We start from the raw sequence: 57,205 nt of genomic DNA, 5'->3' as shown, positions 1-57,205 counted from the left end.
AGAATGAGGGTGAAAATTGATATAAAAATAAAAATAATGTTTTGATTAAAGGGTGAAATTAAAAAATAATAACTTTTACAAAAGAGTTGAGAAAGAAATTAAAAATCAAAACAATGAGGACCAAATTGAAAAATATGATATCATCAATTTGGATTGAATGATGAAATTAAAAAAACAATAAAACTTAAACAAAAGGGCTAAGAAAAAAAATAAAAAGAATAAGGATAAAATTAGAAAATATAATATTTGATAAATTGAGATTGAAAGTTGACAGTGAAAACAAATAAAACTTATACAAAAAGACCAAAAACAAAGCATAAAAATCAAAAAAATAATGATTGAAGTTGAAATACCACCAACAAAGAGGTCCAAATTATAATGTTTGGGGGAGGAGAGAGAAAAAAAAAAGAAAAAGAAAAAGGAAGTCCCATCAATGAACCACCAACACCAACACTCGCCACTCCTATAGAAGAGGACATGATGTTGCTTCCAACATCACAATAGAAATACATTTTTGGATAATGGGAGGCGCCGCACCTGTAGTTCAAAGTGCTTAGGCACCTCACACTTGGTGCATGCTACACACGTCCAATAACTTTTTATTTTTATTTTTATTTTCTTTCTTTGTTAAAAGTTCTAGTTTCCCCTCGACTTACCACATAATAACCAAGAAAACCTTTATGAAAAAACAAAAAGCTCCTTATGGCCAATTTTAATTTTTTGAATTCCAATGATATTTGATTGTTTCACTGGGCTTTTTATTTTTACATATATTTTATTGAGTATTTTCAATTAGTTCTTCCATAATAGAGGAGTAAATCACAATCAATAAAAAGTTAAATGCATTAATTCAGCATGTATTTAAGCAAAAAAAATCCAAATTTGAATTCTTACCATAGTAACCCATAAAGGTGTTTTTAGGATTTGTACAAAAAAATTATTAATTATATTCAATAATGGTTTAGCATACTTCACACAAGTGTTTATTGAATAGTAATCCAGGTTTTTAGAAAGATTATTTACTTGGGTTTTCGGGAACAATTAACATTATAAAATTAAATTAGAAGTTCTTATGAATGTTCACTTAAACAACAATAAAAGGGTACCTACTAGTCAAATTAGATATTTTATGTTGGTTGTCATCGACTAAAGAAAAACAAATTAGTTTAAGGGTTTTATAGCTTTTTTCAGGATTGAAGTTGAAAAACAAGAAAATTGGGTTTTTTTAGTTAATGTAAACAAATAGTAAACAATTGAATAATCACACTTTAACATCATACAAAACACATTATCATTAATTTCTAACCTCTAATTGAAAAAAAAGTGCTTTAAACATATTTGTTATACACTAGTTTGCCGGAAGAAGTTGTCTTAGCTTCGACAACCCACAAGATCTCACCACGTGACCCAAAAATTATTGTGAATAATCATTACTTCCTTACATTTTTGTTCTTTGATTTGAGAGAAAAGGTTTTTAGTTTACTTTTTATAATTAAAAAGAGAGAAAGTGAGAAAGAAAGAGTCTAAGTTATCTATGTTTTTAAGTTATAATATATAGGAGAGCATTTTAGTCTTTTTATTTTTTGAATGAAGATTTGTGTTAGCTAAGGTTGAAAAATGTGATATTTAAAACTCGATAGACAACTGAAATTTAATCCAAACCATAGGATGATAAGGATAATTTTCTCTAGTGCAAACTTTTATACTAATTTGTTAGGGATTGATTTAAGAGCAAATCTAGACTTGATAAATTAGGGAAGCCAAAATGAATAATTTTGAGTTTTATGGTTAACTCATAAAAATTGCCTTAAAAATTTAGTAAGTGTAGAAGGGATTTTGAATTTTGTTTAAAATATTAGGTAAGCCATGGCGACACTTGGTTATCCTCAAAATTCATCTTTTAATTTGCTTTTTATATATATATATATATATATATATATATATATATATATATATATATATATATATATATATATATATATAACGTCAAAAAATCATCTCAACCTAAAAGTTTAATATGTTAGGCAAAACCTCAAAATATTATTTATATTATTTTCTAACATATTTTTTTTTATATGGAAGTCCTTAAGGTTTAAAACTTATACAGATCCACACTACCTTGTATTATTAATTAAATTTTAATTAAAAGAGAGAATGAAGGTGATGAGATTTGAGTTTGTTACTATTTAGTCATCAAAGTTTTGATACCATGTTAAATAACCATTTTAACTTAAAAAAATTTGAGTTATTAGATGAGATCTCTAAGAAATAATTTATACTATTATATGAAAATAGTAAAAAAAAAAAAAAGACAGAACAAATTTTTCACAACTTGATGATGATTTCTGTAAAATCAAAATAACTACATGCAGTCAATTCCACTATTTCCATTTGTATATTTCAATGTTTATGTGTGAGACAGGTCAGAATGCTAAGGCCAAAGTTCTATAACCAAATGCCCAAAAATTGTTGCAGCTAACGATGGAATTGATTAGCTGAAACTGTGTATTTGAGAAATATCATCGAATTGAGCCTGCTAAGTGCTAATTCAAGAGCTACCCTTTCTCTTTGACTTCCTCGATCTCCATATTATTGCAGATGGATCTGGGCAGATTTTGTAGGGAACTTTTGGTGGAGCAATATCAGGAACCCTGCATGTCAGAGATGGATAGTTAATAAGAATAATACAGTAAGATCCCATTGTATTATTCTATCTCTCTCTTTTCCAGTATTTATTTGCCAGTACCCTTCTGCTTGGCATTGTGTTTCTCAGGGTATCATGGCCTTTATGACGCGACGGCGTTTAAACGGATGGATTGGAGGAGTCGTGCATTTGAAAACTATAGAAATGGTCAAGATTCAACTCACTCTAATGGTCTCCCAAACTCGATCTGCGAGAAGTCCATGCTGCTGATTGAAATGTCTGGTGCTGGCGATGCGCTGGTCCTGGCGCTGGTAGACCTCCACAGGGGCAATGATGGAGGTTTGATGGCCAGTACCCTGCAGCTGAAGCTGTTTGCAATACTGTTGTGGGCCATTGCCAACCTAGCAATTAGGGCAGAAAACATTGCCATGAGTCCTGTGTGCCTTCAAGATTGTGTGTATATATATATATATATATATATATATATATATATATAGGATATTTACTGTAAAGGAGCTTGTAATGGACCTGTCGGTTCATTTATTGCAGAGAACACACATCATCATCAATTCGCAGAATTTGCTTGCATTCATTTTCAAAACTAATAGAATTTTTGAACCAGTTCTTGGGTCAAAAGATCAGAAATGTGTTTTTGGGATTCAAGTCATCCTAGTTGCCATCAGTTGATGAGAACCTTAATTTCGAACCCAGATTAATCATTTCATGCACAAACTTTCATTAGGCCTTCGCAAATCCCAGAAATCTAGGATCGGGATTAGAAATGTTATGATGATTCAATCATTTTGAGCTCCATGATTATGAGGTTTTCAAATGTTGACTAGGAACCTTCTCGTGAAAAGTTTATTAGGAGCAATCCAAACAGCGACTCCAGAGTCAGCAGCCACAGGCAAACCGACATCTGCCCCCACGGTGGATCCCAGAAACTTTTTGGCTTTTTTCACCACCATGGACATGTCACATGCCCCAGCAGCCGTGCTTTATTTCCTCTGGCTCATGCATCCTCATCTTTGGCCACCGTCAACCTCAAAGCTCACACACTTGACGATTGCTAAAATACTAAAACAAGTCCTCAAGTTTCGATTTTGAATCCTTAAAAAGGACTGAATTGAAACCAACAAGGAAACCACCTTGTGCTAGCTAGGTACCCTTGGATTTGCAAGAAATTACCTAGAGACCCATCGTTCATCAACCAGTTGACCAATTTTCTGTATCTTCTCAATAAGCTCAGCGTTGAATTTTACTCATGAGCATCTCTATGATCGTTACAGAAATCATTTCTTTGATCAAAAGGACCATGAACATAAGTTTTCAAAACAAAAACAAAAAAGGGAATTTAAAACTGAGCTTACTTGTATAGAAAACTCCGATCATGGAGTCCAACAACAAGTGCAGAGGCACCAATCTCTCTCACCATAGCAGCAATCTTTCCACCCTCTTGATCGCCTTCAGTTACAATAATCTCAACGTTTGTCTGTACAATATGAATCTAAAATTATCACCGTATCAACGTTCACTAATATTATTCACACACACACACACACACACACACAATTGAAGTACTGAAAAGCATTTAATTAAACAAAATATATACAAGACAAGATTCAATTACATTAAAGAAGTTGTTGCATATATCTTTGAATGATAGAGCCAATTGGTAACCTTTCAAGCGAAGTAGCCTTATCTTCTTCTTGCTTCTTGATGAGTTCATAGCAGGAGAGAAAACATGAAGGAGAGTTATCAAATCGCCAAAACGAAGCAAGTTGTGGAGAGCCCATTGAAGGGCTGTTCTTGCTGCGTCGACGTCTTCTACTACCACCACTATTTTCCTCACATCCATTCCCTGCCTCCCCTTCCCTCTCGCTCTCTCTCTGTGTCTAGCTATCTACCTTTCTAGACTATAGGCTTTTTTATGGCAGTCATACTTGTCTCTTTCTCTCTTAATTAACATTTCTTCAGAAGAGTTGGGGTTGTTTCTGTCAAGTTGTAAGCTACGGGCGTTACTTGCCTCATGAGCTGTCTTTGTTATTGTTAATTTCTCTCTTTCTGCCTAAATTTGTGTTTGATTTTCCAGCGATTTAAGGTAATTTTAACATTATTTTTAATTTGAAAATACATTAAAATATTTTTTAATATTAATAAATTAAATAATAAGAAACATTAAAAATATATAAATTTAATATTTTTTTATTTTTAAAATACAATTTCAAATGAAAAAACAAATATGTTTAGAAATAGAAAATTGGATTGGGCAGGTATGAAATGCATGGATCACTCGCTAACTTTGCTTGATTAATCTCACAAGTACAAGGGAAATGGAGTAGGTAACCACACTTGGAATTTTTTAATTAAGGCAAATATAATATGCATGATAAGTTTCGTCACAACAAGAATGTTCATGAATGAAGAATGGGTATGCTTTGCGAGTATTTTTAATTTGAAAAAATATTAAAATAATATTTTTTATTTTTAAAAAAATTATTTTTAATATTAGCATATCAAAATGATATAAAAACATTAAAAAATATTAATTTAAAGCAAAGTAAAAGAAATAAAATAAATTTTTTAAAAATACTTTTAAAATATAAAAATAAATATAACCTCCTGGAGGCGTTATTGAAGTGTATGGCTAAAATATGGTAATGACAAGGTTTGCCATGTTGTGTTAGTTTATTTCAATTTTTTTTTTTTATTTACATAGGTGTCCCGGCCAGCTTGTGTGCACCACGACCAATTCTACGACTCACTGAACATCCTGCAAACCCAGTGAACATGTAAGACACCGCGGAGGTGACAGGTGTGCACGGTGAGGTTTGAACCCAGGATACAGAGGAAGGGAACAAATCCCTTCAACCGCTGGATGAAAACCTCAAGTGCTAGTTTATTTCAATTATTAATTATTAATATTAGTGCGCTTAAGTTACAGCCATAGAAAAACACCCTTTTGAAAAGGATTGAAATGGCTAGCAAATCTATTGCATTCAAACTCAAGGACCGTTGCCGTTGGGTTTTAGGTCAGAAAGACTACGACATATTTTCAAGCTTTTTTTGCCAACATATTCAACACAGTATATTCCACGTAATTCACAGTCAATTCAACGCAAATCTCGTAACATGTAATTCAATATCATTTCAACCTAACTCATAATTACACAAACTCAATTCGCAATTAAAGAAAGTAAATTAATTTATTCTATAATAATAATATTTAAGTACAGTAATTAACTACATGTAATAAATTATCAGGACTGCATTACTGAACCATGAACACGTCGTCAATGCATCAACTGGGGGACTACAAAATGGACTTGCATCCACTTCAACCAGATATAATTTCTTTTATATTGTTTATGTGGAGGCATGCGTCTCAATCGACGGGGAGGCTTACTGTCTAGACAATGAAGTAAAGGAGGCCGATGCCATTTTTCATGCATAATGCGTGTTCATGGTTTCTATGGTCTACACCTATTCACAATATCATAATTTTTAGACTCGATTCGGTCTAACACCCGGATTTTGAGTTTTGACCGGGTTATTGAATTAATTTTTAAATAAAAAAATAAAATAAGGTTGTTTTAATAAAAAAAAAAAAAAAAAAGTTAACGGCTTGCAACCAGTTATTAACCAAGTTGTCGGGTCACACTATGTTTTTTTTTTCTTATTTTTTCTTCAACCGAGCTTGATTCCAGCTCCGGATTCTGGATCGACCCGTCAAGTCAGACCGGATTCTAAAACTATGCACAAGATAATTTATTAGATGTAATTATTGGAATGTTATGAAAATTGATTGTATTGATATAATAAATTAATTGAGCTTTTTTAGATTATGAATTGACTTAAAATAATATTAAATTACAGGTTATGTGATGTATGTTGAATATGACCTGTTGAGGTTGTTGGTTATTTAGGTAAAGAATTGAAATTTTAGAAAAATGCTCAAATTATTGTGATTTTGGGGTTGCGCGGGTTGTACCTACGTGTCTAGGTGGGTCATGCATGTGCAACCTGCACAACCCATCAAACCATGCTATTAATTGTGCTATTTTAGGTATTTTCCCTCTATTGTGATGTTTGTTTTTAGAAAACAAAAACTCCATATTTTATTCTTTCAAGGAGAAAACACATCATTGTTCTCCATATATAAATAAAAAATAAATAAAATAAAACTAAAAATGAGAAAAAGAAAGAAATCACATCATTTGCTTGCTACATTACGGTGCTTGTTAAAAAAAATTAATGTAATATGCACCTCAAGTTGATTCATGGCATTTTTTTAATTGATGAGAAAATTAACTTTGGGGTCGAATTTGCAAAAAAGTAAAAGCTTATGGACCATAGGAGGAAGATAAAAAAAAGTCAACTTCCATTGAAAATATATGAAAATTTAAATTTAAATTTAAATGTCTTTTAAATTAAATAGTATAATTAAATTAAATTTATATATAATAGTAATAACAAAGTATAAGCTGACATAACCTAGTGATTGTGTATCGATTATTTTTTAATAAAGCAAGTTTGAGTTTTAAAAATTTTATGGTATTTAAAAAGTAATTCAGTGACATCTTATTAGTTACTTCATGATCCCACATTGAAGAAAAAAAACTAACTCAAAGAGTGATGTGATCCTGGCTACGACATAAAAATATCCATTAAGAGTGTTTATTAGGTCTATTCTAAGGCCTAAAACGAAGTGAATCCAATAGAAGTTTAATGAGATAAATCTAGAGGCTTTGGTTAAAAAAGTTCAAATCTGATAGTTTGGATATTTTCTACTTTTTAGGTCATAAATAAACCTCAAAAGAAGTTTGGATGCTTTTCCAATTGAGTTAGAAATTGGACACCTTTACTTTTCTAACAATATATAGTAGATTCACTCATGTATATAGACGAGAGAGAGAATGACGTGTTTAGAATTAGACCTAGAATCTACCAACAAAGTACGAAAACATAAAAGATATTGTTTTCTTAAGAGTTATAGATTCAATTCACTGCAATGAGTTCTTAATTTTATTGGGAATAATGAGTCCTTAATGCTATTGGAAACTTATATGGCAACTTTTGGATTACTTGTTTTACAAGGATTTCATTTCAATCAAGAATAATTAAATAGTCAAAACTAATTCTTATTTTATAAGGCATCAGATTTTTGTTCACCAAGGAATCTTCAATAATTATTTATCTTAGGTATTTTTCACTATTATATATAGCAAATGGTGAAAAATAATTTTAGATTATTGTTTTATTATTTGTTTTTATTATTTTTAAACCTTATTTTAATTAGTTTAGCCTTTATTTAAATTGGGTGCATGTCTGACCCGTTAGCATTAGAGTTATTATTTTCAAGAGTATAAACACTCTTTGTAAGGACAAAATATTAAAACTTGATAATACTACTACTACCAAATTTATTTAGTTTATGTGATAGAGATTCTCTTTTTTTTTTTCTTTATCGAACTAAATTGACTTACGAATATTAACTAGCTTCGTGGTGTCTTCCTTATATTGTTGTTGCCATGAGACATGTTTTCATTCTATCGCACTCTTATTATACATGTTTTGGCTTTATGGGATTTGTTATCAATCTTGTTGTAGGTTATGCGACCTCGTGATCATGAAATTCTCATTCAAGAGAAAAGAGAAAATAAAACTAATAACCCACTAAAAGTGATAAGAATATCTCCACCTAAAATTTCGCTCTCCTAGTTATATTCATTTTTAAAAGTGAGTTTAAGGAGTCATTAATAAAATGTCACTAGTTATTCTTGGTGCAATATAAAATTTCTCATTTTAGTTTTTGTAATTTAGTTTATTTGATTATTATATAATGAGGAGAGATATTATTACAAAAAAAAACTAATTCTCTTTAATATTTTATTGCATAAAAAGACTTAGAATATTATTCATTGTAATAGTGTAATTATAAATTTATTCTTGACAAAAAAAAAAAAAAATTGAACTAGGCATCGAGGATAGTTTTTTTTCAACATGACACAATTGTTTAGCATATTGCATGGAGTTAGATTAATTTTTTGTCACAATAAAATTACTACCTTAACCTTAGAAAAAAAAAATCTAATGCCTTTCGGGGTACTTTAGTCCTTTTATTTTTTTTCAAATAGTATAATTACTTTGATGCCCGTATAAAAAATTATAACTTTCTCATAAGGGTTTCTTGGTCATTTCACTTTGATTTTATTATAAAATTAAAGGTTGCTCAAGAGTATTATTGTAATTGACATTTATTAAATATTATTTAAAAAATAACTTGGACAGCCCTGAATTGTTTAGGTGGCGTGTGGATCGTCTAGTCACTAAACATAGTTTTTTGGGGTAGCATTTGACTCTCAGTGTCCTTTACACAATAGTAAGATGCATGTACTAGAAGTATCTTTAGTTTTATGTCGATGACTATTTCATTTTTTTTTTTTTCATTTTTCATTTTTCTCTTCTTTATAAGTTTTTTCTTGGAGTTTTTCTATGTTATTTTTTGTGGTTTGTTTTTTATTAGGTTAACCATAAATTCATTATCAGGATCACTAATTTCAAAGGTTATTGTAATTTTATTTTTTTAAAAAATAATTTATTTCAATTTCATCATTCAAATCTTTTTGGCTGCTCTTTTTTTTTGTCCTATGAAAGTATCTCAATCTTATATCATAGTCGCATGGATTTTTGAGTTCATCCAATTTAATAAGGTTTTTTTTTTTTTAATTGTTTTTTTTTTTTTTACAATTTCGCCCTATAATATTGTGTTATTTGATAATTCGTCAAGTCTAGTTCTTTATACTTTTTTTTCATTTTTTTTTCTTGTTGGTTTATTTATTATTGTTATATTTTTTATATTATTTAAATTAACAAACTCGAGACTTAGATTTTTTTTTTTTATTTTAATATTTTTTATGTCAAAAATTTTTTTGCCCGCCACGCAGGTAATAAATCTAGTATTTACTGTGTAGTTCAAGACTTAAAAAAACTCTCGTTATGAATTTAATAAATTATAATTATAAATTGTTTTTTACATTGTAAAATTAGATTTATGAATAACATAGCTTTAGAGAATTTGAATCTATACTTGGATAATGGAGGCATTCAACAATTGTGTCTTCTAATCAAAGAGTTGAAGTATTTCAATATAATTGATGTTGAGTATTTTCTAAATTACCGAATATAAAATGTCTAAATTACCGAATATAAAATGAGTGAACTTTAAAATTGTTGAGTGATGAGCAAATTATATAGATAATTTTTATGGAAAATGATAAAGAAAATAAAATAAAAATTACTGCTTTCTTTTACCATGCAAAATAAACATAGAAGTTGATTAACATAGTAACCATGAATCGGTCCAATATATATATATATATATATATATATATATATATGAAATGAGTGATTCATCAAGCACATCTACAATCTTACGTGACAAATCAGTGAGGGAGAGTGATGTAGTTGTTGTAAATCTCTGACGTGGACGCACCCTAGTAGTCAATCTCTAAGGTCTTATTGTCGTTCATGGTTTCCAAGTGTCCCATTCTCCACCCTAGTGGTCAGCTGACAAGGCAGATGACCCACGCGTCCGGTCAATATCGTTCTGTTTAAGAAATGGAAGTGGCTGATGTGTCGTTTGAAATATTCACATTCCCTGCAGTGGTTGTGTCGTTGGCTATTTTTGCTTGTCGTTTTCTATAACCCTCTTTTGTTTTTTTGGGTTTTAGAAGGATTCATTCGGTACTTTTCCTTTTTGGGTAAGAGACAAATACAGTCGCATATCAACGGTATAGATGGATCAAGTATATGATCGGTGGGACATTGATGATGTGCGCAGTGCAGATTATTAGAGACATGTCCAGCGAATTATGCACAGAAACTTTATCCTCCTTCCAATAACAGATTTTAAGAGGGGAATTATGCGTCACGCAGTGATCTTTTTTTATTATTATTATTATTATTATTATTATTATTATAGATATTCAGGTCAGTTTTACACGTATCTTCATTAATCTATGGAATTCTAAAATTAATTATATAAATTTTTAATAATTTTAAGATTTATAAGATTCAAAACTAATAATTTCTAAAAATTAAATTTAAAATTTAATAAATTAAATTATACTCTTCGAGATCAATTATTTGAGTAATTTTGATATTTATTGGGAATGTAGGTAGCAGATACCTAGACTTAATTGAAGGGGATGATGCTAGTTTCCCATGCTTCATTGTTGTGTGTTGGAATTTTAAACGTAAAACAAAAAATATTAAAACCATAATTTTTTTTTTTTTCACTGTAATTAAACTTGTCTTATGAAAACTTATAATGATTTATTTTTTTATAGGTTAATGTTGTGTCTTGTTATTCTACTTTTATATAGATTTTCTTTTTATGAATTCTATAAATAAAAAACAATCTTTATCAAAATTTATATTCTTCTATCTATCTTTTTTAGTCAAGAGACCATGTGTCAATCATTTACTTATTTAACCAATATAAATGAATTAATAGCATGTTTGTCCTTGTAAACAATCTTATGTGGATTTTATTTATCAAATTCTCTTAAATTCGAGGTTATGCATATTTGTTATTTACATTTACTTTTAAAAAACATTTTTCATTTAAAAATATATTAATATAATTTATTTATTTTTGATACTAATACATTAAAATAATTGAAAGTACTAAAAAAATCAATATAATATTTTTCTATTTGAATATATATTTTTATATTTGAAAAAAGTTATAGAAAGATAAAAAGTAGATAATTTTTTAAAAAAAAAAACTTTAAAAATCATATATAAAAATAAAAAAAACAAATAAATATAATTAATAAAACTCCCACCATTTTTATCTTGTCTCTTTAATTGAAAAAATTATAAAACAACAAGAAATTATGAAATTGAGTGAAAAAAAAAAAACTCATTTAAATAATAAAAAAAAATCCTTGTTACTACCACATTCTTCATCATCACACATCCATCTCCATAAACAAAATGTTTGAAAAAAGAGAGGAAAGAACATAAGAAATTGAATTACATCTCAAACAACATTTCAGCCGCCAACATAAACCATAAATTTCCATCCCTATCTTACATTGAAATCTGGTCTTTTACATAAGAATGGAAGGATTTCTTTTTTTATTCTGTTGGCCTTACTGTGGAATTTCAATCACGTAATTAATTCATGCAACATCCCTTAATTAATTTCCACTCTCAATAAAAAAATTCGGCAACGTTTCCCTAAAAAAAGACCTAGTGAAATCTTATTCCTAGCCTAGAGAAATACTGGAAAAGATGAACTTGAAATACAATATACACTTTTAAAAAAAAAAAAAATCTTTAAAATATATGCTTACATGTCAAGTTAAGAGAAAATCATACAACACAACTCTGAGAGGTTTAGTTTAACTGGTCAGATTTTAGATTTGCTTTTTAGAAATAACTAGTTCGAGTCTTATAAATCTCAAGATTACTAAAGATTTACATGATTTTTAACTTTAAAATATGTGAGATTAGTTCAAAAAATATATATAAGTTGTCCTAATATTTATATTAAAAAAAAAAAAAGAGCATTCAACACACGACAATTTTACATAATGTTCATCCAAATCAATGGTACTTCTTTCCTTGTCTTAATCCCGGCAAAAACACATGTTTTCCCTTCGAACCTCAAGGTCCTCCCTTTCATTTTTATTTTGTCTTTATCTGTTTTTAATCCATCATTCTTGGAACCCATACGAGATTCTTATCATCTTTTTGTTATTGAAACTAGCCTCTGTTATTACGAAAAGATTATATTTCATGATATTAATAATCCCATTTATGTGACCAACTATATATTCTAATATCGATGATCCTTATTCATGGGCTGACTATATCATACCTTGGTGATAGTTTCCACTCATATGCTCGACTATATTATCTGACGATTCTTTTTATCTATTTTTTTTCTTTTCTTTGCAAACAATTAAAGTAAATTGATCTATTCACTAAAATAAATAGATTTAAAAATTAATAATTAAAAACCTAAAAACTAGAGCTGAACTAGTCAAGTTCTAGATTTGTTATTTAAAAATCACTAATTTGAGTGTTATAAATTCAAGACCATTAAAAATTTATATGATTATTAATTTCAGAATATCGAGGAGATTAATTAATATACATGTAATCTAGTTTGGATATATATATATATATATAAGATTTAATGATTGAGTGTTGAAGCACCTAATTGCTACTATGGAGAATCCTGTTCCTCCTATTTATGTTCTCGTTTCTGAAAACACATTTATGTTTTGAAAGCATGCATTATCATTCATTCATCCCTTCGAAGACAGGTTACACTAAAATCATAGTGTTCTTCATTTATGTGTGCGCATCAAGCCACAATCAATCCCATTATGGCTACCTTTTTCTTGAATCCTTCTTACATTCCTACCCATTTCTTGATCCTTATTTCCTATAATTAACCAGAATTATAATTTTAGATTCCAAATCAATTTCCTACACGTTTCTTTTTATTTATTTTTTTATCTTCTTTGCAAGCAATTAAAATAATTGATCAATAAATTGAAGTAAATAGATTTAAAAATTAATTATTAAAAATTTAAAAGTATAGTTTAACTAGTTAGGATATATTTTTTCTTCTTAACACCCTTTAGCTGAACTTGAATGAAATAAATTTCATAGAATTCTTTTTCAATCTTCATAGTAAATTCATCCCCATACGAGTTTCTTTTATCATAGAGAACTAAGTCATGCATTAAAACACATTGACCCATCAACACAATTCCAAACCCAAATTCTTCTCATTTGGCCGAATAGCTTAATGCCCCATTCATGTACTCTCTCTCTCTCCCTCCCTTAGTTTCTTGTTTTTTTTCAAGTCAAATCAACATTTTAGACCTTTGTTGTGACTCAAAACACATTAGTTTCTCATTTTCATCCAAACTCTTTCCATTTTCACCCTTGGCCTAAACACTAAAACAACCAATTTATGTTTTCCTTCAATTTTTCTTATGATTTATACTTAGCCTAATCATAAAACATGCTTAAATAACATATTCCATAACAAACATAAAAAAAATAAAGACCAAAGTTAATATAAAAATCAAATTAAATTAAATTTTAAGGGATAAAATTAAAAAAAAAATCAAAACAAAATATATAGCAATAAAAAGTTTGAGAATCAAATTTAATATAATCATTCAATAATATGATATTTTTAAATTTTTCACAACTTCTGAAAAGTGTTTTCCGCTTAAAATAAAAGAAAAACACTTTCTTGAAAACCAAGTTAAATTTTTATTTAACTGGAAAATATTTTTTTTGTTAATCAGTTTTTTTTAATGGCAAACAAACATAAAAAAAAATTAAAACATAATTTTCAAAAAACTACTTTTCATATCACGATCTTAGTAACAAAACCTATTTTACCATCGCATTACATCAAAACCCCAACATCATCACTTACCCATTTCAATCAAAAACTCAAATCAAATTAAAACTTCAAAGTAGCAAGAAAATGAAGTTCTTTATTACCTCATGTACACACCAAACCAATACAATTTTTTCAAGATTTTCCAAGCCCTTCGTCTTTTTTAATAAGAAAATGGGTGGGAAAACTAGGATATATCTTTTTTATTTTTTTTTAATAAGGAAATAATGATATTATTAATTTTATGTTTTTATTAAAATTTAATTCATTTTTCACTTCTAAAATAATTAATTCTAAATGAGGTGAAAAATTTTCTTTACTTCAAATTAATAGTTTTTTTTTTTGTGTTTTTATATCATTTTAATGCGCTGGTTTTAAAAATAAAAAAATATATATTATTTTAATATATTTTTAAGTAAAACTTTTTTTGCAAAACAACCACAATCATATTCTTAAATAGCCTTTGAAAAAACCTTCAAATGTTAATTGAAATTTTCACTTGTGCATTTAATAAAATTAATTAATAATAATGTGTGAGCTAAATGCTAAAATGAGACATTAATAAACAAAGACTAAAATGAGAGTATAAAAAATAGATCTAGATAAATAATCATTATATTAAATCATGTTATCCTATTCAATTTTTTTTATTTAATTATTTATTTTTTAAAAAATAAAAATAAAAACTCAATCGTAACCAAATAATATGATGCCATCATAGTTTTTTTATTATTATTAACTTGATTTGACCTTACAATATAGCATGATCTAGTTTTAAATTAAATTATATTGAAACTAGTCTAAAATAACCATTTCCACTTAGCATATTCATACACGACTGATTATGCCGTTGAAAACCTCATGTGATGGGTGGAAAAATATCAAGCCGGCATCGTTTTAATTTCTCAATATATATATATATATAGTTTTTGAGACGACCGTGTTTTTAATCCACCCTGGTTATCTAGCTGTCGTTTCATGTGTCTAGGGATGTCAAACGCCACTTCGCCAACTGGCATTACCTGCGCTTTCGTGTCTCTCAATGTGTTTCCGAGCATCGAAGCTTATATTACACCCCTTCGTATTCACCGTTGGATGCCTCAATTATTCAGTCAACTGAGCATCTTAGAGGTGTGCGAAGAGAAGCGAAGCGGGAAGGACATGGTTTAGAATCTTAGTGGTTGATGAATGGAATCATTCGCTGTGACGTTATCTTTCTTTAGTAAAAACCTAGTTACATGCCCCGCGTGATGTCGCGGGTTAATTATTTTTTGTATTTTAAAAATAATCAAAATCTAAAAGTGTTAGATTTTTTTGTAAAATTATACCCAAGAGTCTCAGTTTTGGTTACATCGCCTGATTCAAGAGTAATGTTTATAATATTAATAATAACATTAAACTTGGGTTAACCCTTAGCATAAAAGTGTCTGAACTACAATACCAGATCTAATAGCATTAGACGTGGGTCTGGCTGCAAGGTCGTGTCATAAAAGTGTGATAATTAAATAGATTAGTTAAAAAAAAACCAAAAAAGAAAAAAACTAATGAGAAAAAAGAAAAAAAATATATGAATTAACTGTGTTAACCCTTCAAACCAGGTTAACCCATCATACCTTGAATTCGCATCATGAAAGTTTGATAATTAAAAAAAAAACAAATTAATGGGTTAACCCAGAATTAACTAGGCTAACTCGTCAAACCAGGTTAACATGTCAAACCCGGAATCCGTGTAATGAAAGTTTGATAACTAAATAGAAAAAAATTAAACATTAACAATTTAAATTAAATGAAAAAAATTAATTAAAAAAAAACAAAAGGCATCAGTCTTTTCACTGTGAACTGCACTGTGCAGTCCACAGTTAAAGGCATAAAAAAAACTAAAGACATCAACTGAAAACTACTTAGAAAAAAATTTAATATTAATAAACTAAATTAATTAAATAAAATTAATTAAAAAAAAGAAAAGAAAAAAAAAACCTTTAAGAAGAAAAAAAACTAAATATAAAGAAATTTAACATTAACAAACTAAACTAAACGAAAAAAAATAATTAAAAAAGAAAAAAAAAAAGCAAAAAAAATTTCAGGTTAACTTGTCAAACCAAGTTAACCCGGGATCCGTGTCATGAATGTCTGGAAACTAAATAAAAAAAAAAGTGAACATTAACAAACTAAACTAAACAAAAATTACTTAATTAAAAAGAAAAAAAAAAATCCGGGTTAACTCGTCAAACAATGTTAACCCGTTAAACCCAGGATCTGTGTCATGAAAGTCTCATAACTAAATAAAAAAAATTTAACATTAACAAACTAAATTAAACAAAAATATTTTGAAAATAATAAAAAAAAATTGACGGGTCAACCCAGAATTAACTGGGTTCACCTGTGAAACCAGGTTAACCCGTGAAACTCGGGATATGTGTCATGAAAGTTTAATAACTAAATAGAAAGAAATTTAACATTAACAAACTAAACTAAACGAAAAAAAATTAATTAAAAAGAATAAAAAGCAAAAAAAAAAAAAATTCTATTTTAACTTGTCAAACCAAGTTAACCCGTTAAATCCGGTAAATGTGTCATAAAAATCTGACAACTAAATAAAAAAATTAAACATTAATAAACTAAATTAAACAAAAAAATTTTGTTAAAAAAAAAAAAAACAAAGGAAGAAGCAAAAAAAAATCCCGAAAAACATTAAAAAAACAGCTAAAAAAACTAAGACAACTTAAAAAAAAAAAAAAAAACACCTAAAAAATCAGTGTTTTACTGTGAAAATAAAAAAAATTAATTAAAAAAAAAAACAGAAAAAAAAATTTAAGTTAACCCGTTAAACTTGGAATGCGTGTTATAAAAGTTTGAGATAGAAAAAAAATTTAACATTAACAAAAATTTTTTTTTAAAAAAAATATCCATTAAAAAAAAATAAAAAATGAAGAAAAAGAAAAGCAAAAGGTAAAAAAAAAAATCTAAATTAATTGGGTTAACCCATAATTAATTAAACAAAAAAATTAATTAAAAAAAAAACCATAAAAAAAAAAATTTGAGTTAACCCGTTAAATCCGGAATACGTGTTATAAAAGTTTGAGATACAAAAAAATTTAACATTAACAAAAAAAATTAAAAAAATATCCATAAAAAAAAAACGAAGAAAAAAATGAAGAAAAAAAAAACCTAAAAAAAAAAAGCAAAAAGCAAAAAAAAAAAAACGAAAAAAAAGGTCAGCACGGTTAAAAAAAAAAAGAAGAAAAAAAAACTTTTAAAAAAAAAACAGGAATACAGCTATGATCAATATTTTACTGTGGAATGCACAGTGCAGTCCACAGTAAAACACTAATCTGTTTTAGTTATATTTCAATTAATATACTTTAGTAAATAATATCCCAAATACATTTTTAATTTATTTATTTATGAATTTCAATTAAAAAACTTCAATACCTAGTTAAACTAAAAATAATAATAATAAAAAAAAAACAGAAAAGAGGACTCTTATAAAAAAAAATCTTCATTTTATAGAATTAGAATTAAAACCCAACGAGGTTTTTTTTTTTTTTTTTTTTTTTAATTTCGAGTTTAGTAAGGTTCTTTTAATTTTCTTCCTATGATTTATTCTCAAAAGGTTCTTGTAAATAATTTTAGTATCAAAAGACTTCAACAATTTCTTATGTGAATGAGTCTAAAAGCACTCTTACAAATCTCTTATTATTTTGTAGTCTTAAGAGACTCTTACATTATTATATTTTTATGATTGTATTTTAGAGGACTCTCATAAAAAAAAAAAATTATGTTTTATTTTTAGAAGATTCTTACAAAGTTGAGCCAAACCCTGCCAAAATGAAACTTTTATATTGAATCTCAAAGAACTCCCGTAAAATCATTTTAAATTTAAAAACATTGAGTTCATCACTATATAAAATGATTATTTTGAAAAGCATTTCCGACTTAACTAATTATTAATGGGAAAAAGAAAAAAAAAAGAAAAAGAAAAAAAGAGAGAGATTTCCATCTACTTATTATTGACAAATACATCATTTCAATCTCAATTTGTTGCTTCTACCCACAAAATAAAAAAGAGTGAAGGCCCTTATTGCAAGGAAATCATACATTATTTGAGCAGTATGATAGCGGTTACTTTTTAAATAGCTTTTCATGCCAAAATACATGCCAATGATTTTTTTTTATTTTTTAAAAATTATTTTTAACATCAGCACATCAAAACGATCCAAAAAATACAAACCGAACTTAATTTTAGTAAAAAAAAAAAAATCAACATTTAAGCAAACGCAGGTTCAAACTCACTGCCAAACGGTCTCTTAATATGCTGCTAGAATAGAGTTGTATAGCATCATGCTTCTAGAATCTCCTCTCCAGGGGCTTCATTGGATTCGTAGATGCAGAACTTTTCCCAGGAAAGCTACCCGGTGGCTTCATCATGGAAGACGAACTGAAAATGGCAGCAGTAGTTGTTAGTGCTGGGAGTACAAGGTTGCCATATTGAAATGTGCACCGCAGTTAACATTACCTGCTATTCCTTTGCAGAGCATTTTTCTTCATGGCTGCAATATTTTGCACCTCGCGACTGCTCAAAAGTCATCAAGGATGAAGACAAATGAAATCATTTCCTGACAGACTCATCTCAAAATAGCAAAATCTTGAGCACAGTTATCCAAGGCGTAGGCAAGAAATTCAATTTTTCGTGCAGAAGACTTCAAAATTAAATATCAAGATCCAGCAATAAATGGATGCAACAAGACATTTTAAACTTAACCTGATCCAAGAGATATTTGCTGTCTTTTTTGTTTTCACAAGTATGAAGCACTGTTCAAATATGTTATTCTTTTGATCTAGAATTGGTGTTTGTGTAGTACTCTCGTGAAACCTTAATGCCCAAACCACAAATTTTTAGGGCATGTAAAATGCAGATCTATGGTTGTGGGTGAGGGAACTATTGTAAAAATCAGAAAGAAGAGAAGCTAATGAATTCTTTCAAATGAGCATAATTGCACAAAATAATATTACCTCTTCAGAAAATCCATTTTTGCCTTCTTCATCAAATTGCTCTTCCCGTTGGAAAGATTGTAGCCAGGTCCATTTCCTAACAAAATATTATATTGAATAAAACAACATGAAAAGTTGTGAAAACAAAAAAATCTAAAGAACCAATTACAGGGGAATATGTATGGCTACCTCCGCAAAAGCTTCTTTTATTGCTTGAAGGTGGAACCTTCGAGCAAAGACGAACTTGTCGACTTTGTTTTCCTACAGAAATGAACCACTCAGTAAGAATTTCATTTGTACAAAAAGTAAAGCATACAATACAAAACATACTGCCTTGGAGTTGCAAAAATACAAACTCAGAGAATAGTGCTCAGATTACTTGTTAGACTTGTTAATTTAACAAATCAAACACCCACAGCCACCCCCCTCTCCCACCTTTAAGAAAAAAAAAAAAAAGAACTTGGCCATAAAAAGAAAAGAACTCCATTAGATCAGGTCCTACAACAATGCTAGATTTGATGTGACAAAATGAAGGAGAAAAAAAAAATCTTCCATAATGGATGGGTTATTTTAAAAAAACTCAGCAGCATAAAACCTTCAAATAGTTTCCATTGATTACAGTGAAAGAACCCCTGTCCAAAAGGGCCTCCTTCAAAATGGCTTTTGTTGGAAATGGTTTATTTTTTAAGAATGAGAGTGGCCATTTATTATTTCAAAAGAAAGAAAGAAAAGATAGTGTATAAGAAATGACTCCACATTTGTCAAAAAAAAAAAAAAAAAACCCAGCACTAGCTTTTAGGCAAAAAGAAAAGGTAGACTCCGGAATTTGTACCAAAAGGGGAGTTATGCATCCTCTTCATTTTTTGTGAAAAATCTTTCATTCCATTACCTCAAAATTAATTCTTACCGTAAAAAATCAACCAAATCTAAAGATGTTAATGTGGACAAGCTAGCACAAATGTGGAGTATCATTTCAGTGCCAAGAAACCAAGTGTGTTATAGTGCAAGTATGTTGTAGTGCAAGTATGAAAATCAACCTAAAGGTTGCATGCTTGTGCTTGTGAAAATCAAACTAGATGTGTCTGCATCAGTTAGTTACTTTAAGAAGAGAACTGGGGATATTGGGAGCTTTCAGATTTGAACATAAGGAAGGTGGTCCTGAGTGTCCTACACATCCAGTGAAGTGAAAGGAATCAAAATAACATAATTTTGTGTGTTTTGGCACTATGAAAAAGATTTGATACAATTCTAAACTTTTTTGCAATGCCAAGTTTTATTTTTGAAATGGGTAAGATAAAATTTTACCACAAGAGTACATAAAATTATTAAGGATTTTATTTTACACTAGGCATTCTAGCAAAAGCTTTGTGCGAAAGATGAAAAGAAATGACAGGACAATAGGAACAAGCTCAAATCACAATATGCCCAATCAAGTAAATGGGTACCTTGTTCACTCAGGAAGTAACTTTTACAAAACCTAGCTCCAAACCCTAAAAATTTCACTCTAGATAAGAAAATTTTAAGACTTTCTAACTCAATGAAAAACTTCATTACATATTAGAATTATCCACTTTTAAGCTTCCACCACAAACTCAATCATTCAAGAAACTACATGTGATTTTTCCAGTAATAGTCTTTAGCACATTAAGCTTCTAAAAGGTCACCAATATTAAAGGCTGCAAATATATGAGAGGAGAGGGAGAAAAAAAGTTTCGACAAATATTTTTCTCGACGTCAGTAACAAAAAATTGTGACGGCATCTCCTAAAACCACCATCTAAATTATTCCTCTTTCCAAACACATACATTTGCTTAAAACTGTGCACAGAGATATGAGAGATCTCAATAAAAGAACAAAGATGTTCTCAGGGAACAAAAAGAAGTGTGTTTTGTTATATATTAAGCTTGATTTGAATACAAACATATAAACTAATAGCATGTTTGACCAAACCTTATCATCCCAGCGTTCAACATCTTGATACAATAGAGTAAATTCAACATCAAGAAAGGGAAAAAAAACAAAGTTGAAAGCAAAATAAGCATATGCTGCTCAGAACTAAAGACCAACAATTGGTTTTTAGTCTGGGTAAAGTACAGCCTCATACGAGTGATTAAGATGCATTTCTAAGTTTCAGCGTTACTTGCATGAGACTGCTCTCAGAACTCACACCCACAGTTTAGTAAAAGTGGCCTTTAAGTGATCCTAAATGCAAAATGCATACAGCAAAATACACCATAGCACAAAACAGCATGAAGTACAAACAACTCACTACTACACCATATGACATACAACTAATAAACACAAATCCCTTGTAGAAAAAAAAAATCAACAAGTTAAGCTTTTTTATGTACTTTGAAAATAAATAAAAAACATACTGTCATCTTCTTTTTTGTATAGTTGCCTGATTCGAGCAGCTAATTTGTTCTCTGCCTCCGCAATGTCCTTCAGCTTTGCCTAGAAAGAAGTCATTCCACATACTTTTATAGGGAAAAGAAGTTTCTTATGAGGAATTTTAATTTTCCAGATGGAAAGTACCTCGTATAATTGTAACCATCGAAATGCAACCTTCTTCTGCCTCATCCTCTGAATCACGACATCAGTACTCCTCTCACCGAACTGTTTCTCATAAAATGTTTTCCACAGCTTATCAGTTACTGAACTAAGATCGCGTCCCTGAATGAATGAAACAAAACAATAAAAAAAAGAAGAAGAAGGGAAAACCTGGATTAAAATTAAAGAAGTAAGGAGAAATAAAGATGGTAGTAAATTCTTACAACAGTACTCTTCTCGATGTGCATCAGCTGATCCAATGTACAATGAGGTAAGATGCGGTCAAGAAGATGTAAATCAGTTTCTCCAACATCTCCTAGGTACTTGACATTCTCTACTGCTAAACTAACACAAAGATCCACCAATGAAGGCACTTTCCTCTTAGTCCTTAGCATACCTTTTTTTTTCTCAGATAAACACTAACTGTTGCAAAACAACACAGTTTATTTATTATTCAATCATAATCAACACCCCCACCCCCGCCCCAATAAAAAAAGAAGCCAATTCACCTTATAATCTATGATTTTTTTTTTTTTTTTTAATTTAAGAACAATCAAAACAATTTATCTGAAACTCACTACAAGATTCTAACAAACACAGCAATCCAACGAATCTAATCTGATCTTATTACCTAAAAAAAATTAAGAAAATTGGGAGATCAAAAGGCAAACAACAGATCAAAAACAAATATGCTTGCTTGTTTACCAATTAATTAATCGCAGAGAGCCTCTGCCCGGTGTGTGCACGGGTAGGGCAAGGTCGGGTCGAATAATTTGTTGAAGATTGACCAATAATTTTCCTTTTAGGAATGGACGAACTGGAAACCAAACAAAATTTCAGTAGCTACCAAGACAATCCATCCGTTTCTGCCAACACAAGGAGGACGGCTCAGATACGAAAGGCCAAAAAACAACAAAAAAGAGAACGGCACCGTTTGCATGATATGATTTATAATTACCATGATGCATGTGGGCCCGGTTAGCCGATGAAAAACTCCGACCCGCCTGATGACTGCAGATATTGGTTTAAACTAGTTTAAAAGCCTACATTATACTTTGATTCGGATCCAAATTTTTTAAAACATAATATATATATATATATATATATATATAGTTTCGAGTTTCAAATTAAATTATATAAAAATTGTTCAGACATGAGTCAACTATTTTAAATAGTCTAAAAACAACTCGGATAAAAGAAAAAAAATATAATTTAGCTTTTTAAAAAATTTCAAGGTGATTTAATTATTTTTTTAATATTGAGATGATAACCCACTAAATTCACCCGAGGTGCTTGATTTTTCTCGTTTAACCTGTAATTTAGATCATGGAATTTATTTGATAACTTTGTTTTTCTAATATTATTTTTTACTTAATTGCACAATAATAATAAAAATATATTTTTACAAAATCAAGTACATATCAAATGTTTGTTTGAAATTTTGTTAATCTTTTAGAAAGAAAAATAAAATAAAATATGAAAAATAATTCAAAATTAATTAAATGTTGAAGGATTAAATTGAAAAAAAAAACAATATAAAAACTTAATACAAAACTAATATTGAGAGATTAAATTAAAAAAATCACAAAAAAAACAAAAAAAAATAATGAAATTAGAGGGGAAATTAAAAGGATAAAAGAAGATTGGAAAAACAAAACTATGGAGGTTTCAAACAATGAAGCATGATAAACTTTTATAGTTGTCTTACAAGAGAGCATAATAATTACGTCAATTTTAAAATAAAATATTTTGTTTATTATTATTATTATTATTATTATTATTATTATTATTATTATATCATAAAAAAATAGGTGGGATCTTTTAATGCTGGATTTTATTTTTTGTTTTATACAAAAATAAAATGAAGAAATGGGACCGGTAGGATAAACAAATTAGATATTTTGTACTAGGTGCTCCCAATTGATGGCGGGTTTGCTTTGCTTAAATTCATTTTACTTTTAGTTTGTAACTAGATTTATGCTAAGCTTTGGGCTATATCAAAATTTTTTAAATAAAAAAAAGTTAGGTGCTACTTACATGTTTTCTAATAAATAAAAAAATTTAAATAATATAGGGGTTAACATGATATAACCCAATAAATTTGATGAGTTCCAAAGTTAATTTTGGATGATAAAAATAATAATAAAAAAAAATATACGTAAAATCAAGCACTAACAAAATAAACAAGATGTTTATTTGATACTGCGATAATTTCATAGAAAAAAAAAATAAAATAAATTATGAAAATCAATTAAAAATAAAACAAATATAGAAGGAGAAAATTGAAAAAAAAATTCAAAAAAAAATACATTCGCGAAGGATTGCCAACCCAAAGCCCGCGTGCATAGCTTTTGTTATTGTTTTTTTTTTTTTTTTTTTTTTTAAGTTCATCCACCCTTGCTTTTTTGAAGAAAAAAAAAATAAGTCGTCACTTGTTGTGCCAAGATTTTAACAACAAGATGATTGGTGAAAACTGAGGAAAGGGGTGTTTTACACCCAAAACTCCATTTTTCTATTATTGTTTTGACCAAAAAAATACCTAAAACAACATCTTAGACATCAAAGTAAATTATGCTTTCAAATAAACCAAAATACATCCAAAAAATAAATATCAATTTAAAATCTAAAAACTTTTTGCAAGATAAATCCATTATTTCATACAACTTGAAGCCAAAAAAAAATACTCAATGGAACTCCTCTCATCAAATGAAATTTGTTGACATTAAGATCAGTCCCAATCAATAATTATTTTTTCTACCAATAGAATCCGATAATTATCTTACTTTTATCTTGAAATAGGGATAAAAAAAAATGAGATAAAATAAGTTGGACATAATTTTTTAAAAAAAAAAAAACTAAAGGAGACAAGAAAATAGGTAATTTACAAAGTAAAAAGATTAAAGTCAACTTTTTATATTAATTTTAATACGACCACCTAGTTTTTTCATGGTTTTTTAGTTTGGTCTCGTATTTTTTAATTTTGTTATTTCTTAAAAAATTAAAAAGCAATTAGCTCGTTGTATGCACCCTTGATGTTCAAAGGTTTCGAACCCTAATTCCTCTAAATTTAGGATGTCAAATCCTGCATCCTCCATAATTCTTTTAACAACTAAGATATATAAAATTAAGTTTAATGTACGAAATTTATTAATGTAAGATATATATATATATATATATAAAAGGTTAAATTTATTGTTGATCAAGTCTTACAAAACATTGATTTCGTACATTAAACTTAATTTTATTATCATTTAAGTCTAAGATAAAATTTGATAAGGTAATCCCTTCTTTTCCAAACATCATCATGATAATAAATTAATAATACACATCAATTTCATACAATTTATAAGCATTTATACTAAATAAAACAATTATCTTTTTACTCCTAACTTGGCCAGCCCCTTAGACCCTCAAAAAATCAAGTTTTCTTCATCAAAATTCCCAGTTTAAAAATAAAAAATATTATTTGAATGTATTTTCGAGTAAAAAAACACTTTAAAAAGCAACTGCAATCACACTCCAAAATATATGTGCCCGTCCCAACTTATTTCATCCCAATAGAATTAATTAACATCAATTTTACACTTTCCTTAATTTTCATCCAAAAACTCCAAATCAAAATTTGGAAGTTTTTATCAAAATTCATTTAATTTCATTAGAACTTGGATAATGGGATGTAGAACACTTTACCGGTTAATTTTGTTTACTCTAAATGCTTCCCTGATGAATTTCTACCATAATTTTCTTCTTCATCCTTCTATTTTCTTAGTTTTTCTCTTTAAACCCCACTTTTCTCACTTGATTTTTCTCATTAATTTCTTGTATTTAGATGTTTACACTCTTTTAATCTCTCTCATCACACCCTAAAGTTTGATTTCATGGGGAAATTTTGAAAGAAAAACAAGAAGAGGAGAAGAAGGAAGCTCTCCTTTTAGCTTCCATGGTTATCAGCCTGTTATAAGGAGAAAGAGATGGAATTTTCAGCTTATTTACAATTTTCCCACTCCTTTTTGCCTCTCTAATATTTTTAGGTATTTTTCTTTGTTCCCGATATAATTTGATATTGAAATTGATCTAATTCATTAATGACTAACCTTAAAAAAAAAAAAAAAACTTCTCATTTTTCCATACATATTATTTATTTAATTTTTTCTTTCATCCAAATTTTTACTCCAATTAAAAATTCACACTTAATTATTTTATTTTCGACTATTAAGATCCACACCTATTTTAAGACAATCAACTACTTGTTTAAAATTACTTAAAATATACTCTACTTTAATTTTTTTTTAAAATGTTAACTTTGGGTTTACATTATTGGGCTCATGTGCTCCTTGTTGTTATCCATATTTGGAATTCAACATAAACAAAACAAAAAAAGAGAAAAAAATACAAAAATAAAAAAATATATTAATGAAAAGAATATACAAAAACGTTTAAGAAATTTTCGAAAATTGGTTAATAAAGATTAAATATATAAGAAAAAAAAATTTGATAGTTTATTTTCAAGATGAAGGCTCCATTAAAAAAAAAAATTCAATTTGAAAAGTAAAATTCAAAATTAAATATTTAAGGACTTAATTAAATTTCTTCAAAGTTTATTTGAATTTATTAAGGGTGTAGTTGCAAGAAAAATTAATTTTTAAAAGTTAATATAGACTTTAATTGAAAGAAATTAGAATCTAGAGGTTAAATTATAATTTTTAAAAATTAATTTAATTAAATAAATATTAAAATTTAATGTCCACATAAAAAGAATGAAAAAATCTAAAATTCAAAACCACGCATCTCACGAAAAAAGGTAATTAATTACAGAAGAAAAAAATAAATAAATCAACTTCTTCCTCCTAATACTAAAAGAAGAAAAACCAGATCACAAGCCACGCATCTCACGACTAAAGTTAATTAATTACAGGAAAAATAAAATCAACTTCTTCCTCCTTACGGAACGCATTAATAAATACTCCTTTCAAATCTGTGACACCGCAACAAATCCGTGAAAAAGGAAATCCTTCGCACACAATTCTCTCTCATCGAACCCCAGAGTCCAGACCCAAACCCAAACCGTACCCGATGGGAGTCACCACCACAGAACCGGACACTGAATCCTCTCTCCTCCTCCCCACCACCACCACCACCACCACCACAAACAGCACCATCTCCCAACAAAAAATCCCGAAAGACACGTTCCACTTAGCCTACATAATCTACTTCACTCTAGGCCTTGGCTTCCTCCTTCCATGGAACGCATTCATCACAGCCGTTGATTACTTCTCTTACATCTACCCAGATGTCTCAGTTGATCGCATCTTCTCCGTTGCTTACATGCTCGTGGGCCTGGCGTGTCTTGTAGTAATCATCCTTTTTTATGCACATAAATCTGATGCGTATTTGAGAATTAATCTGGGTTTGGGTCTTTTTATTGTGGCTCTTTTGGTTGTTCCTGTTATGGATGCTGTTTATATTAAGGGTCGGGTCGGGTTGTATGATGGGTTTTATGTTACTGTTGGGGCTTTGGCACTTTCGGGTATGGCGGATGCTTTAGTCCAAGGTGGACTTATTGGTGCTGCTGGTGAATTGCCTGAGAGGTATATGCAAGCCGTTGTTGCTGGCACTGCGGCCTCTGGTACTATTTCTTGAATTGTTTTCTAAATCTTTCTTGATTTATTGTAGATATAGTTTACAAGGATCATAATAATTAATTGCTGGGTTTCGTTTTTGGATTACTGCCGAATTAAATAATTGATAAAGATATGAACTTGGAAGTTTGTTTTTGTTTCTATTAAGATTGGTTAAGATTGTAGTTAAATTTAGTGTGATGATTTACCATGTAATGGTAGTTGCCTGTGCAAATTGTGAGCCGAAATGTTGTATGTTATGATGCTATTAAAATTTAATAGGCAGTTCCTTTAAGCAAACACTAATGCAAACCTTAGGATGTAATCGTTTTTCATTGGACTTGTGACCTTAAATAGCAAGAAAACTGGATGGTTTGGTTGCCTAACCAATCTACCCTATGATAAGCGTTAGAAGCAAACAAAAAGGGCCTTTTCAACTTCATCGTTTTCCTTTGAAGAAACTTGGAATTATAAGGAAAGTTTGTCTCATGCTGGAACAGTTGAGCATGTTTTTAATTAAGAGTTACCTAGTATCTACTGCAATCATCAGTGTGTTTCCTATATATGCTAGATCTTAATCATGTGCTACTAGGATAGGATGTAATGATTATCTATGTGTTGTTGACTAATCATGCAATGAAACTACAATTTTTCAAAGTACAATTTTAACTGTGTAAGTGTTAAATGCAGGGGTCCTTGTTTCAATTCTAAGAATTTTAACCAAAGCTGTATATACACAAGATTCCCATGGTTTGCGAAAAAGTGCGAACCTCTACTTTGCTGTTGGAATTGTAGTTATGGCCATCTGCCTTGTCTTTTACAACTTGGCACATAGACTGCCAATTATGAAGTACTATGCTGACTTGAAAATTCAGGCAGTGAATGAGGACGAAGAGGAGAAAGGTTCCTTGACTGGAGCTCGTTGGCGGTCAACCCTGTGGGAGATTGTTTGCAGTGTCCAATGGTATGGGATTGGAATTGTCATCATCTATGTTGTAACTTTATCGATATTCCCAGGATATATAACGGAGGATGTGCACTCTGAGATTCTCAAGGACTGGTACTCAATCATCCTCATTGCTGGCTACAATGTGTTTGACTTGGTTGGCAAGTCTTTGACTGCTGTCTATCTCTTAAAGAATGCAAAGATTGCCATTGGTGGTTGTTTTGTAAGATTGCTGTTCTATCCTCTCTTCTTTGGTTGCTTGCACGGTCCTAAATTCTTTCGAACAGAGATCCCAGTAACAATACTCACATGTCTTTTAGGGCTTACAAATGGCTATTTGACTAGTGTTCTGATGATTCTTGCTCCCAAGGTTGTCCCCTTACGGCAGGCAGAGACTGCCGGAATTGTGATAGTGCTGTACCTTGTGGTTGGCCTTGCTGCTGGATCAATTGTAGCTTGGTTTTGGGTCATCTGATATTGAGGCATATTGTCTGTATTTTCAGCTCTTAACAACTCTTTGTCAAGCTCCATGTTAAATCTAGGATGGTTTCTATTCTGTAAAGATTATTTGTATGCAAACTCGTTGCGAGTAAATTCTTTATGGTAAACCCCCAAGTTATGTATTGGAAGTCCTTTGCCTGCATGGATTCAGTGAACAAACACGTTTTTCTTTTCACTTTGTTTGCTACGAAGTTTTTTTTTTGGAGTATTATCATTTCCATCTCCAGTAAAGGAAGCATCTTATCTGTTTTCTTATCAACATCGGTCCTAGCATTAGCTTTAAAATCTGCACTTGATCCTTGTATAAAACAAAAAACATTTTTCTTCGATTTTACTACTCCGTAGAAGCCAAATGTCTGAGCATCCATCACCAGAACATATAATTTAATGTTGAGAAATCACCGCTCAAAAATTCAGAAAATTGTTTCATTTCTTAAAATTTCATAACATTGTTCCTCCGGAAAGTATATTCGTAATGTATTTAGAGAAAAATAACAAAATAAAAATTAAATTAAATGAAATACAATAATAAACACAACAAAAATAGAATATTTTCACTATTAGAGTCCATTAATAACAAAGTTTGACATTGAACATAAAAATACAATAAAATTCTTCAAGATTATTATAATCATTCCATAGACGACGCTGCCTCAATCAAACTCGTTGTTGCTGAGACATTTGCAATGTTCCTGATTGTGCTGATACTATTTTTCTGCAAAAAGATGTGAACTGCATAAGCTTTTATTAAGCAAATCACAGAAAGAATTTCAAAATCTTGAGCAGTAACCAACAGGTTGTTGGCTCAGTGGTTGTTGGGGCAGCTCTCCTTCCTTCGAACTTCGGTTCGAGTCCCAGTAGGAGTGGGGCTGGAGAGTTTGTTTCCTTATTGTCTCTATTGGGTCCTTCTTATGTGGTATGCCTGTCATCCCCGCGATGCCTTACCTGTTCACTGGGCTTGCAGGATGTTCAGTGGGTCATGGGATTAGTCGTGGTGCGCGCAAGTTGACCCGGACACCCACGTTAATCCAAAAAAAAAAAAAAGAATAAACATATAAAGTAAAAGAAACATCATGCAGCAATATGATATTTTAACTCAAGTTGCCTTGATTAATGCTGGAAACATTCTTCCTAGTCAGATTTTAGGGCTCCTAAACAATTACAAAGCAAAAAAGAGATGGGAAGAACATACCTCATTAATGCTCCAGAGCTTCATAGAACAATCATCACTTTCTCGGGCTAATTTTGTTGGATATACTTGAGAAAAAAAATCCACAAACCAAGATCTCTTTTCATGCTCATTATATTGAAAACAATCCTTGATTTACTCACATCCCATAGCTGGTATTCATCAAAGCAAAACAGGTAAAAAGCAACATGGGGAATTTAAGAATATAACCAAGATCTTAAATATATGATGGAGAATAAAAATCAGTACGGAATTTTGAGCATACATGAAGATAGTAATTCCAGTGCGTAAGAGGAGGAGAACTAATACAGCTAAAGAAGTTGAGAATGTTAGTGAATATGTTATGAAGCTAATCGGTTGATTGTATGTAATATTGTATTTTTTTTTATGTAAAATATAATTTTTATTAATAAATGTTTTTTTTTAATATTTTTTATATTTGATTAATGAATTTAGAGTAAAGATAAAATCTATAAAATAATAATATTTTGAATAAGAAATTATAAAATTATTATAATTACGAGATTTTTAATATATTAAAATATTATTTCTAAATATTCACATATATATATATATATATATATATATATATATAAATAAACAGTTGCTCTTATAAATTGAGGTATTTATGTAACCTTAAACTAATATGCAAGTTTTTGTTAGATAATATGTATATTGAATTGATTCGCAAAAAAATCTCATATGGAAAGATCACATATATCTACAGAAAAGTTCACGTGATGATTGTGCAAGCAATACTTAGATTTAAAATCATTATGTTATGTTATATAAATGTTATGCTTTAATCATTAACATATATTGTTCTAATAAGGGTAACAAATATGAAAACATTTGATATAACATAAACTATATAAAAGTATTTGAGTAATTAAGAGATGATTCATCACCCTACGTGAATTAAAAAATATATTCTATACATTCTCAAATAGAAATGATAAGGTTACCTGCATAAAAATGTTATGAAACCTATAATGAAACAACCTTTAGAAAAATAGGATCCATAATGAAATATCCTACACCCAAAATGATGTTTGTGTTGGATGATGGTTTCTTAGTGAGGTCTAAACTCGAGGACTATGTTTCTTTAAAATCAGAGAGACTAATACAAGAGTTTTTTTAAAAAATAAATAAATATTTTTTGATATTTTTCTTATTTAATTTAATTTAAATCCTTTTCTTTTCTTCATTTGTATTATTATGCTTGTTTATTTTATTTTTTCTATCTAAAGGGAATGATTTTCTTAATTAATTTTTTTGTATTCAACAATAATTTTAGTTTGTTTTGTACATAAAAAGTTGCAATAAATTTTTAATAAATGAGATAAGAGTTGAATTGAAAATTAAATATTTTAGATATATATTTTTTATATTTTTGATGGTTTTGATATTTAAAGTCTTGAATTATAACAATTGTCATCGTATTTTGCTATTGATAGCGTCACAACATCATAAAACTCCCCTACTCTATTCTAAGAGGGAGATTTTATCTATCCTTTGCATGACCTCTCTTTTGATAATGAGTGAATTGAGCTGACTCATTCATCTAGTGGATTTAGCATTAAATCAAAATAAACATCTTTAGAAATCCCTTCAATATTTTCTTAAAAAGAAAAAACCTAAGCTATAAGAACACACAAATTTAAAACAAATTACAACATAAATCCAACATAATATTTTGAAGAAGCATAAATCAAGGCATAAGAAAAGCAACCTTGTGTTCTCTCCATTTAGAATGGCTCTTCTCAATATGATGAGAATATAGTGGATCAATTTTCAGTGAAAGGACACACCAAAATTTCTTGTGATGAATCCATTCGCTTATAGACTATATTTGTTTTTTTAAAAAATGATTTTTGAGAAACTATTTTTAAAAATTTTCATGTGTTTATTTTTTATTAGAAAAATGGTTAAAAAAATATTTTTCGGTTAACAGAAAACACTTTTCAGTCAATAGAAAATTTTTTGCTTAGTTTTCAGGAAAAGTGTTTTTCTTTTATTTTAAACGGAAAATATTTTCTAAAAGTTATGAAAAATTTAAAAATATCATAATATTTGCTGATTTTATTAAATTTAATCTTCAAACTTTTAATTGCTATATATATTTATATATATATATATATTGTTTTTAATATTTTTTTTTCAATTTTATCCCTTAGAATTTAATTTTTATATTAACTTTGGTCCTCATTTTTATAATTGTTATTTGCTTTTCCCTTATCATTTTTTAATTGAAATTTTTTATCTATAAAATTTGATCTTTATTCATTTGATTGTTACTTATTTTATTTGAAATAATTTATGAAATGTTAATTATTATTATTTTATTTTCTTCATCTTTTAATTTTTAATTTTTTAGATTTGATCTCTATTATTTTGATTATTATTTATTTTATTTGAGATAATTTATGAAATTATATTTTTTTTCAATTTCATTCTCATTCAACTTTTTAATTTGTAAGACTTGTTCCTTATTATTTTAATAAAATTAAAAAAAATAAAACATTAATAAGTTATTTTCCATCTCATTTTTCATGATATAACCAAATATTGAAAAGTGTTTTCCAACTTAGTTTTCATTACACTACCCAACATCGAAAAAATAATTTATTTTTTTTAAAAATTTAATTTTTTTAAAAAAACTACTTTCTAGCAAATAAACGAAACTTTAATAATGCTTGATGATATCAGGAACAAAAAAAAAACAAGCCAGTCCAATTTCCAGTTTAAGCACCTACTTGGAATTGGGACTCATCCTAAGAACTAAATATTCCTGTGAAAAATTCTGGAAAGCACAACGATTAGCCAAAGTTAGGACTTCGAAGAAAGTTATTACAATGCTGTATATATTATATATATATATATATATATATATATATATATATATATATATGCTTAAGCATGAATTGTTAGTATGGCACTTTTTTTTTTCACCAATAATTATTTTTCATCAACTTATCTTCATAGCAAGTGCTTATCTTCTCATAAATAATTTACAAGTAACTATCTTCTTGTCAATTACACAATAAAATACAACAACTAATAATTTATTTTTTTAATGATACAAAAAATCAATTATTTTTAATTATTTATTTCACTTTCCATGAGGTAAACTTATATAATTAATTATATAAATACATCGGATCACTAGGTCCATAAAAAAATTATTTTAAAAACTTTTTAGTGTCTTTTAGAAAAAAATTAAAATTAAAAAATTTATTATTAACACATTCAACTATTAATACATACAATTCAAAATCATTATTAATTCTTCTGAGACATTATTAATGTTTTATTTTTCAAAAAAATCACAATACAAAAAATAAAAAAATAAAAAATAAAATATACGGACAAGGAGATAAAAAAATTCAAGAAAAATAATAATCTAAGTTAATTTGATTTTCTTCATCACTAAGTAATTGAAAAGAAAAAAACAAAATAAACTACCTATAAAACTATAAAATGGTGAAGGAATCTCACACGAGGGGAGGCCAAAGAAAAAAAAATAAAAAAAAATTCTTCCCCATATTCTCTCCCTCAACATACAAAAACCCTATTATTCCTAACCTAGCCACCACCTACACTGCCGCCACCGTGACCCATATCAGTAGCCACCATTACAATCAAAATGATAAAAATACATAAAAAAATATTAATTTTAAATAATTTATTTTTCAAAAAAAAAAAAAAAAACAGTTTGGAATACAGTTACAAATAATCCCTAAATTGCAGAGATACCAGATGCTGTTCTTGAGGAGGCACGACCCAAATCTTAAATAAGAGCTTATTGCAAAAGTTGTGAAAAAATGCCAGAAACGTAGCCACATGAGCCACACCATCATACCTTGAAACTGCTAGCAGTTCGCATCAATTGCCAAATGAAAATAAATAATTATTAATTCCCAGACCTCCCATGCTAACGTCACGCAATGTTATAGAAATTTCACATTTGTTCTACCTCTATTAACCTTGAAACAAACTGAGAAAATAACTACAAATGTGAAAGCCAGTCTTGTGTTAATACTTGAGCAGTTCTAGCTACGCTTCTAGTAATAGCCAAGACCTTTCAACTCCGATGAACTGGCTTGCTGATCATTGGCACCTTTTCCCAGAAAGACAAGCCGACCTGCAAAGTCCAAAAATAAAGTTAATCTCACAGATTCTAATCTGGTCGAAAGAGGTTGACTACAGAGAGAATACCTCTTTAGATCCAACAAGAATAAAGGAAACCAGTTAGTCTTTTTTTCTTAAAAAAAAAAAAAAAAAAACCTTACAGAACTTTACTCGACCAAAAAAGGCAATGTATAGTAATTACCAGTGCTTCAAAAGATAAAAGAATTATTAATTGCTTTGTAGGTTTATTTTTATAATTCATCATCAATCCAAGAAATCAATAGAAGAGTAAAAGAAAGATGCCTCGACAAGAATTTGCCACCTGATGCAGCAGATCCCATTGAATTATCAGACAGCAGTTTTGCTGTCATGCACGTTTTTATCAGGAGGAGTCTGTATGTATAGATATGCATATTGACAGAAAGTAGCATATCCATCTTAATGATTAACAAATCTCCATCTTTGTAAAAGAAATTCATCAATTGCATCCTAATCCCAAACACAAAATTGGGAAAGAATAGAAATAACAACAGCAACAACAACAACAAGATCATAGTGCCTGCTCCTCATTTTTAATCAAGGGACTACAGATGTGAACGTACCATTTTGACGAACTGCAATTTCTCTTATACGTCGTACAAGACCAGTTATTGGATCAGTGAAGACTTTTGTCTCCAGATTCCCCTCCACATATAGAATTGAACTACAATAAACAGGAGTTAAAAAAAAAAAAAAAAAACTAGTCAGATAGCAACAAAGATGTCCATAGCAAAAGTTAGCAGTAAACAAAAGTTAAAGTCAAATGTCTAGAAAATTCAAGAAGCACGGTACAAAAGATGATTTCACAACATAAGAAAATCCAGAGACATGTATCACAAGAAGAGAAGGCTGGACCTTTAGGTTGATAAAGGCCAACCTCAAGAAATAAATAACAAAATGATACCCATCTAGAGTTAATAAGCTAGAGACATTTGATAGGGAAGAGATTCATCACCAACTGATCCCTAACAGGCACCTAAACAGTTCATACATCGGTCAACCACTGCTACAAGTCCATAAGAGGTCCCCAGAACAGAACAAAAGCTAGGGCTTCTGCATTTTCACCAATTCAAGTAGCTAATAGCAATACCCAATTGGGAAGGTTTTTACAAAGCACAGAAACTGTTCTCATATTCTGCATTTTCACCTAGTAAAATTAGGAGATCAAACTTTTACTATAGATCACATATTGACTGTTGATGGTATAAAGAGTACTGAATAGGGCTTCACCGCATTTTAGAAATTCTATTTGCAGAGTTCTTAAAACATCAAGTTAACATCTCTGCTTTTTTCTTAACATTTCAAGTAAGCAAATTCACAGCTACTATCTATAGTTATCTTAAAAAGCTAGTAGAATTTACTCATAATTTTTAAATTAATATAACTCCAGCATTCTTCACAGGCATCCAGACCTCCTGATTAGACAGCTATTGCTTTACAGCTAAATAACATACATCCACCAGTTCAAAGAAAGCGTATCCATATATAACGAAAATAGATTTCCTTATGTATGAGCCAAATGATTAAAGCATCATCACAGCCTAAATGCTAGAATATTAAACCCATGAAAATAAGATATAAAAACTCCTCATAAAATGATTTTGTTGCTATAAAGACAAATGAACATAATTTCTTCTTGCTTGGAGAAACTAGTGGGGACACCAGATATAAGACATGGTTTAATATATAACGAAATTAGATTTCCTTATGTATGAGTCAAATGATTAAAGCATCATCACAGCCTAAATGCTAGAATATTAAACCCATGAAAATAAGATATATAAACTCCTCATTTAAAATGATTTTGTTGCTGTAAAGACAAATGAACATAGTTTCTTCTTGCTTTGAGAAACTAGTGGGGGCACCAGATCTAAGACATGGTTTAATATATAACAAAATTAGATTTCCTTATGTATGAGCCAAATGATTAAAGCATTGTCACAGCCTAAATGCTAGAATATTATACCCATGAAAATAAGATATACAAACTCCTCATTTAAATGATTTTGTTGCTATAAGGACAAATGAACATTGTTTCTTCTTGCTTTGAGAAACTAGTAGGGACACTGGTCACGTATGGTCATAGATGATGGAGGGTAACCCAACCCATTGTTCTTTGAATGGGAGATTGGGCTTTAGCCTATGTTATTGGGTTTAATTTATTTGGACTTTTATTTGAGTTTTATTATTTGATATGATGTTATTCTATTTTAGGCTTCAGGCCTTTAGTGTAATTGTTGATTGTTTTGGGGTTTTACTCTTTAAATGTAATTTTTAACATTGTAGTTAGTTGATGATGAATAGATAAAAAAGTTACCAACTTTTAGTTTTCCTCCCCTAATTTCTTTCTCTTCCTCAGCTCCTTTTCTTCTCTTCTTGGCTTTATCTTTCTCCCCTCTCACTTCTTTTCAATTTTCTATTTGTCCTGCATCAGAAACATCATCTCTTAATGATGCTATGCATACAACCACATAAAATTCCCACCCTCAAGAAATATGCACCATTGAACCTCAAACCACAAAGGTGAGAATATGATTCCATTCCAATTCATACAGCTTCCAAGGTTCAAAATTACCATCCCAAGATGAATTGTGCCCATCCTCCCTCCCAACACCTTAACTTCCAAGATCATCTCATGTTTTGTTGCTAGAACCTAAACTCCAACGTAAAGTACAAGACACCTTCATTAATGTAAAATGCTAAATGATAACAAACTCCGCAATACAACCATAACTAAATTGTTTGGCAATTGAAATTGAGATGGTATACCATGGTATGGATGGTTTCAAAATTCTACTGAAGTTTCATTGACATAAAAGAAACTACCACTCACTGGCCACTATGATAACCTTTCCAGTAATAGGATCATCACTTGAAGCTGAATCCCAACATTCAAATAACTGAAACTAGCCATGTTTGTAAGTGTGTATCATCGAATCAAAATTCAATTGTTGAATCGGAAAGCCCATTTTGGGATTCTTTTATAAAATGGAATAGTGAATTGTTAGGTTTGGCAACAAACAAAATATGCATTACAATAGATAAATAGCAATGCTACATGTTTACAATTCAAAAAAGCTCGAGGCATTTTTGGTGCTTGATCATCCAAGTGACTTAATTAGCTTATAGTATATATAGTAATATCTAAAAGGCATCTTCTAACCTCTATCAAACTAACAGATCTCTGAGTCTTAATACGAAGCATTAATCCTCCGCAATAATGATATCACCATCACCATCTTTGTTGCCTTTGTTCGTATCTACTGGTCTCTTTTCATCCCTTAGCAGAAATTTAATTTACAGACAGTTTCAAATCAAAATATTTATCAAAGAAAAGGGTTCACTTATATTGCCATTCGTGATATCTGGACTTATAGGATTCTTATTTTTAGTGCTTACCATCTATTTCAAAACTAGGCATTTGACCTATATGCTACTTGAGTCAAATCATATGATTAAAGTGCATCATACTGAACAAAATTCAACCATGACTGATTAGCATAATTCATGTCCATCTGTGATTCGCCACATGACTCAGCATCATTTGTAACCGAATCGAGTCAAAATGTAAGATTCTAACAACCAATTCATAACTATTGTAGCATTAAAACAAATATACTTTGCTTAAACCTTACCCAGGCACAACATTCTGCATTACAACACGACCTAATCTCTCTGGGTAGACCGAAACTCGATGCCACTGAACAGCACACCTATTTGCATACTCCCTTGGATCCTCATTCTGCAATGGCCTTCGATTATTGCGAATCCCACCTGTCCCCATTGAGAACATCGTTATCTCCCTCCCACTCCTCAACTTCTTCTGCAATGGATGCTGCCCCACCTGCCCCACCAATATCGCCTACAGACCGAAAAGAAATCTTTATAAAGCTTAAATCTTAGCTCATTTGACACGATAAAAAAAAAAAAATCAAAGCCAGGAGACATTTCTCATTTCTCTGCGATTTCTTAAAGATAAGCAGCCAAAATCCAAATAAAATAAAAAATAAAAAAGACCCAGCAATTGAAACACTAAATATTAGAAAACAAAAAACAGGAATAAGTTAACATTTTTAAGTACAATGTAGCATTTACCTTGTAAACGCCAACATCAAGGCCATTTTCAAGGGGACGATCCTGGATCACTCGTGACCCGCTCGATCCTTCAGATGTTGTTGTTGATGATGATGGTGAACTTGAGGTGGTTGAGTTGGGGACTGAGTGAGTGTCTGAGCCGTCCAATTCAGACTCTTCTTCACGAAAGGAGAGGTTGTTAGTGGTGGTGGTGGTGGAGGAGGTGCAAAAGGGCATTGAAAGCTGTGAAATATTTGGGTTTGATGAGAGAAGGGAACGGTAAAGTCTGCGTGAGAGAACAGCCATTGAATTTGCCATTTTGTGTGTGTGTGTGTTTTCGAAAAAGGGGGCCTTGCTTAAACCCTAGGGGGATGGCGTTAGTGATTCATTGATCTCTTGGGATTATTCTAAAACCCTGCAGGAGATCTTGGGCTACAGCTAGTCACTAATATATTTCAGCAAATTATAGTAATCTCCCTAATATTTCATTTAATTTAATTATACTAAAAAATAATTCTTTTAATATTAATTATATACTAATATTAATTCTACTAAAAAAACAATATCAAACAAAACAAAACAATAATATTTTTACTATTAATACTCTAAAAATTAATTATACTAAAAAAAGATATTAAGAAAAATTAAGAATAATATTTTTAATACCAATACTTATAATTATACTAAAACTAAGGCAATCCAAGCATTATATGACACTTGGGCTGCACCTAAGAGGAAGCAGAGCAAAGGCTAGCTGGCGCTGTCCTGCCGACTTGGGGTTGAGATATCCAAGCGCCATGTGGCGCTTAGTTTGCCAGCGGCTAGCACTCAATGCTATGTTGGGTCCTGCCCTGCCAAGCCCAAGCCAAAACACCACCTGCTTGGGCAGAGAAAGCATGTCGAGTGCCACGTGGTGCTTGGGATGTCCATCCTTAGGAGGGAACCTAAGTGCCATTTCTAACATGATTTTTTCATAATAATAATAATTTTTTTAAAATTTATGAATGATGATAATAATATTTACACTCTTATAAATTTTAATGAAAATAATAATATTTATAACACAAATAATAATATTTTTAGTAGCAATAATATGAATTATTTTAAAAATAATATTATTTATAACACCAAATATAATAATATTCTTAGAGACTAATACTATTAATTATACCAAAAAAAATATTAAGAAGAACAAATAATAATAGTTTTGAGATCAACACTATTAATTAGACAAAAAAAAAATATTAATATTTTTAACACCAAAACTATCAATTTTACCAAAAAAAATATATTAAGCAAAAATATAATAATTCTTTTAATATTAATTCTACTAAAAAAATAATATCAACAAAACAAACAATAATATTTTTACCATTAATATTCTAAACATTAATTATACTAAAAAAAATATATATATTTAATAATTATACTAAAAATATAGACAACCCAAGCGCCATGTGGTGCTTGGACTACACAAAAGAGAAAAGAAATCAAGCGCCATGCGGCGCTTGGGTAGCCTGTTCGTGGGCGTGGTAGTCAAAGCGTTGGGTGCGCTCTTGGTGTGCCCTAGTGCCTAAGATTGGGCAAACCAAACGCTAGGTGGTGACATGCATGTCGCCCTGGTCTGCCCTCAGCCCCAAGGTCGGGCAAAACAAGTTCCAAGGGGCTTGCCTCCAAGCTATCGTCCTTGTCCCCAGCCCAACTATACACTTGCCATTCAGTGTTGTCCATAATAAAAGCCCTCACAATGCATATACAGTACAATCCACAATGAATTCACTTATAATGAACAATATTATGCGTTACAGAGAAACACTAATCATTTTTAATTATAGTTATAGTTATACTCTACATCTATTTATTTTATTTTAAAAAATTTAATAATTTTTCAAGGAATTAATCTAATGGTTAAAGAAATATATGTTGTATATTTTTAACTTCACAAGATAAAATTATTAATTTAGTTTTTAAGGATTTTGAATAGTCTAATTGCCTTCCTATTTCTTATATATATATAATTCTTTAAATTAAACCATTTTGGAATACATTTACTAAGATTTCTCAAAATATTCGGGCTAAATTTATTTACACAAAAATAGAGAGGCTAAATTGATTTACCACAAACCTTTGACATCTAATAGATTTTACAACACGGGATAGGAAGGGATGAGACCATGGATATTACCGGTGCAACCGATCAAGTTGATAAAGTAACTGTCTGGACTAAGAAATTTTTTTGTTTATTTGTTTTAAAAATATTTTTTTAAAAAATTAAAATTTTTAATTTTTTAAAATATTAATATACTAATATTAAAAAAATTATTTTAATATATTTTTAAATAAAAAATATTTTAAAAAATAATTACTACCATTATATCAAACAAACTCTAAATTTAACATAAAAGGAGATAATCTGATATGGCCAATTAAAAAGTATGGTTAATCCACAATTCAATTGATGTAATAAAAACATGTTAAATATTATTTTTATATAAAATATTTCAAAAAATAAGATTAATTTAATTTTTTATAAAAAAAATAAAATTAATCTACCCAAAATATGGTCTAAGCCTTGTCCTCGGTGAGGTTTAATAATCATGAATGGGACTCCAAATATGGAGACCCCTAAGCAATGTTTTTGGTTTGATAGATTAGTTCAAGATGTAATTAATCTGGAATTGAAAATCAAATTGAGTTTAAAAAAAAAAACTTTATATGACTTAATGATCTGACCACAAACTTGTTAATTTTTATTATTTTTTATTTTTATTAAAATAATGTTATTTTAAATTTTTTTTTTTTACCGCTAGACGGAATCTTAAAACTTTACCCCGTAGAAATGACAGGATTTCCTTTTTCCTTTCCTTTTGAATTGAATTTTGCTCTCTACTCTTTTGTACAACTGGAGGATGTCCCACAGAGTCTTGTTTCAGATAAATGGGGTGCGTTACATGCCATCAAAACCATCAATTTTAATTCCTGTAATCCTGTGGATGGATTGTGCTTCCATCTTCCTTATCCTAAAAACAAAAAAAAAAAACAGTAGAAGAAACAGAGACTTCCTTGACACCAGAAAACAATCTTGAACAAGTTAAAGAACCAAGCCCAGGAGAAGCAGTGAAGAAAACAAAACCAAAAAAACCTCTTCAAAGGGAAATGTTGCGGAACCCAGAAGTATTTCAGTCCTCCATTAAACTCCATCTTCCAATACCACCAACACACCCTTCGCATATCCAAAACATACCCAGTTCTCCATCATCTACCGTAATCAAGCAATGCTGCAAGCTATCGCGACGAAAGCTTGCCATTTTTGGCAACTCTTCATTGCTTCTTCTTCTAAGCTCTCAAACCCTAGACCCTTTCAATATGTCCAAAGCAAAAGCTGAAGAAGCTTTGCCAGATGCCAACGAAAATGATCCACGAGAAGAAAATAATACAAGCACTAGACCACAGTGCAGCAATAAAACTACAGCGCGAGCATTTCTTGATATATCAATTGATGGAGAACCTGTTGGCCGCATTGTTGTTGGACTCTATGGAGAGGATGTCCCAGCTGGAGCTGCTAGGTTTAGCAGTCTTGTAAGAGGAGCTGCTGGTGTTAGTTACAGAAGAAAAGAGTTCATCAAAATCACGCCAAACTATGTGCAGCATGGTGGGGTAAGGTCATATGGTGTGGATGCTGAGCTTGCGCAGAGAACGGGAAGCAACTTGGCAGCGGAAAGTCTAGTAGATGAATGGGAGAGGGAGTACGAAACCTGTCCAGGTATCAAGAATCTGTCTGGAACTGTAAGCATTATTGTAAGGGATCCTTCTAAACCGCCTCCAAAGTTGAAGTTGGTCGCAAGGAAAGGAAAGCTTGAGATTGATCAAGAGGAAGTTGGGACTGACCCCAACGGTACCGAGTTTGTGATAGCCACTAAGGACTCACCAGAGCTCGATGCCTCGTCTCTGGTAGTTGGAAGAGTATTGGAAGGGATGGAGGTTGTAGAGAAGATTGGACAAGTGAAGACCGTGCAGGAGAATACCAAATCTCCTTATTTCAGGTCAGTTAACGAATCTGCAGGAGAAAGCAAAGATTACATACCTCAATCTAAGCTGATAATAACGTAGCATTGCATCAATCATTGACAGTAATATTTATTTTGTTTGGTGAGCAGAGTTGCAAAGCTGATAGGGGACAAGAGAGCTGTGGTTGCAGAAAGAGGCTTTAACCGACCGTATTCTAAAGTGGTGGTCACTAATTGCGGCTTGGAGTAACACCAAATGTTAGTTGCATCCCCTTTTCTGTTGATTTGTTTTTTAAATGACGGGATCACAGATTTTGTGAGAAAAAAATTCTATTGCTATTCCTCACTACAATCTCATAATATCTCTGAGAGCACTTCCACACCCTGCAAAACTAATCAGCTGAACCTGCTGCTTCAGCTTGATCCACTAGTAGGCTTCGTTCTTTTTATAGGAGACTTGAAAAGCTTTCTAAGTGAAGCAATGGGATCATCCACCTGTTAAATAACAAATTTTGAGCAATCATCCATCAAAGATAAAAATTACAGAACAAGGCTGTTCAACCAAAACAAACCCCAGCTATTACCAGTATCTCACACACCACTCTAGTTGATTTCAATTGTCTAACACCTGACATTGGCTTTATGATGATGTCAATTTTAATTAAAAAGATATCACTGATTTGGTGGATGGCACAAAAGTTTGAATAAGACCCTGAAAGGTCATTAAACATGGTTAGCACAATAGTGCGTCACCAAAGGGGATGTAAGGTTTCTCATTACCTTGATCAGGGAAGAAGATGGAGGAAAATTTGTAGAAGGAAGAGAGAACTCTTTCTGACGCTCTAAAGCAGATAGTGTTTGTTGCCAACCAGGTGCCCTGCTGCTTGTTGATACAATCCAGTGCAAAAATGTCTACGCTGTCTGATTGGATTAAATCCCAATGTTTTGTCTAATGCCAGTTGCTTAGGATCCTTTCCTGGAACATGAAGGCATCATGGTTAATTAACATCTTTCATGATTAAATGAAAATTAGAAAAGAATAGCACTTGAATGTTGACTGCAACCTCTGCAGATGCATAGTGGGAAAACGTATTCTTCAAATGACAAGCTACATATCAAAAACTTCAATAAAAGATCTAGACAGAATTTTATATGCCAATATTCCATTGATTTGGAAAATGCTTCTATAGATCCAAGGTGTGATGAATGTTCAATCAACTTCACTATTAGAGTCAAAGAACAAGAAGGCTACCTGTACTGTAGGCCACAATTTCACTGTTCACTGGAACCTGCACTCCACCTGTGGCGCCTTGGCCTTTTTCTTGAGCATCTATAGTGTTTTGGATATCAGAACAAGTTTGACTTTTCCTCATATCTATCTGACAGGCAACATTTTTACTGCCTGAGATATCTGCTCCTGGAATTTGTTGTCCATCATGATCGATGGATGAAATAATCATCTCTGAGGAGTTACTTTCACTTCTCTTTCCATTTCCAACAGGGACAATAGCACCTGACCAAAAAACTTGAGATGTGCTAACTTGGTTACCTCGTAAAGCCCCCACTACCGAACCAAGCAATTCAATATTGTTTTCATTTTAAGGAAGCTGATCAGTTGTATCATAACCATGCACTGTGTTTCTTGGACTCTGTGTCGAACATTGCACGCAGAATCATGCCCAGCAGTTTCAGGAAAAGTTGGTTCTCTAGAGATATCTGTCCTTTCTGAAGAAATCTGGGAGTTATTCTCTTTTCTAAATGCAACACCTTCACTACTTTCAAAGTTCAAACAAGAAGATTGGTTGCCTCTTGCATAACTACACGGCCCCTGCCCCGATCATGATTATTGCTCTTCAACAGACCCGCAGCTTCATGCTTACTTCACGAAAATTCTGTTCTGCAGATTCCCTTTCTTCTGAAGTTAGATTATTGTTTTCGGATCCAGATCGAGTAATTTCTTGGTTATCACATATACGATCCCTAAAATCAGAATCATAAGAAAGCCTGGCCATTAAATTCGGGCCAATAACAGGCAATGAGATTGTTGCTTTGAAGTTCTGTTTCGTGGGGAGTGGACCCCCCACAATCGTCACACTTAAATCTGCTGGTCTACGCATGGAAGACAAAGCACCATTAGAGGCAGTGTCTCCAATGACTCCCCTGCTGCCCGCATGATTTTCGTTAGCTGAATCTTGTCCTGAATTACTGTCACTATGACTTCAGTATATCCGACCAATCTAAACAACTCTTATGGCTGTGGAACCATAGAAAAAGTCCATAATCCCACACTTGCTCCACAGAGCTTGCAATCTAAACAACAACATTAGGATCAGCATGTTGCCCACTACAAGAGCCAGATTCTTCAATTGCCTCCACACTTTGCTCAGAAGCAACAGAATGGACTCGGATACTTGAATTCTGCCCTTTAATGACCATATGGTATGAATCCCTGACATCCGGATCCTTAACAAGCTGTGTAGATCTGTCCTTGCAGTCATCAACGCAAGGCAGTGCACGTGGTTCCCAGCCACATAAACTGGCGAGTTTTTGTGCCTGCAAATGCTTGAGATTGTCATTACTCTTATCAAAATTCCAGAACAAGGAAAACTACCATCAACATATTGATCATGAACACATGGCAAAGTAAATTATCTCTTGTACTGGTCATTGTTTGGCAGGAATACTATATTAATGTAAGCGCAGAGGCAGTGCCATAAATTTATAAAAACAAGCGAAAGCAGTGCACAGCAAAAGAGGTACATACAAATTCAGTAATATATAAGAAGAAAAAAAAAAGTACCTCGCAGTAAATCAGAAGCACAAGGTTTCCTAGTTCAGGATGATGTTAAGAGCTTCTACTATCAGAGCTAGCTTTCATTATGTTTTAGGATGGTATAACAGGCTTGAAGATTTTACTTGGCCTCACGTTAAGCGAATTAACCACCACCTACAGAACTGAGTGAGGGAGGAATATAAAATACACCGAAGAGGAAGCCCCATCGTTCAACAAAAAGTTGCTTTGGAGATTGGATTCCGCATATTGAAACAGTTAAATCATCTGGAGATGAAAACATTCCTCAAAAAACCCATCCATACATATGCACAAAGTCAGCTACAAGAAGAGAAATTGAAAGTAAACGAACCTTGGGCTTAGCGAACCAGGTCATAGACTTAAAAGTGGCGAGCCTCCTCACAAGATCTCCTCTGTCCCAGGGCGTACACGGAGGAGGTTCAGGTGAAGAAACATGCCCAACACTCACTCTTGTTTTACCAGTTGGTTCCACTAGTGATAAAGCAGACTCAGGAGGATGGCTTCGTTTTATTCCTCTCGATACTCGTAAAGCTCCAGATGAACTATCAAATCAATCCATCAATAAAAACCCACAAAACATCAAAAAAGAGAGAAAGAAATAAAACACTCTTGAAAACTTGGTGCAAAGGAAAAAAGCAAACTGTTTTCTCTTTGTTAATTTATTCATTTTCAACTATTATCTGTAATTTATTTGAGAGTTGTGAAATAAAATCTGTAGGAGGATATCGATTTTAAGAAAATACAGAAAGGATCAATAAGATTGAGAGACGAAGTGGCCTACTGGCCTCATCATGTTGTTGCATCACAAGCCTTGTAGCATGCTACGATGTGAGTGGAATTTCAAGTTAATTTCAAACATAAAAGAAGAACACTGATACCATGAATTTGTTTTTTGATATCATGAAATTTATTATCTTAGAAATGTAAAAATGACATTCATACTTTATATCATAAATTAAAAAAAATATAAAAATTAATTAAATACTAAATATGAAAAGATATTTTTTTTCAACAAGAAGTAAAAAATAAATACAAATGTAAATATCTTACCTCGACTTTCCTTTTTATTTTGCACATTTTCTTTTATTTATCTTGGAGATTTACTATGTTGCTAATTACATATGATTTTCATTCATATAAATGTATAATGCAAATAAAATTGTTCTATCTTAAATTTAACAAGAAAAAAGGAATTAAAGATCAATTACAATAATCTTTTGGAGGTATTATGAAACTATAAAAATAATAATAAAAGATTTATTACATTTATAATTAAACTAAACAAGTTAAAATAAATAAAAGACAAGATATTAATTAAAAATCAAATTTTTTTAAAAATAAAACTAATGAAAAATTAAAATTAAAAAGAAGGGTTAAGAGTTACTAGTCCTAGAAAGTCAAGCCTACAAGCCTAGTCAAAAAGGAAAAAATCTAAATGCTTATGAATCTCTTTTGTTTTTTTAAAAAGAAATGTGTGAATCACAAGTCATTTAGTTATTTTTCTAAAATAAATTGATCAGATAACTTGTCGTTTTTCTAGACAGACGATGTGTCATCAACTATCATGTTTTCTAGGCACCTTTAATTATTAGAAAAGTAGGATTCAAATCTTCAAATCCTAAAAACCTAACTTTTAGCTTGTTTTTCATTTGAAAAAAATCCCAAAAACAATCTAAAAACCTCAATAAACTCATTTTCAACTTTAAAACACCATCTAATCACTCTAAAAATAAAAATCCAACTAAATAAAAAATAATTTTAAAGGTTTTGACCTACTTTTTTCTTAAAAGCAACACAACCTCCACTAAACTTCACTTCTTCAAGAAGAATTCATTGGTAGGATTGATTTTTTTTTTTTAATGGTTGGAATATGGTTGAACAAACCATTTCTCTCTCTCTCTCTCTCTCTCGTAACTTTCTCCCTTCTTCAATAATAATTAAGGATTGAAGTGTAAACAAAATCAAGTTTAAGACTAAAACATAATTTTTTTTAAGAAAAGATGACCAAATATAATACAAAGTATTAAGTTAATGAGCATAACTTTTAATTCAACTTTTAGATTAAATTGAAATTTAATTGAAGATTCTAGAATTCTTATTTCCTTTTGGGTTATAATTTCATACCTATAAGAATTTGGAAAGGCCTAAAGTAACTGTTTAAGATTTGTTATATTTTTAAAGTTAATTTAGGATTTTTTTTATTTGGATTTATAACTCTTTTATTATTTTTTAAGAATGTCGTTCATAGCACTAAACATTTCTTAGCGTCTAAATTTGATATGAAAAATATGGGTGAAACTAGTGTAATATTAGGTATTAAAATTATAAGAAGGGACTAGCATATTGTTAACACAAGAACATTATGTAGAGAAACTTATCAAAAAGTTTGGTCACTTTGATGTGGCACCTATGGGTACTCTTTATGATGCTAACACTCAATTAAAGAAAAATAAAGGTGAAGTTGTTACATAACTTGAGTATACTTAGATTATTAGGAATCTGACGCATTTGATATACTTCACTCGACCTAATATAGCTTACCTTGTGTGTAAATTGAGTAGACATACACAAAATCTCAATCATGAGCATTGGACGACAATAATCCGACTAATGAAATATTTAAGAGTTACCATGGACTATGATATTCTGTATAGTGGATTTCCCGTTGTACTAGAAGGATACAACAATATTAATTGGATTTCATATTCACATGAGATTAAATCCACTAGTGGCTATATCTTTACTCTTGATGGTGATGTAGTGTCTTGAAAATCATCCAATCAAAGTTTAATCGCTCGATCCACCATGGAGTTAGAATTTATAGCTTTGAAATTAATAGGAAATTAAGCTAATTGGTTGATGAATTTTTTAACTGAAATTCCATTAGAAATAAAACTAACACCTTCTATATCCATGCATTGTGATTACCAAGTGGCAATAATCATTGTTAAGAACAAATCTTTCAATGATAAAAATCAACATATTTGATTGAGACATGATATTGTAAAGCAGCTGCTAAAAGATGAAATTATTTCAATTGATTATATGAAGTCAGAAATGAATTTGATCGATCATTTGACTAAACCACTTAGTAGAAAGATGATATCAAAAACTTCAAAGGGAATGAGACTAATGTTTAAGTGAGAAATCAAAATGATGGTAATCCATAACTGTTAGAAAATTATTCTTAAGGAGAGGCATGATGTTTTACCAAGCCTCCAATACTTTTAATTTAGGGGATTATCTTGCGTCCGACATAGCATAAAACACTATATTCTTTAAATCTAAGTGTTTTGGGCTTGACACCACTTCTGAACCCATGTTTGCCTTGGGTTAGGTTGATCGCTAAACCCAAGTATTTTGAACCTGACACATTCGCCAGACTCATATTTCCTTAGGTTTGATATGATTTTCAAACCTAAGTATTTTGATCCTAACATGTTTGCCAGACCCATAATTTCCTGGGTCTAACATGATTGTCAAACCTAAGAGTCTTGTGTTTATCAAGGTCATCAAACCCATATCAAAGTTCACTATATAAACACTAGATAAAACCTTTTGAAATAGTTTTTATTATTTACAACAATCCCCCATATATTTCAAATTTTGATTCCAGCATGTTCGCCAGACCCATAATTTCTTGGGTCTGGCTTGATTGTCAAACCCAAGAGTCTATCAAGGTCATCAAACCCATATCAAAGTTCACTAAATAAACACTAGATAAAACCTTTTGAAATAATTTTTATTATTTACAACAATTCCCCATGTATTTCAAAAGAGTTTTGGAATAAAAAATATATATTTACTAGACTTCTATCTATTGAGTGTAATGCATCTAACTTGATGTTTTTAGACTATAAGCTAGATCATATAAAACATGAGATTTAACTTACAGAATTATTGATAAAATTTTTCATTTCTATGAATTAAAAATTCTTATTGGAAGTTAGGTATCTCACCAATCACATTATACCCCCTATACTCTCTTTCTGTTTGATTTGATTTTGCATGTAACAGGTTATGCAAGCATCTGGTTATTCATGAGTGCTCTAAAAATTTTGCTAGTATCTCATTGAAGCAACCTTTCATTCCACACTCAAATAGATGATTCCATCAAGTGTTAACTACAATTTGAACACTATCTATAAGAAATATGGAACTCATTAAAAACTTTGTAGTTCATTCTCTTTTTAATTGTGAAATAGTACTATTCTCACATTATAAAAAATAACTTATTTTATAGTGCTATAAAGTCACAAATGACTTTATTATTACTCATATGATCCTAATTTATGGAATTGTGGCTTCTTTTTTATAGATTGAATATTTTTTTTAATTCCTCATAACAATTCAATGATTTTTTAGTTATGTAATTATAGTGATTACTACCCTATCTTGTATGCATTCTCCTCGTATTTAATTTACATTCTATAGCAGCTGCTCACACTAAAAATTAAAACTTGAAGAATTTTTTGCTTTCATATATCTCATATATACATATTTTCTTTCATATTTTTTATCACTTATTTTGATGAAATGTCTCTCGCATCATAAAAAAAAAAAAAACAATAATTCAAATACATTAAAGAAAAATAAAACCATGAGTACATTGACTTAATACTTTTATTCTATCGGGTATATAGACTTTAAAAAAAACCCCAACACGTAAAAAAAATTTGAAAAACATAAAAATTGAAAAATCTAGAAAAAATAACTTTGGTGAAACCAAAAAATGAAAAACCCATGTCCATCAAGTAAAAAAGTAATTCATATATAATTTTAATAGTTTTCTTATATATATATATATATATATATATTCTTTCATATTTACTTTTATCACTATTTTAGATGAATATACATTACAACCACCCAAAGAAAAATCAATTTTTTTTTAAAAAAAAAAGTTAATTTAAACAAAACATGAGAAGCCACATAACATCAAAAATAAAAAAATTGAAAAGCCTAGAATAAGAACTTAAAAATAAAAATAAAAACCATGTCCGCGAAGCATTATAAATGAAAATATATCTTAGCAATAAAATAATATTCGTAGGATATGGGATTCTCAAGATTTTCATTAATTACCAACGTTTTTTATATATTCAATGGGTTAGTTCGATTTTGTTTTTAGATGTTCCAACGATTTTACTTTTATGTGTTTTTCAATTTTTTTCATTTTTACAAGTTTTTTGGGTTTTTTCCACGTTGTTAAGATTTAGAAAATAATTTACCTTTTTATATGTTTTAAGAATTAAAATTTCTTTCAATTCAAGGGATGTTTTTATGTAATAAAAAGAATGAGAAAATGATATATGGAATAAAATATGATAAATGGATATGGTATTTCAAACTAAAAATTAATGAAAAAAACAATGGATGGTTTTCATTCTCTAATTGTATCAAGAGGTAGTATAATAAATTTTTGTATTTTAAAAATATATTTTTTTAAAAAATTATAATATTTTTTTAAAAATTAATATATATTTTGATGTTTTTAAATTATTTTGATGTGTTTATATCAAAAATAATTTTTTAAAAATAATTTTTTAATATATTTTTAAATAAAAAATATTTTAAAAAATAATAATTTTAAATAGGCTTAAATATGATGATCATAACTTGATTATAAATCACGAATTACGCTATCAACTTTATTAAAAAATTAAAAATTAAAATATCTATCGTTTCTTATGTTTAACCGAGAATAAAAAAGATTTTGAAAAAGATTTTGCTTTTAATTAGGACTAGGAGAAGTGTTTCCCAGATGGACCCCACATCTTCGAATAGCTAACCGTTTGGGCTGACAGTATTTTGACCGTTACAATCAATCGTTTTTTAAATCTTCATTTCAAAAATTTAACGCTAACACTCCCCCAATTATAACTCTTTCCACTCCACTTCCTACTCCTATGTAGGGCACTACTTTGGATTCCAGCGGAGTGCAAGAAGCAAAAAGAGGGCTGACACTGGCACTAAACTTTGAAAGTCATCTTCCCCGCTTTACTACAAACCGTCCGATCGAAATCCAAATCAATGGCTCGTATGTTCCACCAAATCAGTCAAACTTGTGACATTGATCTTCCCTCTCTTCCCTTTTCTTTTCTTTAGCTCCCATTCACTTGTCCAAACCCTTCTTTCCATCAAGATCCAAACTTTCTTGCATTTTGATAAGTTTCACCAACTGGGTCACTGAAAAAACCATCAGGGCATGTTTGGATAGAGAGAGAATTTACAATGCCAGTGTCAACAAGGTCTAAAGCCATCAGCCAAGAACAAAATGGCCCAAACCCAAATCTAAAAACAAGACCACCCAGCTACTCAAATCAAGAAGACAGTAACATGGATGTTCTGTTGAGAAATCCACATCATGGCTTGAAAGAAAAGATGAAAGCTTTAACCCTCTTGTATGAGCAGCAGAAGAAATCTTCTTCAACTTTAAGGAACCTGTCTCCGAAACCTGAAGAGAAGCGATTCTCAACACATCCGAGTGTGGATCTTCTTAATGGTTGCAAGAGAGAAGAGAAAGATTCAAAAGAAACAAAAGATCCAAAACAAAACAATATAATGAGAGACAATGCATTGCCTACAATGCCTACATTGCCCAGTGCAAAGCCTGGTTCTACAGTAACAAGAACATTTGTGTTACCAGAACCGCCTGTTGATGATGCCAAGGAGAATCTTGTGATGGGTCCGGATCGGGTTATCAGGTTTTTAACATGTCCAAGAAAGACTAAAGACTCAAGTACGGTGGCGAGGAAGCTTTCAATGGAGAGCTCAGTGTCACAGACAGAGCCGAGAGGGTGTATTGGGCCTAAGAAAGTGCAAGAAAATGAAAGATTGGAGACTGTTTCCGGTAAAAATGATGCAAGTGGAAGCCGGATTTTGGTTTTTGTGAGGCTTAGGCCAATGGCCAAGAAGGAGAGAGAGGCTGGTTCGAGGTGTTGTGTGAGAATTGTGAATAGGAGAGATGTTTATCTGACTGAGTTTGCTAACGAGAATGATTATCTTAGGCTAAAGAGGCTCCGTGGACGGCATTTTGCATTTGACGCTGCATTTCCAGATGCGACATCTCAAAAGGAAGTTTACTCCACCACGTGAGTGCTTAAAAAAAAAAACAGCTTTAATTAGTTTTACATGGATTTGTTTCCTTTTCGTTCTGCAACATTTTTATGCTTCTTTGGTATTGTGCTTTTGAATTATTCCTTATATTGGTGTTTGTTTTGGTGATTAGTAGAGTTGGCCCATTTCCGGCACTAGTTTTTTGGTTGCTAGAGAGAAAAATTGAGTTCTCAATTTTATGGTTCTCGTGCACAGTTTGGGTTCTCATAATTATAATGCTTAATTTGGTAGTTAGCCCATTTTTTGAAATAAGTTTCGGATACTAGAAATACAATTTTGAGAGCTGAATTTTATGGTTCTCGCTGCAATCTCTCTGTTAATTTTGTCAAAGACATGTCATGGTCTTTGTACTCGGTTATGGGATCACTTGCCAAATCTCTGCTAAATATTTGAAGAGCGATAAAGTTAATGAGTCTAATGATTCAATGGAGTCGCTGTTTAGCGAATCACATTATGAACAACTTAGTGCTGTTGTTAGTTTCCTACCTCGAATTTTCTGAGCAACCAAACAGAATATAAGGTTTTCCTGTCGGAGAAACTGCAGCTCAATTATTTGTCCCAGCGTTTCATTTTCACAATATGAAATGTCAGGGGACCGTATGTGTGTATGTGATAGATTGCTTAACCAACAAGATGGGTATCCATTTGAATTGCATTTTCAGGACTGCAGATCTTGTAGAACAAGTATTGCAAGGAAGGAATGGATCAGTGTTCTGCTATGGTGCCACAGGAGCTGGTAAAACATATACAATGCTGGGGACAGTAGAGAATCCAGGGGTGATGGTTTTGGCAATTAAGGATCTTTTTACCAAAATTAGGCAAAGGAGCTGTGATGGAAACCATGTGGTTCACCTCTCATATCTTGAAGTTTATAATGAAACTGTCAGAGATTTGCTCTCTCCAGGAAGGCCTCTGGTGCTTCGAGAAGACAAACAGGTCTTCCCTCTATTTTTCCCTGTAGAAAACAACTAAATTTTCTGTTACTCCAGTTGGAATGACCCTGTGCCACTTAGGATGTTTTATAGAGAGAGTTCCTCTTTTCCTTGAACGACGTGGTTGGTTTTTTTACCCTGTTATATTCCCCTAACGTAGGCCATAACATAAACGCTCCCTCTTTTTTCATTCTTTCCCAGCAAGAATTCACATATTCACCATGTTTAATCTTGTGGTATAGGCATAACATAATTTTGATGCAAGTAAATGTTAAAGGAGATTATATCATGATTTTCCTCTAGTCCAGCTTAACAGGATTGGATCCCAGCAATGAAACATGATAATTATTCAACTTACATCTGTCATTTTAGATTTGATATGCTGTTGACGATAATCGTTTCAATGTAACAGGGAATAGTAGCAGCAGGTCTCACTCAGTACAGAGCTTATTCCACTGATGAAGTAATTTCCTACTTCCATAAATTTGAACATTTAAGATATGAGAAAGTTCGAACTCTTCATAAGCGAGTATATTGGAACGTCTTACTATTTTGCCCTGTATTGTGGCAGGTGATGGCATTGCTTCAGCAAGGAAACCAAAACCGAACCACCGAACCGACTCGTGCCAACGAAACCTCTTCACGATCCCATGCTATACTGCAGGTAATATCTGTTTCTTTACGTACGTATATATTGCTCTAGCATGCACAAACAAGCGCATGGTCCTTTTTTCCTTGTATTTTTGCGGTTTTAAAGCTTGGCTATGCTCTTTTCAGGTGGTTGTTGAATACCGAGTTAGAGATGCTTCCATGAATGTTGTCCAAAGAGTGGGAAAGCTGTCACTCATTGACCTTGCTGGTTCAGAGAGGGCCCTTGCAACTGATCAGAGAACACTTAGATCACTTGAGGGTGCCAATATAAATAGGTCACTTCTTGCACTAAGCAGCTGCATCAATGCCCTTGTAGAGGGTAAGAAACATATCCCATACCGAAATTCAAAGCTCACTCAACTTCTCAAGGATTCGTTAGGAGGAGCTTGTAACACTGCAATGATTGCAAATATAAGTCCAAGTAATCTCTCGTTTGGGGAAACTCAAAACACCTTGCATTGGGCTGATCGAGCTAAGGAGATCCGAACCAAGGTCATCCTTTTAGCTGATCATCTGTTCATGTTCATTATACTCCATACTACTCATTTCAATTTTGACTATTATTCCATTAGGAATAGCTCATATCTGTTTTCCTAATGAGGATTCATAATGGTTTTTCTGCACCATGGCTTCCACGATAAAGTTTACGGCCTAGGGATTCTGCTATAATAAAACTATAATATAGGGGGAAAAAGCTTTCTAACCTCTCATTTTAATTGCAGGCATGCGAGACCCTAGAAGAAATACAGTTACCAGAATGTGTAACCGACCAGGCCAAGCTGTTGCTTGAAGTGCAAAAGGAAAATCGCGAATTGCGAGTGCAATTAGTACACCAACAACAAAAGCTACTTTCACTCCAGGCACAATTGTTGGCTGCAAATACCTCTCCAACTCCTCCTTCAATTCCCTTTACTCAGACTCCTCCATCTACTGCCAGACCAATTGAAAAAAGGAAAGCTAGACCCTCTTTCTTAGGTGGGAACTGTTTCACACCAGAATCAAGAAAAAGGGGCGCAGAGGAAGCAGACAGAGAGCTTCGGCAGACTGTCAAGGCATTAGAGGCAGAAATTGAGAAATTAAAGAAAGATCATGCTACACAGCTAAAGGAGAAGGATGATCGTATACATGAGCTTTCCCGGAAGAGTGAGAAGCCATCAGCAGGAGGAACAATGCAAGGAGCAAAGAGGGTAGTGACAAGAGCTAGTTTGCGGCCAAAGGAAAAAAACAATGGTGAATTGAAGAGTCCAAGCCACCGGTTCAAGTCCCCAATTCCAACAGCAAAGAAAAGAAGCTTTTGGGACATAACAAATGTTAACAGCCCATCAGTTGCTACACTAAATGGAAGAAAAACTAGAAGTCATGTCATCGCTGATAACACTGCTGCAGCTCCATCCATGCTTCTTCAGGTATCATGACCTTATAATCTCTCTTTTACTTCATGTCATAGGCTCAAAGGATTCTTGCAAAACATTCTAATATATAGTGTTCACCTAGAAACAAGGGTTGTCCAAATATTGTCTAGATGTGTCTTTTATGGATATGAGTTTTTTTTCCTATAACTGATGCAGCTTGCATATCCATGTTTCTGGTTTGTGTTCATGTTTGGACCACACATCGTCAATTATATCATTCAGCCAGGTTTTGCTCGTCAACGACCATGACCATTTGAAGCAGACGCATTAACAAGAAAACGAGCGCGCAGCAAACTGCAAATTAAAGAGATTAAAAGAAGAGGCGGCGGCTATTTCATTGCTCCAGTTAGTGTGGAAGAAACATTATGAATTGTCTAGTTATGTTAATGTGATCAAAGAAATTCAAGATTATTTGTATTTCTTCAGTTCAATTTATTAACTTCTTCTAATCATGTTTTTTTTCTTAATTATTCTTTAGTATTTAACCGTGTCCCTCGCATATTTGTTCGAACGATACTTTAATAACATTTATATTTTGCTAAATCACGTAATTAAACTTTTGGATATGTGATTGACTTTTTCATATCTCAAATCTCTTCCCTAGATTTGACAAAAATATATATATATATATATATATATATATATATATATATATATAATATATATATATCTCTATTTGCCTCCCCACCACAACGATTTATTCCTTATCATATCGTTTTTTTTGCCCTCAAGGTATATATATTTTTCTACGATATCAATTTTCCATGAAGGCATAATTTATTATTATATAATTTTCGTGCCTTGAAAGCACAATTTAATCTATAGTTTTCCATATCATTTTCCTACCTTGAATAATCAAATATCATTTGATATCATTTTCTCTTTCTTAGAGAACTTCTTGTTTTTTTAATATCAGATCCTATATACAACTTAAATTGTATCATTTGCAACAATAACTTGAAAATTAAAGAGATAATGGCAAAACCATTACTTAGATGATTCGAATCAATAAGGATCATCAAATGATTCATTAGAGGTATCAATTAAGCATATTTAAAATTTTGAAACTAAAAGAATCCTAGAGTAATTGATTGGTTGATTCTAAATATTTGGGCTAATAAGTTGTAAATTTATCAACCTAGATTGTAGTTTACTATTTGGGTCACATCTAAAGCTACAAATGGCACTTTGTTATGATTTTAGTTGGGTTGGAAACTAAACATCTAAAGATTTTAATCAATATATATATATATATGCCTAGTAATTTATCAAAATGAGAGAAAAAGGCATGTTTAAAGTAAGGCCAAAAGTTTCAATACAAGTTTTTTTTTTTTTCCCCTTATGATTTGTGAACTTCTTATTCAATAAGGATTCATTTTCTATAAAAAAAGACATAGGTGGTAGTAATTGGAATTATTTTAGCGAGGATTTCCATGTCGGCAACTTGTTTTTTTCTTTGATGGGTTTTCTCATTGGCAAGATTTCTCATGATTCAAGGACATTAGATATATATATATTACACTAACAGGCATAGTTTTATATCAAACCATTGAATTGGGCTAAGATTTTTATCAAAAAAATTTTAAAGGCTGTGTTTTTATACAAAATTAAAATTTTATAGCGATCAAATATTAAAAAGACCTTGCAATATGGTCTAGAATCTAATATACAAGAATTGTATTATTTTCCTATTTGATTCATGATTTTTTTTTCTATTTTTATTTAGAAACATTTTATTGTTTTTCTAGACATGTTTAGGACTTTTTATCTATTATAAATAGGGTTATTTAGCTTGCATTTAGGTTTTTTTTTTAATAGAATTTGATTTCAAGATAATCTATTGCATGATTGTGAAAGGATTCTTTTAATTTTGTTTTTTTTATTGAGCTACTCTGGCTTATCAAAGAATTAAACAAGCTTTATGCTATCTTTTGCACTTCTCATTTCTATTTCTTTATAGGTTTTGGGTGGGGGTTTGGTTTCTATAGTCTTGGTGTCTCAATACAAGTTATTATTGTATCAAGCTTATTCACAAGCTTGAATTTTCATTTCTTAAAATGATTGATTTGATTATGGATTTCTACATCTTTATTACCACGAGGTTCGTATAAGTTGGTATCAGAGTAAGGCTAAAAAATCATGTTA

The 57,205-nt window shown here is 30.8% G+C and overlaps 6 protein-coding genes and 1 long non-coding RNA gene across 10 annotated transcripts; 3 read left to right on the top strand and 4 right to left on the bottom strand.

The window, feature by feature from the left end:
* Positions 1 to 2,260: 2,260 nt before the first annotated feature.
* LOC118030213 (uncharacterized) lies at positions 2,261 to 4,552 on the bottom strand. The gene is made up of 4 exons (XM_035034222.2): positions 4,275 to 4,552; positions 4,015 to 4,136; positions 2,869 to 3,045; positions 2,261 to 2,651 (listed from the first exon to the last, which is right to left on the bottom strand). Exons 1-4 carry the CDS (start codon positions 4,500 to 4,502, stop codon positions 2,549 to 2,551), a joined length of 630 nt encoding a protein of 209 aa, XP_034890113.1. The 5' UTR covers positions 4,503 to 4,552; the 3' UTR covers positions 2,261 to 2,548.
* A 13,516-nt stretch (positions 4,553 to 18,068) lies between these two features.
* LOC118030212 (uncharacterized) lies at positions 18,069 to 22,536 on the bottom strand. 2 transcript variants are annotated; one of them, XM_073412873.1, is made up of 9 exons: positions 22,335 to 22,536; positions 21,854 to 22,052; positions 21,615 to 21,752; positions 21,455 to 21,533; positions 19,269 to 19,340; positions 19,101 to 19,176; positions 18,604 to 18,660; positions 18,396 to 18,525; positions 18,069 to 18,188 (listed from the first exon to the last, which is right to left on the bottom strand). In XM_073412873.1, exons 2-8 carry the CDS (start codon positions 22,022 to 22,024, stop codon positions 18,435 to 18,437), a joined length of 684 nt encoding a protein of 227 aa, XP_073268974.1. In that variant the 5' UTR covers positions 22,025 to 22,052; positions 22,335 to 22,536; the 3' UTR covers positions 18,069 to 18,188; positions 18,396 to 18,434. The 2 variants fall into 2 exon arrangements, with proteins under 2 accessions (XP_073268974.1, XP_034890111.1); XM_035034220.2 differs by lacking the exon at positions 18,069 to 18,188 and having other exon boundaries at positions 18,240 to 18,525.
* Positions 22,537 to 26,451: 3,915 nt separating this feature from the next.
* Positions 26,452 to 28,869, top strand: LOC118030211 (equilibrative nucleotide transporter 1). Its single transcript, XM_035034219.2, has 2 exons — positions 26,452 to 27,255; positions 27,938 to 28,869. Exons 1-2 carry the CDS (start codon positions 26,703 to 26,705, stop codon positions 28,666 to 28,668), a joined length of 1,284 nt encoding a protein of 427 aa, XP_034890110.1. The 5' UTR covers positions 26,452 to 26,702; the 3' UTR covers positions 28,669 to 28,869.
* Positions 28,870 to 33,697: 4,828 nt separating this feature from the next.
* On the bottom strand, positions 33,698 to 38,576 carry LOC118030210 (single-stranded DNA-binding protein, mitochondrial). Its single transcript, XM_035034218.2, has 4 exons — positions 38,149 to 38,576; positions 37,689 to 37,915; positions 34,617 to 34,717; positions 33,698 to 34,027 (listed from the first exon to the last, which is right to left on the bottom strand). Exons 1-4 carry the CDS (start codon positions 38,443 to 38,445, stop codon positions 33,948 to 33,950), a joined length of 705 nt encoding a protein of 234 aa, XP_034890109.1. The 5' UTR covers positions 38,446 to 38,576; the 3' UTR covers positions 33,698 to 33,947.
* Positions 38,577 to 41,095: 2,519 nt separating this feature from the next.
* On the top strand, positions 41,096 to 42,496 carry LOC118030208 (peptidyl-prolyl cis-trans isomerase CYP26-2, chloroplastic). The gene is made up of 2 exons (XM_035034214.2): positions 41,096 to 42,170; positions 42,285 to 42,496. Exons 1-2 carry the CDS (start codon positions 41,284 to 41,286, stop codon positions 42,382 to 42,384), a joined length of 987 nt encoding a protein of 328 aa, XP_034890105.1. The 5' UTR covers positions 41,096 to 41,283; the 3' UTR covers positions 42,385 to 42,496.
* On the bottom strand, positions 42,282 to 45,819 carry LOC118030209 (uncharacterized). 2 transcript variants are annotated; one of them, XR_004684292.2, is made up of 4 exons: positions 45,278 to 45,819; positions 43,387 to 44,687; positions 42,915 to 43,110; positions 42,282 to 42,629 (listed from the first exon to the last, which is right to left on the bottom strand). It is a non-coding gene; the product is annotated as an uncharacterized lncRNA (long non-coding RNA). The 2 variants fall into 2 exon arrangements; XR_004684291.2 differs by lacking the exon at positions 45,278 to 45,819 and adding an exon at positions 44,935 to 45,269.
* Positions 45,820 to 50,977: 5,158 nt separating this feature from the next.
* On the top strand, positions 50,978 to 55,664 carry LOC118030207 (kinesin-like protein KIN-8A). 2 transcript variants are annotated; one of them, XM_035034212.2, is made up of 7 exons: positions 50,978 to 52,040; positions 52,728 to 53,001; positions 53,410 to 53,460; positions 53,569 to 53,661; positions 53,775 to 54,140; positions 54,371 to 55,054; positions 55,287 to 55,664. In XM_035034212.2, exons 1-7 carry the CDS (start codon positions 51,181 to 51,183, stop codon positions 55,329 to 55,331), a joined length of 2,373 nt encoding a protein of 790 aa, XP_034890103.1. In that variant the 5' UTR covers positions 50,978 to 51,180; the 3' UTR covers positions 55,332 to 55,664. The 2 variants fall into 2 exon arrangements, with proteins under 2 accessions (XP_034890103.1, XP_034890104.1); XM_035034213.2 differs by having other exon boundaries at positions 50,980 to 52,040; positions 55,283 to 55,661.
* Positions 55,665 to 57,205: the final 1,541 nt, after the last annotated feature.

This window comes from Populus alba, chromosome 12 (genome assembly GCF_005239225.2).
Source record: "Populus alba chromosome 12, ASM523922v2, whole genome shotgun sequence".
Taxonomy (NCBI): domain Eukaryota; kingdom Viridiplantae; phylum Streptophyta; class Magnoliopsida; order Malpighiales; family Salicaceae; genus Populus; species Populus alba.
This window is presented reverse-complemented; position numbering and strand designations above follow the sequence as displayed.

Excerpts from the sequence above, each read along its gene's own strand:
- LOC118030210 (XM_035034218.2), bottom strand. The coding sequence starts at position 38,445 with ATGGCAAATTCAATGGCTGTTCTCTCACGCAGACTTTACCGTTCCCTT. Across the intron at positions 37,916-38,148 it reads TTGATGTTGGCGTTTACAAG|GCGATATTGGTGGGGCAGGT; the intron begins GTAAATGCTACA and ends TTCGGTCTGTAG. Across the intron at positions 34,718-37,688 it reads ATGCAGAATGTTGTGCCTGG|TTCAATTCTATATGTGGAGG; the intron begins GTAAGGTTTAAG and ends TGTTTATTGTAG.
- LOC118030211 (XM_035034219.2), top strand. The coding sequence starts at position 26,703 with ATGGGAGTCACCACCACAGAACCGGACACTGAATCCTCTCTCCTCCTC. Across the intron at positions 27,256-27,937 it reads TGCTGGCACTGCGGCCTCTG|GGGTCCTTGTTTCAATTCTA; the intron begins GTACTATTTCTT and ends TGTTAAATGCAG.
- LOC118030212 (XM_073412873.1), bottom strand. The coding sequence starts at position 22,024 with ATGCTAAGGACTAAGAGGAAAGTGCCTTCATTGGTGGATCTTTGTGTT. Across the intron at positions 18,661-19,100 it reads AAAATGGATTTTCTGAAGAG|TCGCGAGGTGCAAAATATTG; the intron begins GTAATATTATTT and ends ACTTTTGAGCAG. Across the intron at positions 18,526-18,603 it reads GCTCTGCAAAGGAATAGCAG|TTCGTCTTCCATGATGAAGC; the intron begins GTAATGTTAACT and ends TGCCATTTTCAG.
- LOC118030207 (XM_035034212.2), top strand. The coding sequence starts at position 51,181 with ATGCCAGTGTCAACAAGGTCTAAAGCCATCAGCCAAGAACAAAATGGC. Across the intron at positions 53,002-53,409 it reads TGCTTCGAGAAGACAAACAG|GGAATAGTAGCAGCAGGTCT; the intron begins GTCTTCCCTCTA and ends TCAATGTAACAG. Across the intron at positions 54,141-54,370 it reads CTAAGGAGATCCGAACCAAG|GCATGCGAGACCCTAGAAGA; the intron begins GTCATCCTTTTA and ends TTTTAATTGCAG.
- LOC118030213 (XM_035034222.2), bottom strand. The coding sequence starts at position 4,502 with ATGGATGTGAGGAAAATAGTGGTGGTAGTAGAAGACGTCGACGCAGCA. Across the intron at positions 3,046-4,014 it reads GATCGGAGTTTTCTATACAA|GTTGGCAATGGCCCACAACA; the intron begins GTAAGCTCAGTT and ends CCTAATTGCTAG. Across the intron at positions 2,652-2,868 it reads GAGTTTGGGAGACCATTAGA|GGTTCCTGATATTGCTCCAC; the intron begins GTGAGTTGAATC and ends TCTGACATGCAG.
- LOC118030208 (XM_035034214.2), top strand. The coding sequence starts at position 41,284 with ATGTTGCGGAACCCAGAAGTATTTCAGTCCTCCATTAAACTCCATCTT. Across the intron at positions 42,171-42,284 it reads ACCAAATCTCCTTATTTCAG|AGTTGCAAAGCTGATAGGGG; the intron begins GTCAGTTAACGA and ends TTTGGTGAGCAG.